The 56,774-nt window shown below is 41.9% G+C and overlaps 1 protein-coding gene and 1 long non-coding RNA gene across 2 annotated transcripts; both read left to right on the forward strand.

Annotated features, from left to right (window-relative positions):
• The first annotated feature begins 1,988 nt into the window (after positions 1 to 1,988).
• LOC138919658 (uncharacterized) lies at positions 1,989 to 13,267 on the forward strand. The gene is made up of 2 exons (XR_011430053.1): positions 1,989 to 2,309; positions 11,851 to 13,267. It is a non-coding gene; the product is annotated as an uncharacterized lncRNA (long non-coding RNA).
• Positions 13,268 to 18,974: 5,707 nt separating this feature from the next.
• Positions 18,975 to 52,615, forward strand: MEP1A (meprin A subunit alpha). Its single transcript, XM_005603976.4, is given in 15 exon segments — positions 18,975 to 19,064; positions 19,066 to 19,122; positions 19,124 to 19,154; positions 19,248 to 19,286; positions 23,422 to 23,462; positions 23,964 to 24,039; positions 30,669 to 30,786; positions 34,185 to 34,360; positions 38,640 to 38,861; positions 40,050 to 40,199; positions 42,977 to 43,192; positions 46,478 to 46,948; positions 47,664 to 47,837; positions 48,361 to 48,661; positions 51,797 to 52,615. Coding segments are annotated over 15 exon segments (2,319 nt in total). The 3' UTR covers positions 51,954 to 52,615.
• Positions 52,616 to 56,774: the final 4,159 nt, after the last annotated feature.

The raw sequence follows: 56,774 nt of genomic DNA on the forward strand, positions 1-56,774 counted from the left end.
TAAATGCAAATGTACCTGGCACCTATGATTAGGAAAGTAGAGTTATCACCATTCTTATTATCAGAGTCAAAAGGACCTTAAAATTCATCTAGCCCAAATTCATTTTACGGATAGACAATCAGATGCTCAAAGAGGAAAAGTGATTTCCTCAGTGTCACATAGCTGGTTAGTTACAGAACTAGGATCTGAATTCAGGCCTTCGATGTTCCAGTCCAGTAATCTGTCCATTGACTCACTCTTCCTCCTGAGGCTTGTTCCTTCCATCTTGTAAAATTCCTTAGGCCAGTGACATGGCAATCAAATATCGCCAATAATTCCCATGCAACAGAGCAAATATCCAGCAGGTAGAAGTGCGGGGCTGGCGTGATGGAGTTCTCGCCCCTGCTGGCTTTGCTGCTCTGCCTTCATCACGTGGGCAGTCCTAGGTTCCATGGGATCAAGGGACTTTGGGGCCGCCAGCCCTGAGCTCTCCATGGACCTCAGGCCTGAGAAACACCATGATATTTCTGTCTGGGGACTAAAGCATGGCATGTGGCGGCTTGACTGGTGAAGCAGCGGCCCTCAGCGAGCCATTTCTTGCCCCATCTCATTTGATCGGATCAGGGCAAAGAGGCAGCTCCCTCCCAGAATATGACTGGGGTGCCAAGGCCTGCCCACGTATGTTCCCTTACGTAGGGCTAGGGAACTCCAAATTCTCCCTAAATTTGTGGACAAGAAATCAGAGGCATTCTGTCCCCTAGAAACCATGTAGCTGTTTAGCAACTTTGCAGCAAGGGGTCCAGAAATTTGACAGAACAGCTTCTACTCTCTAAGCGTCTTCCTATGTCTGGCCTGCTCACACGGAGACATTTCTCTGGCCTTGTCTAACACATGCACACATCGTGCTAGAGTTTAAGCAAATGAAGCCACCAAGATTTCTTTTTTAACACTCAGTGCAGGAATTCTCATGGCCATGTGACTCTGAGCCACCTCGCCACTTGCCGTGAAACTTGATGATCACAGACCCTTCAGAAGCTAAAGCAGCAAAATACCTTCCACAGAGAGGGTGAGGTTGCGTGTGAAACAGTGAAACTTGAAGTCTGGATATTACTGCTTTTATCAAAATATTAAGCTTCATAAGATTTTGAAGTCTCTTTCCTGCCATCAGAGAAACCTCTGGAACTGGCTGGCAAGAAGCCAGCAGACACCAGATTAGTTCCTGTTTTTTTTTTTAAACAATGATTTCAAAGTATAATTTACATGCCATAAGTTGTTCTCACTATAAGTGCACCATCCAAAGATTTTTAGAATTTCAGAACATTTAGAACATTTTCAAACATTTTCGTCACCCCAAAGAGATCTCTCCTGCCCATTGCTTAGTGACTCCCATTTCCACTCCCAGCAACACTGATTTGTTTTTTTTCTCTATAGATTTACCTTTTCTAGACACTTTATACAAATAGATAATGGGTTTTTGAGAGTCGATAATCATGTCTCTATTACTTATAAACTCAATCACTCACTTGAAGAACTTATCCCAGAATCACACATGGTGTGCCAGGCACCATGCTGGGTGCTCGCCCCACAGGGAGCAAAACAGACTAGATCCTGGCCAACAAGGAAGCCGCAAGGGAACATCCGAAACCAAGAGAAGGTGATGGGCTGTGAAAGGTGAGGCCCAGGGCTCTCTGGGAACCCTTACCTGGAACTCAGAAAGCAGTCTGAGGAAGTCAGAGGCGGCTTCTTGGAGGAAGTGGCATCTGAACAGAAAACTGAAGGGTGTGCTGGAGAGCAGCAGGAGGGTTGGGGAGAGGACTCTGCAGGCCAGGGAACCGCCTTACGAGGGCCCAGACGTGGGAGGGTGTATGTTGAGTTTGAGGGACGAAAGCGAGTTCACAAGGCTGGAGTACAGCATGTGAGAAGGAGCAGGGAAGATGAGGGCAGATGGTGACCCCGGGGGTGGGGGTGACCCTGAGGGTAAATGAAGCCAGGTCACAATTGGTCACCGTGTGGCATTTGAATGGTATCCTGAGGGCCATGAGGAAGCTCTGAGGGGCTTTCGGCAGGATTGGTTGTGACATGGTGGCGTGGCAAACAGATTGGAGCAGGGCAAGAACACAGACAGGAAGACCAGCTACGACAGCACTGGAGAAACCCAGGCGAGAGATGCCCCTAGGAGGCAGATAGCCTAGTGGTTACGGCTTGGATTCCCAGGTCAGACGGATCCATGAGAAGCTCAACCTTGGGAAAATTACTTCACTTCTCTCAATTTCTCACCTGTGAGTGGGGAAAATAATGGTACTGTCTTCAAAGGATCATTCCTGTGAGAAGTAAGTGACAGGGGCGTGCGCGGCGTTCCACACAGGGCCTGGCACAGAGCCTGCTAAGCAGCCATGTGGTCTTGGCAGCAGGAGCCCACCAAGGTGCTCCCCTCGGTTGCTCTGCTCAGCGCCCGTGTACCGAGCATCTGCAAGGTGGTCAGCGCTGGGGCTATAGAGGAAGTTCTAGAGAAGCGGACGTTCTTAACTGTTTTGTCCCACAGACTCCTTTGGTTGTCTGGTGATGCTTACAGGCCTCATCTCAGGATCATATTTTAAAAGCATAAAATAAAATATGTAAAAGTTTCTTATTAATTCTCACGTGTAACGAAAATGGAGAACCACTACTCCAGGTGTCTGGTGTTGCAAAAGGCTTTTGTGTATTCTTAGTAGCCTTTCAAGTAGCATGACTCATTCCACATTTCCTGAGTACCTGCTATGTGCTGGGCACTAAGTGCAGCAGAGGATAAGAGTCCCTGCCCTCGTGAGCTTATGTGAGGGGGCTTGGCAATAAACAAATAAACTAGGAAATACATAGTTCGTCAGGGGGTGAGAAGTGCTGTGGGGAAAATAAAGCAGGCTGTGTTAGTCAGAGTTCTCCAGAGAACAGAACTTCGAGGCGAGCTCACTCTCTCTTACCACTATGGAAAACAGGATGGAGGTTCCTCAAAAAATGAAAAATGGAACACACTCTCTCCCTCTCAATTCATTATAAGGGAGTGGCTCACACAGTTGTGGAAGCCGGCATGTCCAAAATCTGCAGAGCCAATGTTCCATTCAGCTCTGAAAGCGAGCAGGCTGTCATAGTGCCAGGAACAGCCGATATCTCAGTTCAAAGGCTGTTAGGCAGGACAATTCTCTCTTACTTGGGAGAAAATCAGTCTTTTGTTCTATTCAGGCCTTCAACTGATTGGATGAGGCCCACTCACATAATCGAGGGCAATCTGCATTACTTGGTCTATTGATTTAAATGTTAATCTCATCCCAAAACACCCTCACAGAAAGACCTAGAATAATGTTTGACCAAATATCTGGGCACCTTGTGGCCCAGTCAAGTTGACACATAAAATTGACCATCATCTGGGTTAACACGAAAGTTGGTAACTGGGGGCGCCATTTTATCAAGCAGAGTCAGGGAAGTTATCTCCAAGGAGAGGCCATTTGAACAGGGACCTAAATGAAGTAAAAGCAAGAAGGTGTGGAGGGCGATGATTCCAGGTGGAGGGAACAGCAAGTAGAAGACCGTGTACTTGGGACAAGTTCAGAATATCCAAGCTACAGGAAGAAGTCACTATGGCTGGAGCATGAAGCTGGGAGGGGGACCTCAGGAAAGGAGCTGAGGTGGGAGGGGTGGAGCAGCGAGTTTGTGTAGACCTTGTGGGCCAAGGCGAGAATTGAGCATTTCATTTTAAGGCTCATGGAAAACCACTGGGGAGTTTCAACCACATGTCTCTGGATACTGTGCTGAGAACAGGCTGTAGCAGGCGAGGAGGGAAGCAGGGACACCAGTAACCGAGCTTATGGCTGCAATCAGGCTAGAGATGATGGCGGCTTGGGCTGCAGTGAAGTCCATGAGAAGCGGCCAGATTATGGACGTACTTTGGAGGGAGAGCAGAGGATCCGGCTGTAGGGTGAATATACAAATTAACAGAAAATAGACAAATGCTCGGGTTGTGCCCCATCAACCCTTTTTCACAGACCTTGATTATATTTGATGACAATTCAGCTTTCACAGAGGAAATCCTCTTGCTGGGGTGGCCTCTGTCAGCTGATTATTTTTCTGAATGACTACAGATGTGCCTACTCTTCTGGAAAGTTGCTCTTGCTTTATTCAACACTATATGCTTCTGTCTGTTTGCCAGGAAAGCTATCTCTGGACGTGCTGCCTTTACTATATCTTGGTAGCTCAGCTTTGCTTTGTGAGCTCTTTTTGGCTAGTCAAATATCATAGACTTGTTTCTCTTGTTTTGTCTTATTTTTCCAAAGAACTGAAATGTTACTGGTGTATAATCTACAAATGTCACATGTGCAAAGCCTAAGTGAACAGTTTAACGCACTTGCCCATGAAATCTACACCCTAAACAGGATTAGAACATTCTCATATCCCAAGACAGTTCCCTCATGCCGCTTTCCAGTCAATCTCTACCCTCCTCAGCCTCATCCCCTCGACCTCTGTTCTTATTTCTGTCACCAGAAATTAGTTTGGCCTATTCTTGAGCTTCATATCAGGAAATCATTCATGGGCATTCTTTTGTGCCTGGCTTCTTTCATTCAACATACTGTATTTGAGATTCAGCTATGTTATTGACTGGGTCAGTAGATTGTTCCCTGGATGAATATAGCACGATTTATTTATTAGTTCATAATAATAGGAATTGATGAACACTTGAGTTGCTTCCCGTTTGAGGCCATTATGATTAAAACTGCAGTGAAGATTACTCACGGTAGCCAAGACGGGGAAACAACCTTAATGTCCACTGACAGATGAATGGATAAAGAAAATGTGGCAGATACACACAATGGAATAGTATTCAGCCTTAAAAAGGAAGGAAACCCTGTCATATGTGGCAACATGGATGCAACTTGAGGACAGTAGGCTATGTGAAATAATCAGACACAGAAAGACAAATACTGCATAATTCCACTTATATGAGATATCAAAAATAGCCGAACTCATAGAAGCAAAAAATAAAATGGTGGTTGCCAGGGTCTCAGGTGAAGGGGAATTGGGGAGTTACTGTTCAATGGGAATAAATTTCAATTATGTACGATGAACAAAGTCTAAAGATCTACTGTACATCACGCCTATGGCTAACAATACTGTATTGTACACTGAAAAATTTGTTAAAAAGTTAGATCTAATGTTAGATGTTCTCATTACAATTTTAAAAAACTGCAATGTATATTGGGTACACAACTTTTTATTTACACATATTTTCATTTCTCTCTGGTAAATACCTAGGAGTGGAATCGCTTGGTCAGAGGGTAGGTGTATGTTAAACTTGATTAGAGTTTTGTTTTCAATTTAGTTTTCATCCATGGGAAGCCACAGGAGCCTTTAGCTAGATATGTCCACTGAAGGACTTTCATCCTCAGGCCTTAGAATGAAAAAAACACGTGGAGATAATGATGAAGATAAGAATGAGGAGGAGGAGGAAGAGAGGAAGCTCACAATGATGGTTGTGTTTTGTTATACTTGCCGTGGGTGGCTTTATACATGTTAAGTCATTAAATCTTTACACAATACAGAGAGGTAGGTATTATCACGCTCATTTCACAGTTGAAGAAACTGAGCCTTAGAGATGTTAATTAATGTTCTCAAGGTCACTCAAACCCATATTGAAAATGCCCATGCTCTTTCTACTAATTCTACAACCTCATGTAAGAAACCCTTCTCATGGACATCATCTCACACCTTCTCGTGATGCCCTGACCAGCCTTCTGGGTAGCTGCTCTGCCTTTTATGAGACTTTTTAGTCCACCTCGTGTCCAGTTTGCTTGACAGCTGCTCTCTGGTGTCAGAAGTGCTGACCTAACGTCCGCCTACAAGGTCCCTGTGATTACTGATATGTTTGTCCTCCGCCCACCCCTCCACTAGATCTCCCAACTCCTTTCTTTTCCCTTCCCTATCCCTATCAACTTGGCCCCATCCTCTTCATCATCACTACCACCTCCACCACAAAATTCCATCATAATTTACCTAAAGCCCATAAATATGCATCCTTGAATCAACTTCGCTCAATGGGTAGAAAAATCTTCCTTCAAAACTACTTATTCTTTCTCCAAAACATTTCGTTTTTGTGAAGAATTGTGCCCAGAATAATTTTTATAAGGAAAACATTTGACTCAATGGCCTTATTTTGATAAAGCCACCATGCAGCATAAAAAGTAGGATGCTGTTGAGTGCACCCATGCTGTTTATGTGGTACCTTTCTTCCATTTGATGGGAATTTCACATAAATGCATTTCAAAAAGACAAAGTGGATCTTTCTATGATTTCATTTTCTTTTTTCTCATACAAGTATCTAATTATAATTAAGACAATTAACACACATCCTAAGTCCTGATTTTTTTTCAGCAATAAACTCCTGCCTAATAACAATAGCCTGCATTTACATGGTGTTCCAAATCCGTTTTCATATCCTTTAAATTAATCTCCATAAAGTCCTCTGAGGTAAATCAAGCAGAAGTAATGGGGAAGCACAACCATTAAGTAGGAAGTGGGTAAGTTAAGGAATTGGGGATTCTCTATAGTGTTGAATAGAACTTCACCTCTAGCTCCAGGCAAACGTCATATATTTCATCACAAATGAAATATCATGGGTAAAATCACAAATTTACCCCATTGGTGGAGATACTCTTTTTTAAAAAATTGAAATCAGTTTGTACTAAGAATTATCTTTTGAAATAACTAACTAAACTACGAGTACAGTTTAAATTGCTTATAATCCTGTGCTTAACAGAATTTCCCTAAATTTAAGAGAATTGATTTCTGTGAAACCAAGGCTTTAATGTCCAATTTGCTAGAAAGCGGGCGCCCTCTTGTGGACTGTATAAGACGAAAGAAAGATTTCAGTCAGGAAGTATTGAACAGTCTAAACACAGTAGCCCTCATCAATGAATCACCAGCTTTGAATTATAAAAGCAAACAAAATCTTAGAAGTGGATGATAAGTTTATTCAAGACATCATAGAATCTTAGAATTTGAGATGTTGCATCATCAAGGTATGACATCATTTTATAGATAAGGAAACCAAAGCTCAAAGAAGTGAAGTGACTTGTTCTCAAACCATAAAACATCACAAATCTGAGGTCTTGCTAAGAATTTCATGATTTTCATTATCATGCTGAGTATCCATAAAAGACCACGTAGAGATGTGTCAAGAGAAATATATTCCCATGGTATGGCAAATATACCATACTTTTAGTGATACCTTTTCCTTAAACATTCTTGAAGTTTCTCAAGCTACCTAGAGGGAATTGGTGGGGATGCTGGTTAGGAGGCTGTTGCAATTATAGAAGGGAGGGGTGATGCTGACCCGCGATGGCGTGGGGGCTATGGGAAGGGTGTGAAGTGGATGGTTTTGAGAGTTGGTTATGAGGGTTAATCCACAGAATTTACTGAGATTAACTTCCATGAGAGGGAAGACGCAAGGATGCTTCCTATATTGCTGGTTTGGGGTGGTTGGATAGATGGTAACTGAGGTACAGAATATGAGAGCAAGAGCAGGCTAAATGAATAAATGATGGCCAAAAAAAGTTAATAGGCAAATTGTTTACGAGTTTTGGAGGATTGAGACACATAGTCTGAAATCTTGTGTGTGTGTGTGTGTGTGTGTGTGCATGTTCACATGGACACTTAACTGATAGCAAGGGGATTGGAGAAAGTCCATGCCTGGCTTGCAAGTATTGATGAGACTAAAAAGACAAAGTCAAGGGCATAATGGAAACTTTGTTCTTCTCTGTCTTCTTCTTAGTAAACTTTCATGATGCCCCAGTTTTAAGATGTAATTACAATGAAATTAAATCAGCTTTAAAGTGTGTAATCATCACATTAGGTTTTAATCATGATCACTTGTTGATTCAAGCCTCCTGGCTGACATTTGTTTGCAATGCAACTGCATGGGTAGGCAACTGGTTAAGCCTGACTGGTCTCCTCATTCATAGTCGAGATGATTAGACATGTAGTCTGAAAACTCAGATGGGTTGTACCTTCGGGCAGGGGATACATATCCGATTCCTTGGCTTAAAACATTATTCTTTCAGGGGTTTGAGAATTTTATAAGGGGTTCCAAGAAAAGGGAGAAGACTTTGGAACACTGGGCAAAGATTCTTTAATAGTGGATTTTTAGGAACTGAGACAGATGATAAAAGGCATGTTTCGGGGCCTAGAAGGGTCGAATAGAGTTTCTCAAATCACTTAAAAGATGGTCACCAATGGTCCTTCTTTGTAGAGTCAGGGAGATAAAGCAGCTAGGACATGGGCTGTGACAGCAGACTGAGGTGAATTTAAAAGCTGATTACTGCTTACTGTGTGACTTTGAACAAATTATTAACTGCTCTCAGTCAAAGTTTTCTCATCTATGACATAGATGATGGTGATAAGGCCCTTGTGGCATTAGTCTGCTCGGGCTGCTACAACAAGATACTACAGACCAGGTGACTTAATTAATACAAATTTATTTTCTCATAAATAATGAAGCCTGGGAAGTCTAAGACCAAGGCGCGGGGAAATTCGGCTCCTGGTGGGAGTCTTCTTCTTGACTTAGAGACAGCTGCCTTCTTGCTGTCTCCTCACTAGGCCTTTCCTTGATACGCGCACGTGGACAGAGAGCGTGAGCTCCTGGTATCTCTTATAAGAATCAGGGACCCACCCATATGACCTGATTTAACCTGACTTACTTCCTTAGAGGCCCCATATCCAAATACAGCCACACTGGGGGTTAGGGCCTGAATATATGAATGCAGGGAGGGGCAGGCACAAACATTCAGTCCATAACATACATTAAAAGGCTTGAGTGAAGATTAAGTGATATAATGACATAAACACTGGCTCTATTCTGGTTGTAGCGTACAGGTAACAAAAGTTGACTTCCTTTGTGCCTTAAGAGACTTGTCATGTCTATTGTGTTTGTAATCATTATCCCATTTGAAGGAAACTTCAATCGTTATCCCATTATAGGAAACTTATACTTTGCTACTCTCGCTAAATGTATTTTAACTTGTTTTACAGCATCTAACAAAGAATGGAAGAATGACAATACTTTTTCCATGGTATTAGCCTTAATAGCTCTCACTTTTGTGTTGCCTTTTGTAAGCCACCAAACTACAGTAAAATTACTTTGTTTCTGTCTTAAAGAGTTACTTCCTGCATTCTTAGGGTCTTTGGCTAAAGGAGTTCAAACTACCTTCACCTTTCTATGACATGCTTTCAGAGGGTGGGGACATTGGAGATCTTTTGTAATTACATTCCTTTAAAAAAAATAAAGCAAAGTATATTTTGACTCAGCAATTCCACTTGGAATTTGTTCTAAGGCAGCAGCCTGAGGTACATACAATGTGAAAGGATATTTACCCTAGCATTACCTGTCCTAAGCAAAATCAACTGAAAATGACTTCTACATCCACAACCCAGGCCTGGTCAGTTAAATCCCGGATATTCATTCAGTGGAATTGAATGTAGTCACTGAAAAGCTTGTTGTTGAGGAATAATTATCCACACGAGGAAACATTTGCAAGCCAGGCTGTAAATCTAACGTAACCAACATTTTTATGAAAAAAAATAGGCATGGGGGAAATATCAAGGACATACACCAAGATGCCAGTAGTGGTTATTTTGGGTAGTGGAATTAAAGTTAGCATTTTCCAGTTTTTTGCATTGAATAACTATTAATTGTGATTACAGGAAAACTTAATAAACATTATTTTTTTGGAAAGCTGAGTTATCCGAGGACCCGCAGTGTTTTTGCTGGGGCTCTGCACCGGTGATAGCTTGCTGGGGAGGATCGAGTGCAGATGAGAGCTCTTGAGAAGAATAATTTAGGAAAACTAAATGACATTCCAACTCAACCACTCCTTGAAGGCCCTAGTGGTCAAAATTTGTCTTACTATAACATATGCATTTATAAATTTAAAAAATGGAAGGAAACAGACTATGCGTCAAGAGTGGAATTCATGGTGATTTTTCTTTTTTATATATTTTTAAATTTTAAAAATACTCCATAATGGACATGTTTTAATGTTATGACCTTTTTTTTTCTGACCCAATGAACAAAGAGGCTGACCTCTCAGGAAAAGTTAAATGTAAAAAGGTCTTGAGGATGTGGAATGTGCAGTACTCTTCTTGGTTTCTCCCTCAGCATTCAGCATGGGCCCTTGTGCGTCTTGGTGACTGGATCAAATACTGGCTGGCTGGTTAATATGTCAAGCTGGATTATCTGTGCTACTCATGTTCCTTCTTAGTGTGACTAGTTTCAAAATTAGTGACATATTGAACTGTAAAATAAGTAATTTTATTTTTAAAATGAAAATGAAATAGGCAATTTTATTTTTAATTAAAATAAAAATTGGTGGCATAAGAATTGCTTTCAGAATTGAGAAGAAAGCAATTCTGCTTCTTCAGGAAAATAGCCAGCACTAAAGAGATAAATCTCTGGATGAAAATCAAAGAGCTTTTCTAAACACAGCCAACCAGCAACTGCTTATTTTATTCTGCGACTGGTCTCCAAGGAACCACCCTCAGCATTTGTCTCTCATCCAGACAGACGGGGACGTGGACTTGTTAATTATGTAGGGATGTGTGGTCATTGGCAAAAAACTTCAGAAGATGTTTCCATCTGCTCAGTCGTTTGATGGTCCAAATACAGAGCAGATGGGTGGGTCTTCTCCAAAACATGCTGACACACGTCTAGAAAGCCCCGTCTCAGCCTCTGCTCTGCCCTGCCTACAAGATCAAAAACTAAAATGTTGTGAAACCTATCAAGCTAAATTCACTCTAGGCCCCTGAGAATTGAGATAGATGGTCCTCAGTGAGGGAACAATAACAATTAAGTTACCTATTTACATGGCACTTACTACATGGTAAAGCTTTTCTCCTGCGCATTTGAAATTCTCTTGACCTAGTAATAAAAGTAGCAGAACGGCTCTCATTAGCCCCATATTACAAAAGAAGAAACCAAAACGTCCATTCGATGTTTTGACCGATGTCATATGGTATGTCAGCGGAAGAGGTGAGATGTGGACGCCAGGGTTTCCATTGGTTTTTCTATCAGCTTTATTGAGGTGTAACTTACATACAATAAAATTCACCAGCTTTAAGTGCACAATTCCTTGAGTTTTCACAAATTTATTCAGTTGCATAACCACCAACATAAGCAAGATATAGAATACTCCATCACCCCCAAAAGTTTCCTCTTGCTCTTTGTAGTCAATCTCCTTCCACTCCCAGCCCTGGCCCCTGGCAACTGCTGATCCAGATTCAATTACTATAGTTTTTTCTTTTCTAGTGTTTTTCATAAGTGGAATCACAGAGCATATGGTCTTGTATGTGGCTTCTTTCACTTCGCATAATCCTTTCGAGGTTTGTCCATGTTGTTGTGTGTATCAGTAGTTCAATTCTTTTTCATTGCTGAGTAGTACTCAGTGATGACCGTATTCTAATGTGTATTCTATTATATTCTAGTGGGAGTCTACTGTGATCTATGAATATATCACAATTTATTCATCTATTTGCCTGTTGATCTATCTTTACTTTGAGATCTACTAAAATGCTGGAGGGTACTTGCCTCCCCATGATGTTCACCTCTGTCTAAGCTCTGTGAGGGCAAGGACAGTGTCAGTATCCATCTGGTTCATGGCTGTGTCCCCAGTGCCTAACACAGTGCCTGGCACAGAGGATGCACTCAATAAAAATCTTATGGATGAATGCATGGGTGAACAAATGAATGAATGAAAGAATACAATAGGTTGGTCTAGCTCATCAACTGAGAATGGAGACTGCTTTGGAAAGAGAACCACATTGTTACACTAATTTCTCTATTTTGATCTTTTTCAGGTTCTGGATACTACATACAACCTCTCTGAGCTCGGTCTTTTATAAAATGAGGGCAATGATTCTTACCTCTTGGGATTGTTATAAGAATTATACGAAATAGCTTATGTAAAGCATTTTACACAGTGCCTGCAGAGTATTAAGTGCCTGATAAGTCATCTGGTTATTATCATAATAATTGTTATTATTTGAATAAGAAGAAATGCCATTCAAGGTAGAGAACTTTGTAGAGGGTTAGCAAACTGCTTTTCCCAGAAATTCAACTGAAACACCGAGATGTTGTTAGTTTTCTTCCTTTCCTGGCATGCTGTGACTGAGCCCCATCCATTCACAGGTTATCAGTGACTGACGTTCCTGCTTGTGTGTCTGTGTAAAGCTGTCCTCTGTAGTGTGTAATACATGACATTGCTTTTGGAAGTGGCTGCCACTGTAGTCTTCCCCATTGATAATTAGAAGATCAACTTATGTTTAAAAATTTGATTCCACATATGAACACAAACAGAGCTGCTACTAATTCAGGAAGCCTCCTTAGCTAGCCTATTTACTTTGACCAATTACCCCTTGAATTTCCAATAATGTCCCCCACAAGCCCTGCTATCACCTTCCCCTTGTGCTAGTTCAGATTCCTGTTGAAGTATCAGATAATGCAATTGGGCCTGAACAGAGCTGCTGGCCACTTGCATAAAAGAATCAGCTGTTACCAAAAACAATTTCATGGTTTTCAGAGGGAAATTCAATTACAATTCCCATTTGTTTTCTAAGAAGGCTGAATCTCTTGTTCCCTGGATCAAGTTACGTGTGGGACTTACCATCATCTTGCTTCCGTTAAATGACCACAGAACTGAATGACGCCTCCCAGGACAAAGAAAAAGCCCCAAATGGAGCCCCACCTATTCTTTCTCCAGCACCATCTCTTTCCGAAGAATTTCGTCTGTCCGTGCTTGCCTCACCACCAGCCTGCAGCTTTGGCGTTATTCTCTCTGACTAACGCTGTCTCCCTCCTTACCACACTTTAGAATCCAAGAATCCTCAGATGTCCAGGAAAGTCTTTGTATCTAACAACTGTGTCCTTCTTGCAATTTGAGCCTGTTTCCTTGTATCCTCACTTCAGGGACAGTAGTGTTGAAATAAATTTCTAGGCCCAAGATGGAGCTGCTCCTGCCCGGGAAGCAATGTCAGCAAACTGAACTCTCATATTCCTGTAAATGCTCCGCTTAACCAGAAATGCAATATATCCGGTCAGCCAATCCCCAAACGCCAAGCCAACTCTGGGCTCTAAACTTATTTCATTGTTCCTTGATCTTGCTAAACAAGATCAGATATTCAACCCCAGTCAATCACCACTGCTTGTGAGGCGCTGGACTCCCCCAATCCATGGATTGTTTCCCCTTGAATAAAGGACGTCAAACTTGTTACTAAATTGGTTTAGTGTCGTCTTTTGACAGTAGAAAACAGCTAGACTTTTTCTCTTCAGGATCATGTTTCCTTTCAGAGAAAAGCCCGTCCCAATTGCGTCTTGTCTTTACTTAACCATTCCCATGTGTTCAGTCTTTCCTGCCTGACACCATGGTCCAACTTGGCCTCTTGGGTAGTGGTAACCCTTGTAATTAGCAGAGGTTAGAGACTTTTCCTGAAATCAGGGGACAATCCTGTCACTCTCAGCTGAGTCTGCTTCAATTTCAAGTCCTCTGTGAGGGTTTAATAAGTAGGAAGAGGATTGGCAAAAAAATGAAGCAACCTTCTTGTCTGATTCTTTTCCACACCATGAAAGATGGGCCGTAATGTGTTTTTAGGTCCCATAAAGGAGGAAAAGCTCAAACCAAATCCACTGAATGCCCACCTGGACGTGGAGAGCAGCTTTTCAGGAACCTCAGTGGCCAGGACAGTAAGAAGTCTCTCCTTGGCTCTCCAGTGGGGCCCACTGGCATGATGGGGTCTTGGCACAGCCCCAAACAGAGTTGTCTGCAAAGATCAGTGGGTCTCACATTTTCCATATAGGATTTGCCTCCCTGCTCATTAAAAATGCAGGTTCTCAAGCCACCCCCAGAGAGGCGGCTCCTAGAGGTGTTCTGAAGTGGATTTCTGCATGGAAGATCTGTCTAATTCTTAATACCGCTAACGTCCCCAAAAGGAAACTGGAGGCTGCTATGATCTTTTGATTGTCTTATAAAAAGGGAACCAGGGGGAAGCTATCTAATAACCACAATCGGAGTAGAAGCATCTGGTTCACATAAATTCCCTAGAGCCTTGTTTATCACAGTGTATACCACAGATTATTTGCATCGCAATCACGGGGGTGCTGATCAAAAATGCAGATTCCTGGCTCTCACTCTCTGATCTGAATCAAAATTTCCAAATTCCAGGCCCAGGAATCTGTACTTTCACAAGCTTTCCAGGGGCTTTTGAAAGACTCTATAGCTTGGGAACTGTTTCCGCAAAGGCTAAATCTTCTTAGCAAACTGTTGGAGAGGGCACTCTGTGGAACATGGGGCCCTGCAGGCTGCAGCTCGATGTGGAGGCCTCACCCATGGGCTGCCAGGGCCAGCCCCAGGTAGAGAAAGCTGCCCCTCAGGTGGTATTTTAGGAGCGTTGCCAGGAGCTCTGTGACCTTGGGCAGGTTTCTTAATATTTCTGTCTCTGTTTCTTAATCTGTAAAATGGGGAGAATAGTAGTGACTACTTCTTAGAACTGTTGTGGGGATTAAATGAGTAACGACACTTCAGAGGCTTGGAACAGTGCCCGGCCCACAGTAAGAACGGTGTGGGTGTCGGTTACTGCTGCTGCTTCTGCTGTGATTGTTACTATCTCCATCTCCACCATCTGGGGGTCAATTCTCTAAAACCCAGGAGTCAGCAGACTAGGCCCCCTTACCTGGTTTTGTCAATAAAGCTTTATTAGAACACAGCCACACTCGCTCCTTTAGTTAACTGTCCGCAACTGCTTTCCTACTGCTACGGCAGAGTTAGATAGTTGTAACAGGGACCTCATGGCCCACAAAGCCTAAAATATTTTCTGTTTGAACCGTTAGAGAAAAAGTTTGCCCACTCTTGCTCTAATCACCTTCGAGCCCCTGTTAATATGTGGATCTCCCGGAGGACAGCAAAGGCAGCTGTGTTAGAGGTTAACACTTGAGGGCACAGCTCTGTGGGTGAAGCAGAAGGAGCTGGTGTCTTGAAAGAGGGTAGAAGGTGGAGGAAGCAGAGAGCAGGGAACATCCCTGAGAGGGAGTTGAGGGGAGGGGTCTTTTCCAGCCTCCTAGCTCAGTCCTGAGTGGTCCTGGCCTGGGCTGGAGAGTGTCCTACAACAGTCAGAGGAGAGTTTTCCCTCTTCCCACCTGCCAATGGCTTTCTTCTTCCAGTCTTCATGTGGGTTTCTCAACTGGTCGGTTTATGAAATACTGTCACTGAGATCAAAGTCAGTCGCTGCATCCGAGACCTTCAAAGAAAACTAGATTTTACTGTATTTCATTCAACATGATCTCTAACCGCCTACTATGCACCAGACACTGGGGCAGATACAGAAAATAAAACATGGAGCTTGCTTAGTGGAGTGCGTAGTCGACCTCGTAGCTGCAAAGCCATAAACTCTTCAACTCTAGGACTTCAGTCTCCAGCCTCACTCACTTGACACCCCGGGGCATGAAATGCCTAGGATTGCAAATAACTGGTAACTAATTAACAGTTACAATCAAGATCATAAAAGAAAAATCACCAAGGGCAAGTTGTGTCTGCTGAAGACCTATGCTCCCGTCAGCTGGGCGTTCTCTGAGCAAGGAGCACGCTAGGCTCTTGAGTTCTTAGTGCCTGTCCTTTGCAAACAGGCAGTGTGTTTGGATAGAAAGAGCTATAGTTTATTGAGTGCTTCCTGTGTTTCTGCTACCTGCGGTTTACACAGGTTATCCCACTGGATCCTTATATTAGCCCCATGAAGTGGGCACCGCTATCCACTTTACACATGGAAAGCAGAGGCTTAAAACACCACAGGTAGTCGGTGGTAGAAGGATTTAAATTCCTGTCCATGTGACTCCAAACCTGTCTTTATGGCATATTGTTCAGATAAGTATAAGAAGGAAGGGAGGGGGCCGGCCTGGTGGCGCAGCAGTTAAGTGCGCACATTCCGCTTCTCGGTGGCCCGGGTTCGCCAGTTCAGATCCTGGGTGCAGACATGGCACCTCTTGGCACACCACGCTGTGGTAGGCGTCCCCTGTATAAAGTAGAGGAAGATGGGCATGGATATTGGCTCAGGGCCAGGCTTCCTCAGCAAAAAGAGGAGGACTGGCAGTAGTTAGCTCAGGGCTAAACTTTCTAAAAAAAAAAAAGAAGGAAGGGAAAGATAAAAACACATCTGGCTGGAGGCGGGGAGGGTGGAGAGAATTAAACAGCCCCACTACTACCTATTTGATCCTAATGCCTGAGATTTAGTAGGGAGCAGTACCAAAATGAGAGCACTGCCCTTTCTTTAAAAAACAAGATAACAGTGTCCTAAACCCTTACTTCCTGGCCTCCAGAATTAACAAATACTCATTTTTGTCATCATTGTTTCAAAATTTGAGAAAAAACTAAACAATACTTTTAAGAAATAAAGGTCTCTTGTGTTTTCCTCCTCTAAGCTTAGAGCTAATTATTCTCATTAAGTTGATGTTCATCATGTCCCTCCCACCCATGTTTTAATCATAAAGATTGTATTTGCTGACCTAAGCCATTTTAGCTGTCGAGCAGGTTCGGTTCTTTCTGGAAAACACTGGTGGCTTCCAGGGGTTAGAGAGGGTGGGGGATGACACTATACTCTCTTTCACAACCTCACTGTCACCGGCTGCGGTAAAATGGAAGTCAGCCATACACCTCCTCTGCCTGTCAGAAGCTGGCCCCCAGCTGTCATGCCTCCTATTTTATAGCTCAGGAAGCCCCACTCTCTGCCTCCAGAAAGGCTTTTCTGACAGGATATGCTCTGCTGATATCAGGACTAGTCCACTTGCCGGGGTAGTATGTCTGAGACGGAGACATGCAGGCTCCAGACCCGGAGGACCGCCCCAAACCCAGGATGCTTATAACTGTGCATGCAAGAGTAGGAGGGGGTGTAAATATATGCAGTACTGTAGAGCGGGTAGAGCCCACAGTGCACATCTCTTCCCAATACTGCATTCAGTGACGTAAATGTTGGTAGTTTGAAATTGACCACGGTGGGAACAATTACCCCCCCAGAAATCAGCAAACACTACAAATAAGGGCTTGTTTTCTAAGGGAGCTGACGGTTAAACATTTATTTGTGCATGAATGAATAGATCCCATAATTTATTTTTTTGTTCTATTATAGACACATTTTTCCAGTTCTTTACTATTACAAAAAAATACTGCAGTGAATATATTATATGGTACTTTGTGTACACATATGTGAATTTCTTTAGGGTGTATATCTAGAAGTGGAATTTCTAGCTTATAAATCATACACATTTCAACATATGAGCATCCAGTTGCTGACCCACCAGCAGTGTACAAGATTTCCTGGTTCCTCATGTTCCTGTCAACACTTGGTATTGTCAGCCCTTGTCATTTATGTCGGTCTGAGCTTGAGGTGGCATTTCAGTGTTATTTGAGCTGAGTTTTCTGATTACTTGTGAGGTTGAAAATGTTTTTGTGTATTTATTGGCCATTTGGATTTTCTTTCTTGTGAATTTTATGTTCATACTTTTAGTCCATTTTTCTCTTAAATCATCTCTCTCTTTTTTCTTATTGATTTGTAAGAATTCCTTTATATACCATGAGTAACGTACTCTTCCTCAATTATATACCGTATCATCTGTGGCTTGTCTTTTAACTATGTCGTTGTCTCTTTTGTCATGAAGAAGTTTAAATTTTGATATGGTCAAATTTATTATGATTTCTGTGGGGTTTTTTTCTTGTTTAAGAAATCTTTTCTGACCTCAAAGTTAAAGGCATTTTCCTATATTTTCTTTTTTAAAATTTAGACTTTCACATTTGCGTCTTTAATCCATCCAGAGTTTATTTTTGTGAATGATGTAAGAATTTAATTTTTTTCCTCCGATGGAAATGCTATCATCCCAACATCATTATTGAAAAGACCAAAGTTTCCCTATTGATTTTTTGGTTTCTCTCCTATAAGATTTTTTGGTTCCTCTTCCCCATATATGCTTGCATCTATTTTGATATTCTCTATTGCATTCTCTAGACCCATTGTGCTGTTTGGGGTTTTTTTTGGCAATATCATACTCTCTACCATAACTGTATAAAAATTAATGATATTCTGCTGGGGCACTTCCTTTCTTCTTGTTCTTCCTTTTAAGAATTTTCTCACCTATTTTTGGAGGTTTACTCTTTCATGTGAATTTCAGAATGAATTTGTCAAGTTTGTCAAGTTCCGCAAAAACCTTGTTAAGATTTTTATTGGAATAACGTTGAATTTATAGACTAACATTAAAGTAAGGGCCATCTTTATTATATTGAATCTTCCCATCCACGAATATTTCACAAATATAAATATATATGTATATGTGTGTATATAGATAGATCTTTTTTACGTCCTTCAATAATTGCTCTGAAATATTTCCATAAAACTAATTCATTTTTTATTAAAGTATTTTATGATCACTTTATAGATTATTTTTATTTCTATTGTGAAAACAGATCTTTTATCTGTTATATTATATGAACAATTATTGCTGGTGTATAGGAATGTTATTGATTCTTATATGCACATCTCAGTATTAACTTTTTCAAACTTTTCCCTGGTCTCTGGAACTTGACCTTTTATGTTAAACTTAGTATCTGCCCTCAAAAATGTCAATGACTTCTTTTTTTTGATGAGGAAAATTTGCTCTGAGCTAACATCTGTGTCAATCTTCCTCTGTCTTGTATGTGGGTTGTTGCCACAGCATGTCTTGAAGGATGGTGTATGTCCACGCCTGGGAGCAAACCCTGGCCGCCAAAGCAGAGCGTGCCAGACTTAACCACTACGCCACAGGGCCGGCCTGCCTCAATGACATTCTGACTACTTTTTTTTTTAAAACTACAGTATACATGGAAGGGTCAAAGTTTCTAATATGCCAGTAGGGCAAGGTTCAAATATGTTTGTTACAAGGTGTCTTTGCTAATATCCATTCACTGGCAACAATGGTTTGGAGTAGATCTATTTGCCTTCTCTCCTTCATCTTGCTTTTTGCCCACATAGCAGCTGTTTCGGTAAGAAGAGTTCTGCTCTTTGGGGTATGTAGAAATATTAATTCTGGTATGCATTATCCATTTTCTGTCTATCTATTTCCTTTCAGATTAGGCGTCCTTCTGAAGAAAATGGTAAGAACCAATTGATTGCATCGAGAATGCTTCTGAACTTTTTTTCTTTTGTTCAGCAAGACTGGTAACAATTTTTTTTCCTCCCTTTAATAGATTTTGGTGAACAGAAGGATATTTCAGAAATCAATTTAGGTGGGTTCAATTTCTGCATTATTAATGCCTTGAAATAATTTTAAGTCCTGTGATAGAATTTTAAGTCCTGTGAAAAACTTTTAGCTTCGTAATATGGTATTGGGTAAATTTGGGGGAGAAATATTTATTGGTGCTTCATTAGAATTTGCAGAGTTCTTGAAAAATGGAAGTGTGGAAAGAGAATGATGGTTAGACCAAAGTTTCTAGGAGAGCTAGTCAGTGCTCAATGGATCTGAAAATACATAAGGTACTTGTTTGTAAAAATTTCATTTTTTCAGTTTCCATTTTGAAAAGAAAAGGAAAGAAAAATGGATGATTATTCTGCTTGTTTAAGAAAAATATAAGGAATATGCCTTTGGTTGTATTTAGTGGGGAACCTCCCCCACCCCCAGCCCCTCTACTGGCCCATTGTATTGCCTAACAACTGTTTGTCGGAATTTAGAGAAGAATGTAGAGATGATTCCATTTCGACATTTGTCTGCAAACACATTTCTTGAAGAAATCGTGATTGAGAGGAGAGAAAAGCTTAGTTATCATCTCTCTTTTTCCTCTCTTGTCCTGCTTCTAAAATGAAGGAGAAACCTTTGTATTCTGGGTGTCTTTGGCTAGAATTGGTGGGAAACAGAAGTATTCATGATCATAAACACCTTGTAATTTAAAAAAGCTTTCGTATCAATTGCATATTTATTTGTCAAATCCTGCAGTGGAGTAAGTGCCGTTTCCTTTTGAGGGAAGGAACTGGAGGCTTCTTTTAATGAAGGTGACTCACCCAAGATCACAGACGGCAGTGATGGGGCTCACCTCCAGCTCTCCTGACTCAGCTCAGCAGCTCAGTGCTATTTGAAGACTACAAAACTGTAAAACCCTGTGCTCAGGGTTAAATTCCTCCGGCTTTGTCCCATTTACGGGAAAGGCAGGCTAGTTGATATTCAATCGGAAGAGCTTGTGGATGGCTACATGGGCAGGGTAGATATGGTTTAAGTAAGATAAATGGGTGACTTCGGAGCCAGGCATCATATTCTCTCTCTCTCCAGCCTGGCAGTCAAGGTGTATGTAATTCGGAGGATCGGTCATATTTTAAAGGTCCTGAGGGAGGAAAGCCTTGATGTCAGATCAGCGCTTCTCGAACTTCAGCATCAGAATCTCCTGGAGGGCTTGCTAAACACTGACTAGATTCAATTATTTCTCATGGAGTAGGGCTGGGATTAGGATTGGAGTTTTCCTAATCTCGTCCTTATTTATTTAATAAAAGTTAAATATTTTACCTTAGAGCCATCTGACCCTTCAGCTCCGCCCACCTCTGAACTGCGACTCTAATGAAAAAAAGTACCATGTGGATTCCTTCTCTTTTGGGGTTCTTGCAGCCAAGCTACCAGGATTGTTTGGGTTAGACACACAGTGAGATTCTAACTCACAAATTGGTTGGGAAAACCAAGTAGACAGAGTTGTCACCTTTTTCTATCTTCTCTCTGTGCCTCACAGTGCTGATTTAACCTTTCTGCCCCAGACCTGCTTCTGTCCGTCTTTTCCACTTCAGCAAATGCTGTTCCCTCCTTCTAACTTTTTAGGCTCAGAACCTCAGAGCTGCCCCTGACACTTGTCTTTGTCTCACATTTTATACATAATCAGTCGGCAAATGCGATTAGATCTACCATCAAATTATATACAAGTTGTGACTTTTAAGCACTTTCTTTTCTCCTCCCCTGGTCCGCACCACCTCGTCTCTGGCCTGTCTCTACAGTGGCCTTAAGAGTGCTCCTCCCTTCCTGCCCTCACCCCGTACACGCTATTCTTCACAAAGTAGACCCAGTGCTCCTTTTAATGTCATACAGACCGTGTCACTTCTCTGATCCATTCTTCCAGTGACTTCTCATCCATCACAAAATAAAGGCCCTAGAACCCCCATTCTCAAAGTGCGGTCCACAGGCCAACATCACATGTGCCACCCAAGAACTGTCTTGGCAATGCCCCATCTTAGGTCCCATCTAGACCTGCAGCATCAGCATCTCCACTTTGACAGACCCCAGATGATTCCGAGCATATTAAAGTTTGAGATGCTCTGACCCCAGCCACCTCTCTGACCCATTTTTTACTACTCAACCCCTTACTTTCTCAAGCCCTCCAGCCACTCTGACTTCATGGCTATTTCTCTAAAAAAGTGGTTCTCAGTGTGTGGTCCCCCAAGCAGCAGCGGCAGCATCACCAGGGACCTTGTTAGAAATGAAAATTCTCAGGCCCAACCCTAGACTTACTGACTCAGAAACCTAGGGGTGGGGCCCAGCAATCTGTTGAACAAGCCCTCCAGGGGGCTCTGAGGCTAGAGTCTGGGAAGCACTGCTCTAGGACGTCAAGGCTTTCCTGCCCCAGGACATTTCACTGGCTGTTGCCTCAGCCTTCAATTCTCTTCCTTCGTTCTCACTCTATCAGAGGTCTGCTTAAATGCCACCTCCTCAGGGAAGCCTTCCCTGACTACCCTTTAAAAAATATCAACCCTCCCACACTTCAGCACTCTTTTCCCTCTTACCTTGTTTTATGTTTTTTTTAAATTTCACTTTTCATGATCTGCCATACTCTACGTTTGTTTATTTGTTTGTTTCTCCTCCCACCCCAGTCGAGAATGTCATCTCCCTGAGGGTTTTGTTTTATTCTCTGCTATATCTCCACCATCTAGAACAATGCTTAGGACACACGAGGCATTTAATAAGTATGCGCTCTGTGAACAAATGGGTAGTAAATAGAGTGAGGCTTGCTCTCAATGGATTTACGCTTCTTTGTGAAGGGTTCCTCCTGCCACACTATCTCACCCCCTGTGATCGCATTCATAGTGACCAACCACTGGGGCCAAAGTCTGAGTGGGCTTGTCCATATGGCTATGGAAGAGCCCTCCCCTCACTCCCCATCTCTAATCCAGGCCAGGTGTCAGGAAATGCATCCTTTTGCTCATGACAAGCCTAGGCAAGACTGTGGATGGACCAGCACATAGTACTTTGGCAGAAAAGGCAATTCAGAACCTGGGCCCTAGTGCCAGTGGTGCAGTGGTGTCTTTGCTTTTTGCTGTAGTTTAGTTGTGCTGTTACCTGAGGATTGGTTAGGGTTATGGAAGTTCAGCAAATCTAGGAAATGTGTGCTTGGGGAAGAGGGTGATACAGGGACGGCCTTAGTCAGTCACTGGCAAGTGAAACCATGATGCCTCCTAATACCTGACACCTCCATGGTGTCATTGACAGACTACACCTGGCTCCCGAGTGGGCCATAGGCTTTGCCAATGGGGCCTCGGGTACCATGTGAGGCTCTCGTGATTATTCTCTAGCTTGACTTCCCAGCTGGGAGTCAGGGGCTGTCTTCAGAACAAGGTCCAATCCAATGACCCTGTCTGAAGCCGTTTGTGTTTTATGGGGGAAGCTGCTTATCACAGGAAGTTTGTGATAAGGAGTGACATTCTTTCAATGCTCTTAAAGTTTTCCAGCAAGGAGCCTCCCTTTTAAGGACCTTATTTTCAGAAATGGTGTGAGACCAGAATTAAGGAATATGATCCCGGAGAAAGCATATTCTGTGAAGCTCCTGACAGTAGATGTTTGGAGACCCAGTTTTGAATGGAACTGTCCATGTTTGCCTGGTCTTCTTTATTACAAAGGTGGCATCTTGAGCTTGGATTTGGAGGGGACCGTTGTTTTCCATGGGAAAGAGCAAAATCAACCCATTTACTTAGGGTCAGGAGGCAGGATGGTGCAATGGCAGAAAGGGCTCTGGATGGAAGGTCGGGAGTTCTAATGCTCCTCCTGCCACTGACCTCCTAGTACATCACTTCCTGTCTCAGGACTCCGTTTCGTCCCCTGAAGGATGAGAGTTCTGAAGTCAATGATCAGTAAGATCCCTTCTAACTCATCACTTAATTCTAAGAGAATTGGACAAGGTTTCTTGTTCCAAAAACGAAAACAGAGGCTGTGACAATATAGGATATCTATTGGCTATTTACATTCACTCAATTAGAGGGAATGTTTGCATTGTTTCAAAATGAGTTTCACTGCATAAAGATTAACAATGAAAGATTCTCATGGAAAAGATTAATTTTATTATGACACATGCCTTTTAGTAACACTCGTTCAAATTTTTGTTTTTAAAAATCCATGTCTAGCTGCGGGCTTGGACCTCTTTCAAGGGGACATCCTCTTGCGGGTGAGTACCTGCCAATGACACAACAGCGTCCCTCAGGACTGGATGTGTCATAGGATTGAGAGTTTCCGCTCTGTGTCCTGCCCTGAGATGGGTGCTGTGAAGGAGATGAAGAATCTAATCTATAATCTGTACACACAAGAACTTCCACTGTGGTTGGTGATGACAAAAACAGATGAAAAAATTAGAAAGAGTGCAGAAGAGTCTATAATTAGTACTTTGCTTGTCCACGCAATGTTCCTAAGACGTGAAGAATGAGAGAGAAGGAAGTGCACCAATATGTTTAAAGCGGCTATCTCAGTCTCCTTTATTTTGTTCTTAATTTCTCCCAGGTTCCCAAATTGCCTATAATGAACTTTTATCACTTTTATAATCAAAAGACAAATGCCACTAAATTGCTTGAATTGTGTGACAGATTGTTTGTGGTGTGAGAGTTTGGTGGGAGGAGGCCGGGGAGGCCTTGAGGACCAGCCTTCCTGGTCATGTTTGCCTTTGTCTCTACAGAACTCCAGAAACGCCCTGAGAGAGCCCAACGCCAGATGGAAGTTCCCCATTCCTTACATTCTGGCTGACAATCTGGGTAATAGCAACTGTCTTAATTAGGAGCTTGGGGTTTAAATCTCCTCCCTCCTCCTTCCTCCTGTTCGTCAGCTTCAGATGGAGAGTAATCACCAGCATATAAGAGGGTTTCCAAGTCCCGATGATTCTTTATCTCCCGGAGTGAAAGGCATGACATTACATCAAAACCAGTGCTGCCTAACCAGTCTGAGACACAGTACCAAACAATAATTTTAAAAACCCAGTACACATTACCATGTTAATAAGACCAGGAGCAACATCAAGAACAAAAACACAATGAAGTATAATTTGACATCATAGCAGGAAAAATTTGCACTTTAAATAATAGTTGGTTTAGGTCAATCTAAGTATGGTCTGAGGATACTATTTTTAGCGTATTGATTTCTTCGGGTTTTTTTTACAACTATGCCACCCTTTTGAGAAATAGAAACGTGTGTATTTCACGTGTTCATAGTCTTTGTTCCTCAGTATTAATAATTTATCTTCTTTTCTCTCTCTTAAGATAAAGGACTGAATAAATTATATTTTACCCTTTGTGGAAACAATACTTGGTGGAAATAAATAAGTGTTAGCAGCCACGTGCAGACGCTGGCTGACCTCAAGCAGCTGACTGATAGCTGAGCAGGCACGAGGATACAACACCTGCGAGCCCAGCCTGTGTGGAGAGAGCAGAGGAGAGAGGGGCGGGGAAGCCAGGACAAGGTTGCACAGTCTTAGTGGGCTGCTAGGCTGCTCCCCCTCTCAGGAGACGTAGATTATGTCTCAGTATTTTCCGTCACCCTTATCAGCGCTGCCTCCAATCCCTTCTGGAGAAGAGCTAGGTACAAACCAATGCTGTTGTTCTCAGTTATTTTATGGAAAATTGAGCTGAGTTGTCTTTCCCAGTGTTTGCCAGGATACTTGCAAATTCATGGTGTACTCGTATTTATTGCCACCTGATTTAAGAAAGGTCAGCTTTGAAAGGGTTTTTTTTTCCCATGACAGTTGTCTTCCTGTTTGTCACACCCGTGCTACGCCCCTCCCATCAAGACACCTGATATTTTGTTTACCCTTCACCGCACCTCTGGGAGGCGGACGTTAGTGCTTCTCAGACTGTAAGGGGCATAAAGGTCCCCCAGGATTGTGTTAAAATGCAGAGGAGGTCAGGGGCAGGGCCTGAAATTCCGAGAGTCTAACAGGCCCCCAGGGAATGTTGATGCTGTTAGTCTGCTGGCCATACTTTGAGTAGTAAGGTCTCCTGAGCTGCAATGTAGGCGACAGATCAATGGAGAGCAAACTGAAAACAAGTGGCCTGAAATAAGACGGCAGCACAAGCATTTGGTGGTAGCTCTCAAGCAGCACCACGTGAGAATCACCTGTAGGGTTAAAAACGGTTCAGATGCCTGGACCCATGGCATTGAGAAAAGTAAATGTACTAATTACAGTTCAATATTTGTATAGAGTTCCTTTATTAAAGTTAAATTTACATGGAGTGAAATGCACAAATCAGCGTACAAGTCAATGACTTTTGATAAATGCATAAAGTATGTAACCCACACTTCCATCACTCCGGAAAGTGCCCATGGGTCTGCTTCCAGCCAACCCCCATCCCACTCCCCAAGACACAACTGCCATTTTAACTTGTTCCCCTGTAGATTAGTTTTACCTGGTGTACAACTGATTTACACATACATGGAATCACATAGCATGTCCTCTTTTGTATCTGCCTTCTTTTGCTTAACATGTTTTTGAAGTTTTTCCATATCATTGTGGATCAGTAGTTAATGTTTTTTACTACTCAGTGATATTCCTTTGTGTGAATATATTGCAACTTGTTTATCCATTTTTCTGTTGATGGACACTGGGTTGTTTCAAGTTCGCAGCTGTTGTGAAGAAAGCCACTGCAATCCTTCTTGTTCAAGTCTGTGTGGATAGATTTTTTTTTTTATTTATCTTGAGTAAATGTCGAGGAATAGAATTGCTTGATCATAAAATGTGTATTTACTTTTTAGGAAAATGCCAAATAATTTCCCGAAGTGGCTGTGCCACTTTTCATTCTCACTAACAATGTATCAGTGTCCCATTTGCTCTACATCCTCTCTTACATGGGTGGTGTTAGTTTTTTGTGTTTTTTTTTTTTGGTGAGGAGGATTGGCTGTTTGCTTGAGGAAGATTGTCCCTGAACTGAGGTCTCTACCAATCTTCCTCTATTTTGTATGTGGGACACCGCCCAGCACAGATTGATGAGCAGTGTGTAGGTCTGTGCCTGGGATCCGAACTGGCAAACCCTGGGCCACTGAATCAGAGTGCATGAAGTTAACCACTACACCACCCGGCCAGCCTCTGTTTATGGTTCGTTTTTAAGTAAAATGTAGATAGAGTAAAATGCATGAGTTTTACAAGTACCATTCAATGAGTTTTAAAATATTTATATGCCTCTATAATTTATATATTACATTTATACAGTGTAAAAATATTTATACGTCTGTCAAGATATGTAGCACTGTTATCATCCCAGGAAGTTCTCTGTTCTCCTTCATAGTTATGCTCACCCTTCGAGAAACAACTACTCTTCTCTTTGTTGTTGTTGTGTTAATCATGGATGAGTTTTGCCTGTTCTAGAATTTCATACAAATGGAAGCTCTTTTGATTAAGGCTTCTTTTACTCAGTAAAATGTTGAGATATTCATCACAGTTGTCATGTGTGTCAATACTTGGTTCTTTTCTGTCTCTGAGTGGCATTCCATTGTATGAATTCAGGACATCACAGCTTGCTCTCCATCCTCGTGGGGTTGGACCCCTGGGTTGATTCCATGTTTTGGCCATTACAAATAATGCTACTATGAACACTCTTGTGCAAATCTTTTTTTAATATTCGTGTGTGCCTTCATATTCGTGTGTCTGGTGTAAATACCTGAGTGAAATTGCTGGGTTTTCACATAGATGTAGGTTTACTGTTGGACCTCTTTCAGACTGCTTGTACCCTTTTACACTCCCACAAACAATGAATGAGAGTTCCTTTACTCCACATCCTTGCCAACATTTGGTGTCATTCTTTTTAATTTTAGCCATTCTGGTGGACCTGTAGTGGTATTTTATTGTGGCTTTCATTTGCATTTCCATGTTGACTAATGATGCTGACTCTTTTTCATTTTTAATTGGTCCTTTGTGTATCTTCTCTTGTGAAGTATTTGTTTAAATAGTTTACTCATTTTAAAAATCAAGTCATTTGTGTATTTATTATTGAGTTGTAAGAGTTCTTTACATATTCTGGATATAAGTCTTTTTTTGGATATGTATTTTGCAAATATTTTGCCCCAATTACGTTGTCTCTGGTTTCTGGTGTTTTCTAACAAGAGATTAGCTATCTTTAATATTGTTGTTCCCCTGTATGTCATGTGTCTGTTTTTCTCCGCCTGCTCTCAATATTTTCTCTTTCTCTTTGTTTTTTTAATATTTTGACTTTGATATGCCTGTTAATTTTCTTTATATTTATCCTGCCTGAGTTCACCAAGCTTCTTAGACCTTACAGTGACTTTTTTAAGTAACTAAATCTGAGAAATCTTAGGCCATTATTTCCTCAAATATTTTTTTCTGTGCCTCTCCTGTCCCTCAGAGTCTAATTGCACAGCTGTCAGACTGCTTGGTATTTTTTCCATTGGTCACTAAAGCTCTCTTCATTTCTCTCAATATTTTTCTCTCTGACTCTTTTACCATCTCTAGTCTGTTATTAAACTCATCCAGTGAATTTTTGATTTTGGATATAATACTGATAGAATTTTCTTTTAGTTCTTTTATATAATTTCCATTTTTCTGCAGAGATTCTTTGACTGTTCGTCTTTTTTTCTTTAAATCCTTGAACAAATGTATAACGCTTTAAAATCCTTGTCAGCTATTTATGACACGTGGGTCATCTTCGGGTCTGTTTCTCTTTCTATTGTCTGCTTTTGATGTTGTTTATGGATCACACTTTTCTGTTTCTTCACAGATTCAGTAATTTTCGGCTATATATTAGTCATCGTAGATATCACATTGTAGACACTCTGCATTCTGTTTTTCTCTGAATAGTGTTAACTTTTGTCAGAGCAGTTAAATTACTGTCTGGTCCTCCTGGATTTATAAAGGGTTTGTTTTGATTTTGTCCTTAGTTCAAAGAAAATCCATTTGTGCTGGGACATAGTCTTTACTTTTAAGACATGGCTTCTCTGGATTTCAATAAGACACCCAAGAATTTTCCCAGCCCTTCTAATTGACATGACTCCAGCTTCAAATTCTCTCCACGACGGTGGGCAGCAGCTGAGACATCTCTTCAATTTAATCGGCCTTCCCCCCACTACTTTCCACTAAGTTCCTTGGAGTCTTCTCCCATTCAGGCAATGTTCATGAGTCAGACAAAAGATTGGAGAGGTGTTTATACACAGATTTTGGAACCACTAGCCCTCGCCTCCCTAGTCATTCGTAGCTCTCTCCTTTCCAGGTTTCCTCCCTTGATTTTCAGCCATTCAGGCAGTCCCAAACTCTTCCCTCTGATATGCCAAGCAAATACACCTGTAGGTTTATGCTTGAGTTCTCTCTTCCTTGTGCTGAAAGGATTGGGGAATGCCCTCATGCAAAAAGCTGTATAGATGTGAATCTTAACCAATGAAATTTCCTTCTGTCAAGAATAAACACTCCTCCAGTTTCTCCCTGTTTTAGGCATTCAAAGAGTTTATTTTCTTGATTTTTCCCAAAGTTGATAAATGTTATCTGTGGGGGGATTAGTCAGATTCAAGGTCCTCTGCTATTATCAGAATCAAAAACTCTCTCAAGGGACTCTTAAACTGAGTAGAGTTAGCCTTCCTGTGCTCGTCCTCCAACATGTAGAGTCATCGGTGTCTGAAGTTAACTCTTCTCATGTTATTTGATCCAGGGTGAAAGAGGGCTAGTGGTTTTCCAAACTAACATGATTGTTCGAGATAGAGCTATGTAACACTTAACTATGTCAGGGCAGAGTAAAGAACTAGGACCTAGGAATACAGTGAGGCAAAAGATAGGCTCCTTCCTCTTAAAGAGCCAGCAGCGTCCTAAGTGGAGCAGATCACCTGTGTAAAGACAGCGCACAAAACATCAAGCGTGGCTTCCCGAGGTTGGCTTCATGGTGAATAAGGAGGCTTCAAGTGGGCTTCTTTTCCGTTTTTTTTTTTTTTTTTTTCCATTTGAATGATGTTGGAAGAGTTTCTACAAAATTGTTACAGAGTTGCTTAGTTCCCTCTTTACGAGTTATTCAGGTGTGGGGAGGGCAGAAGAGATGTGATTCTAAAATTAACCACTTTTGGAACTCCCACCATTTGGCTTGAGGATAGCAAAAGCAACCGAATCTTATAGACAGTTAGACTTTAGTATAATCAAACTTTTTTTTCTTACGCTTTTGTGATGACCAAGCTGTCTTGTGTATATACCTTCTATTACAGATATCACTAAATAAGAATAGGTAAAAGTCCATGAAAATCCCTTAGTAAGTTTATTGGACTACTTACTGTTGTTATCTCTGCTGTTTCCACAATTAACTTACGGATTATTCCAATGACTATTTCTTTAGTGACCTTGCTATGATCTTACGACATCTGAACTGTGGAATCTCCAACTTGGTAGTTTATCAAATGAAATAAGGGCCAGGAAAATATGAGATAAGGACTCGTAAATTCTTGGTAAACTCCCAAGAATTGTAAACTCTTTGAGAGATTGCACAAAATCAAATGTGCCAGAAATGTAATTTAATTTTGTGTAACTTAGCTTGATTTTTAACTTAGAGACCTACCTTCGATGAGTCGACGGAAGAAAAAAATAGGCACACACGCAAAGTAAAACATACTCTCTGTTCCTCTGGAGTACCTTTCTTCTGCACCCATCCTTGTCTTACGCAACACCGAGGTGTGTGCACGTTAGGTGAAAGAAAAGACATTTGATCTTTGGTCATTGGTCCACACAGGTTGCGAGAAGGCATCTGTTATTCTTGCCCCTTCAAGTCCATTAGGCTTCTGCTGCTTTGGTTCCAAACTTGGGTTACAGAAGTCTATTCTAAGGCTGTCTGTCTAGCTTTGCCATCTCCCCAGGGGTCTTGTAGGGAAGCAGGGTTAAATACCATATGGACTTATGCTTTCAGAACCCACAAACCTCTCTAAGCTCTGCTCTCTCCCTCCGGCAAGAGGGGATGCCTTTTTAGACTGGGGTAAAGGAACGCCATTTGCATCGCTGCTCTCCAAGGTACTTCATCAGTTCATCCAGATGACAGAAGTGACTTGCAGTCATTTCTGTCTTCTGCTGTGCCATGCGACTCTCCTGAGGCAATGCGCTGAGAATCCCTGCTTGAATGGGGAAATAGGAAAGGGAGAAAGTGGGAAATTATTTTATGATTTTATTCACCTATACACACACACACACGTCTTCTTATTTTGTTGTTATATTTGCATTATATATTTAAAGTATGCACTTAATGTTTATATCCACAACTAATTTTTCAGTTTTAGTTTTCAAGGAATCTATTTACTACCGAAAAAATCTATAATGGGCCTCTGTGGGTTTTATGTCATGGCATGATTTTCTCTAAACTATGTTATGTATATTATCCAAGACATAAAGAATGCTCGTTGATATTTTTACTGATTTCTGCAGACCTGAATGCCAAAGGAGCCATTCTCTATGCCTTTGAAATGTTCCGCCTTAAGTCCTGTGTGGATTTCAAGCCCTATGAAGGAGAGAGCTCATATATCATCTTTCAGCAGTTTAGCGGGTAAGTATGAACTTTTACAGAGTGTGAAAGTCATGCATCCTTTGGTTTATAAAAAGTGACACATCTCTTTCAACAGCTAAAAGAAGAAATTGGAAAGAAACTGAAAGCAAAATCAAATCTTTCACTGTGGATTTTTAAATTACATAACATTTTTAATGTATTATGTAGAGAATGAGTTGTTTGGATAACTCTGGGCCTCAGGGAGATTTATCCCAAGTCTTTTTCTAGGCTTAGATCATATTTTAAATTATGGCGCCTTTTTAAAGTCAGGTTTATTAAAGTATAAATTATCCTGTTTTTAATGGTACCATTTTAAATTATGGTACTTGGTTGGCTGGACCTCTTTAAAAATTTCTGGATGTAAATTTGCTCTTCATAGTTATTTATTTCTAAGAAGAAATAAATGGTGTATCAAGGAAGAAGCCCTTTTTCCAGTGGGGTTTATGTCAACTAACCTGGGCTGATAAGGTTGGAAAGTGAAGCTACCGTCTTCCCTGACTCTGTGTCTTCAAGCTGCTCCGGGAGTTTCCTCACACTGTAGTTCCCATCACTGCCTCTAGGTGTCGCCTGGATTTGGGGGTTTAGCTCCCACGGTGGGGTTTTTGCAAATCATGGATGGATAACAGATGCCGAAGGAAGTTAGCATATGACTCAGGCTCTTAAGAAGAAGTATGCGGCAATTAGCACTAAAAAAAAGTAAAATTCTGATGGCTACTTAGATACAAGTTAAGTACCTTGCTTACCTTAGTTGTTTTCTTAGCTTGCGTTTTTATTAAAAAAGAAATTTATGAATACCTACTAGTGTGAGGTGAAGCATCAGGGGGAGCCAACCTGGGTGTTAGAGAGATGAAGAAGGGAGAGGACATAGTGGCAGCAGAGAGGAAAGGACAAATGGGGGGTGGGAAGAGAGTGAGAGCAGGGGAAAAGGGGGGAGGAAGAAGAAGAGAGAAAGGGAAGAAGAAAAAGGAGAGAAGACAGCAAACATGAATGGAAATCTGGCTTACTTGGAGAATCCGTTAAGTTTGGAAAGTCTGAAGCTTTGCATGTGAGGTGCAGAACGGTGAGAATGAGCCAGCATGATAAACAGGAGCCTGGCAATAGAGAGCCATGCGTAAGAGAAGCTACTGTTTTGTGCAAGATTCATTATATGTTCAGGTTTCCATTTTAGAAAGATTACTCTAGCAATAGTGAATAAAGAACTGAAGTTGAGGCAGGAGACCAATTAAAGGACGTTCTAGTCCTCCAGGAGAGAAATGAAAGGGACCTACCCTGAAGAAGAGGCAGTTGAAATAAAGAAGAGGGAATGCATTTGAGAAATTTGTAAGGAGGCGGTCTTATCGGAACCTGGTGATTAGTTGATGTGAGGGATTAGAAAGAGAGAGGAATCCGGGATGTCTCGAAGATTTTTGATTTGGAGGACTGGTGAGTGGTAACTTCCTTCACCCAGTTTGGGAATATTGCTGGAGGAACCACTTTTGGGTTAGAACAGTGAATTTGTTCCTAGACATGTGGTTTATTGTTTGAGGTTCTTGTCGGCCGCATAAATGGAGGTAACCAATAATATTTGGATAGTTTCTTCTTATGTGAAGAAAAAAGCATGTAAAGTATACCTCAGGCCTTGCCAAGAACACAGATTTTGGAGGTCCTCTGCTTTTGACTTCTTCATACTGTCCTTTGGCGACCTCCGAGCTTCCAGAAAGTCCCAAAACCTCTAATTATTTATTGAAAATTTCAGGAAAAATATTCATTTTCTTAACACTTTTATTTCCATTCTTTAACTACGCCCCCTTTTTTTTTGCACAAACAGAGACAATTTGTTTCTCTCAAAAATAAAACAAAGTCAATCTGCTCACTTTACAAAAGTTCTCCCTTTTCCAGTAAAATTCTCTTGGTTTCTTTTCAGTTTGTAACTCAGTCTCCAGGTACCCGAGGAAAGGGTGGGCCAGCTGTGAGGGACATTCTCTGTAAAACTGAATCTGGGGGACTCATATTGCCTTGGCAGGGAGGTGTCTCTGTTACATTTAAGTTTGGGGAGGGGAGAAGGAAGAAGAAGTTCTAGGGAGGGGACTGGACCAGAATACCCCAGACCCGTCAGGGCCCTGGTCCCCGAAGCTGGAGGTGAGCTGAGCTCTTTCAGGAAGACAAGGTGGAAGATTCACAGAGTGGCAGAGTTATGGTATTTTTTGCAACTTACACCTTTTTGTTGGGGAGGGATGTTAAAAAAAAACGATAAATAATAAATGCTCCCTCTGGATTATGAATATTTTGCAGAGTAAACTCTGGTTTGGTAATAAAATGCTACTGTCAGAGAGGCAGGAGTTCACCGTGATGTCTGCACAACTCAGCAAATTTACTAAAGATTGTTGAGTTGTATACTTAAAATTGATGAATGTTATGATATGTAAATTATATCTTAATAAAGTTGTTAGCAAATAATTAAGATTTATCTTTGAGTAGAAATCAAATCCATTAGCATGTGATGTTAGCAATCTCGAGAAACAATGGTAGATAAGACAACGCGATTTTTACCAAGGAACTTGCAATCCCTTGGTCGCATTTCAAACTAACAGCAAATCGCTCATCCTGCGGAGCATGGGTTAGAGTATCGATGCTTATTCCACAACTTAAAGCAGGTAAGGGGACAATCTGCAGAAACCTTCAGGTTTGCTAATAGAGGTGGAAAACTGAATTTATGAGAAAAGACAAAAATAATTGGGGAAAAGAGGGCAAGAGTTTACACCATGAGGAATTCAATCTCTGCCAGCAGTGTCCGAGTCCACTGCTTCCTGAGGGAGGTTATGGGTCCTCCTGGCCTGGAGCCCTTCAGAAATGAGTTAGGCAGCCTGCTCTGTGCTGTCATCATGCTACAGATCGGCTTACATCAAATAAATGGGCTGGATTAACTTGCTTTTTTAATGATGTTCTTTTTCATGATCCTAAAATGTACACCTGCTCATTAAAGGAAATTTGGAAATTCATTCAGGTATAAAGGAGAAAATTTAAATCAACCACAGCCACCGCTCAGAGAAAACTTAATATTGTAGTATAAAAGCAATAGCGTTATTCTTTGGAATGCCCTATGATTTTGCGAAGGTGAGGAAGAATGCCAATTTTTACATCTTTCACCTGATGTGTTATTAGGATTACTTTGCCTCTGAGTACACGTACCACCTTTATGATGAACCGTCACTTTTAAAGCCTGCATGACATTCCCTCCAGGGAATGTTGCTTATTTACCCAATCCTTTATGTTGAGCCATTTGCTTATGAGAATGCCTATTGATAATTTCTTTTTTAAATCAAATCTAATTCCCTTCAAATTTTGTGTTCTGGAATCCTGTGAATTACAGCCACTTAAGAATTCTGTAGGAGAAAATTTCCCTCTTCTCCTTTCTAAAGGTGCTGGTCTGAGGTTGGCGACCAACACGTGGGACAGAACATTTCCATTGGCCAGGGATGTGGCTATAAAGCCATCATCGAACATGAGATCTTGCATGCTTTGGGATTTTACCATGAGCAGTCAAGGACTGACCGGGATGATTATGTGAACATCTGGTGGGATGAAATTATTTCAGGTGTGTATGAAACCAAGGTGGTTGGGTGGGATTTGCTATTATCTTTATCTGAGACAACCCTGGGATGACCTGGCCATATCTGTGTGTGGATGGGAGCTTCAGCTTCTCCAGTGGGAACACACACTTTGCTGGATGCAATTTGTTGGCTTCTCCTGTGGACTGTACTGATCCGATCATAACCAATCCCAGATAAGAGTCTCAGGGAATGCTGTATGTTGGTTAACTCAATGTGGGAGTTAACTGAAAGTTAATGAGAAGTTTTTACTTTGTTTCAGTGTTTTCGTTGAAAATCTGTCTAAAATGCTGTCTATTTTCCCATCTGAATTAGTAAAGTGCATTAGGTCTCTGAGGATGTCGGGGTCATTTTTCTGGATGTGAAACCCCATCTAGCTGTAGGAGACTGCATGAGGTTTAGTCGACTGTGTGATGACGCTAAAACACACTCAAGAACTTTTTTGGTGCTTTACCAGGTCAATGATAGGTGTTAAAAATAAAACAAAAAAAAACAACAAAAATGAATACTTCTATCTGAAATTGTACCCCTAATTATGTTAATTCTGGCTAGTAGTCTGAATTCTAGTTAATCAAAATGTGCTGGTCTTTTCATTCTCCTTCCTGAGCACCTCTCTTCCTCTGCCCGCAGCCCATGCTACGCACATGATGACACAGTTTTATTTCACATATTATTATGCAGTAACGTTATTCTAACAATTTCGGCGTTCTTTCATTTTGTTAGACTTCTTTGGACACTGCCATCCTTAATGGTTTGAGACAACTAAGTAGAGTGGCTTTGAGTACGCTAAAACATTATTTATTGAGTAGTTTCCAGTGAGAGAAAAAGTCAATGCTGTGTTTCTGAAGACACCTGAATTTTAATTAGGAATTAGTTGAGGGAGTGGAAAAGCATTATTTTTGGCAGTAATAGATTAATGAAACTTTAATGGATTAAAAATGCCTTAACTATTACCACACATGATTTTCATAAGGCAAGTAACTGCCTGTTTTATTTAGATCCCAATTTCATGTGTGGGTTCACATAGTGCAGGGCATCTCTAACAACTTTATTTTTAGGGACTTGGAAGAACTGGCCATAGTTTAAAATTAAATATGAATGCCCAAAAGACTTCCGCCAGAACTAGCTCATGTTGGAGTGAAGTGGGTGAATGGTTCTCACGTGAGGTGGGGGTGGGGATGGCCAATCGTATCAAAATCACCTGTAAGGTTTCTCAATGTGTGTCTCTCCCAGTACCTCATCTTCTGGTATTTCTATGAATGGGAGTGCTGACGGAAGGAGGGAAACTGTGTGGTTTGTAAAAGCCTAATATGTCAGCAGGACTGGATCCGCACACACACTTCCACCCATCCACCCCTCAACCATGGAGCTAGAGGCCGAGTCATATTCTTTTTTGCCTCCCAGATATGAAATTCACCCAGATATGAAATAACAGATCAAATTTAATGTATTTCTCTCCCGGGGTAATAACTGGGTCTGTGTAGAGAGGTAGGGGAGTGGGAGGTCATAGGTCAAAGACCAAAAGAGTCTCTGTTTGTGAGACTCAAGGCACTATTAGACTTTTTCTGTATTTGTTTAGAGGCCTGAATTTCTTACCTTCCTGCACCTGTACTTGACTCTGCTGAAAATTACACAGGGAAGCAGAAAATATTCACATTTTTAAGTCTTGCAGAGCCTAATGCTTAGTGCTTTTTGGATGGTTTTAGGCCAAATGAAGTTCCCTTTCTCGGAGGGAGCTGACACGTTTGCCAGGGTAGTTTGCAGACTTGCTGAGTCCTGGGTCGAGCATGGGCTACTCAACACGTTTGCTCATCACCTATCTATATTTTCATCAGGTGTAATTCCATATATCTAAATTGCCTGCACTCGCTGGAGAATGGTTCTCAAGTGGGACATCAAATACAATAAAATCATAATCAAGGGCAGTATTATTGCTCAGGGTAATTTATGACTTGTATTGCATCTGATCTTCAGTTGATGGCAATCTTGTTGCTTAACTTACGAACACACTGTACTGGCTATGTAGTTCTCTCCCCAAATCCATCTCCGTTTCTTAAGTTGGAATTGTGTTTTCTGCATCTGTTTCTCTCCACTAAAGAAAAACTCAACTTCTGAAGTCTAGCAGGGGTCTGCAACTCTAGCCCATGGGCCACATCCACTTGGTTTTGTAAATAAAGTGTTACGGGAGCACAGCCGCGTCTCTTTGTTCATGCATTGCCTATGACAGCTTTTGTGCTACGTGGCAGAGTTGAATAGCTGTGACAGAAACCATATGGCTTGCAAAGCCAAAAGTATTCTCTTTCTGACCCTTTACACAACGGGTTTGCCGACAGACCTCTGGTTTACAAGACCGCTCCCTCTTCAAGGCTCTCAGCTGCGAGTTTCCTGAAGGCAGGACCTTGCCTGTCCTGTTCATGGCCAGGGGCCGCCGCCCACCTGGCACAGCTCCCAGTAGAGATTAAGCACAACAAATTAAGCACAAAAATGAATACGTTTTTAAAAATCATTCAAAGCATTAATTTGGTAAAGCACTCTGATAAGAATCCTTGAATAATAAAGAATAAAATAATCTATTCTAACTTGATTCTCTTGAAAGTTAAAGAAAACACATCCAGTGAGTTGAAAGTGCTTTGCTTAAGGTGCCGCCAAGAGTCACCAGGAGACCTCAGACCCAAGCCCTAGTCCTCATACCACCGTGATGCTCTTTATAAATCTGCTCCTCAAATGACATCCTAGGACAAAATGTTCTGGAAGGAGTCGCTTTCCCCCTTCCCTGTTTGGGTCATTTATTTCTTTCAGTCCTGTCCCACCTTTGAAAATGCTTTGATCCCATAGTCTGCATACAATCCCTGTGAGTTGGGAGGATGAAATATGAGTATTTTCGTTTTATAGTTAAAGCAAAGTCTTGCTCAAAGAGGTTCATTGGCTTTTCCAAAAGCATTTGGAGACTCCCTCCCGCACCTGCTGGACCATCCCCCAGGTTGCGCCACGCTTCTTCAGTCCTAAATGTACCTGTATGAAAGCCTTTGGTAGACGATTATATTTTCATCTTTTTAATTTTTATTTTTTTAAATTTTTTTTTTGAGGAAGATTAGCCCTGAGCTAACTACTGCCAATCCTCCTCTTTTTGCTGAGGAAGACTGGCCCTGAGCTAACATCTGTGCCCATCTTCCTCTACTTGATATGTGGGGCACCTACCACAGCATGGCTTTTGCCAAGGGGTTCCATGTCCGCTCCCGGGATCTGAACCGGCTAACCCTGGGCCGCCGAGGAGTGGAACGTGCGCGCTTAACCATTGTGCCACCTGGCCGGTGGCATATTTTCTTCTAATTGATAAAAACAACTGAAGGGGAACTAGAGAAGGAGAAGATCACGAGGACGGAAAGTTATTATTGGAAGAGATATGAACATTCTCATTCAGTTTTCCAACCACTGCTCTAGAAGGAAATTAAAAATCTGTGAACCTCCCATGACTGCAGCTGAAGCAGTCGATGCCTGGTGGCTAGTAGGCGAAAAGAAGAGCCCATCGGTTTCTCATTTCAGCCTTGCACTTTGCAGTACATGTTATCTCACTTGCACTAATCTTGTGAAAATAGTTTCCTTTTCTATTTTGATAGGAAAATAAATTGTTTTCTTCCTATTTTATTCTTCTCTCCATGAGGCTATTTCTGGAACAGAAGGATGTGAGCCTTGATGGACAAGATGCCCCTTTCTTGCCAGCTGCTTACCTTTCCCTCTGCCCCTCAGATTTCCTTTTTCTAACCTGTGGAAGGACTGGCCAGGTACAGAGCCGGCTGAGGTACTTGGCTATTAGCAAGGTGTATCACTCCTGGATATTTTCCTGAATTCAAAAATTCTTGCCAGTTGGAATACCTGCCTCCACTTCGACATTTTACCTTCTCTTTCTGAAAACCGTACACATACACATTCACCCAGAAATATAATGATCTTTGATTTAAATATATACATATATTAAAAATATATAACATGTATATATTTATATATTAATTATAATATATATTTTTAATATTTATTATAATAATTTTATATGCTATTATATCTTAATTCATTATAATATTAATTGGTGAATAGTAATTAATAATATGCATCAATTTTATACATTATGCTAATTATAAATGTGTTAAATATATAAATATATTTAAATCAAAGATACATTGTCTCCTTGTTTTTTGATCTCTGCTTGAGAATCTGGTCAAAGGGGAAATGCTGTGACTGAACAGGACCTGTGGATTCTCTCCTTGACAGGTTACCAGCACAACTTTAACACCTACGATGACAACTTCATCACAGACCTCAACACACCCTATGATTACGAGTCTGTGATGCACTACGGGCCTTTCTCATTTAACAAGGATGCAAGTGTCCCCACCATCACGGCAAAAATCCCTGAGTTCGACTCCATCATTGGGCAGCGCCTGGATTTCAGTGCCGTCGATTTGGAGAGGCTGAACCGAATGTACAACTGCAGTGAGTGCCCCTGGGGCTGAGGATTGGGTGTACAAGCCCCCGCACAGAGTCCTCCAGCCTTGCTGATCTCCTGTGCGCTTCCTTTCCTCTTCGTTCATGTTCTACTTATGGGAAACTACATAACCTTAGTTTCTCTGTCTCTGGAATAGAAAAAATTATAACACCCACCTCACAGGATGGTTATGAAAATCAAATGTGTGGTTGTGTTTTGTAAAGTGGAAGTATTGGATCAACGTAAGGAGCTGTAATTGTCTCATTTCTGTAGCTTCCTTTGGAAGGACGCATTACCATGTAAAGCTCGAGGTCGGTGATAGACTAGAAAGGTTTTTTTCCATGCAAATTTTTTTATCCAGTTTAGTTTTTCCGAGAGTAACCCAATGCTCTGGGATGGCATGTTTTCTAAGATGACCCCATGTTGGAGGAGGTCATCAAGAGGATGTGAACACCAGTTAACCCTTGAGCTAGACCCAGGCGATCTGAGGCTTCTCACCCCTCCCCTGTCCTTAGAATGTACCTTCGCTCGCCATTCTCACAGCTGGAGCCATTTTCAAGGACGCAGCCTTGAGAGAGCAATGTGTTGTTGACAACATCTGGACGGTATATGTGACTGAATCCAGTTAAGACCTCCATATAAAGCCTTAAGATTCTAGTGGGTGGGTGTGGAGAGCTATTCACCATGAGGCTCCCATGAAAAGCCTCATAAGTAAGTTCCCTTGCTTAGGAAACCTGCCACCTACCAATCTGGGGCAGTCTGCCTCTTTCTTCAGTCTCCCCTCCCCTTGTTGGCACCCGGGAAACTCCCGTGGTTGTGAACCAACACCCCACTAGTCTTCAGAGACACATTGTTTAATTCTGTTCAGTACTTATGTGCTGAAGGTCCACTAAATACAAGGCCCAGTACACAGGTACCTTGTTCTTGATCTAAAGGGGTTCGTGGTTGGCATTTATATAGCAAAGCATAATTCTTTTCATCATGTGACTCAGTGAGGTAGGTAGGGCTTCATCTGCGTTTGCAAGTCTCAGATCTAATGGATGAGAATAGGATTTGCATTTGAGAAAAAGTCAAGAAAATGAAAGACTCATGATACTATTGTATCTGAGCAATGAGGTTTTACTGGTCTGAGACATTAGGTATTTGAAATGAGATGCCTTAAGTTTTTAACAAGGTGACAAAAATATCATTTGCAGCCACAACTCACACCCTTTTGGACCACTGTGCTTTTGAGAAGACAAACATCTGTGGGATGATTCAGGGTACCAGAGATGATGTTGACTGGCTCCATGAAGACAGCTCTCAGCCTGAACAAGTGGATCACACGTTGGTGGGACAATGCACAGGTTGGTGAAGGTAGAGCGTAAACAGATTGAGTTGGTTCACCAGGTTCAATTAGGAAATGGCTGTCAACATGTTTTGCCTCCCCTGGAATGTTAGTTATCAAATTTGGAAATTTGAACAAGGACAAAGAACATTTCTCATATCTTATTTATTAACTCAGTAAAAAGCATGCAGGTTCTGGGCATGCAAAAGAAAGATGCACTTAAGCAATGACAAAACTGATACAGCGTATGGTTGATAAGACATGACTTTGTAAATAAGGGTAGTGTACCTGAGCAGTGCCCTCCAATAGAACTATAATGAAAGTCACATATGTAATGTAAAATTTTCTAATAGCTATGTAAAAAAGCTATATTTTATTTAAAATATGTGTATAATAAATAAGCTATGTAAAAAAAATATATTTTATTTAACCCACTATATCCAAAATATTAACATTTGACATGTAATCAATGTTAAAATTATTAATGAGGTACTCCACAATTTTTTATACTAGTTATTTGAAATCTGGTGCGTATTTTACCCTTCTCCCACATCTGAGTTTGGACAGGCTACAGTTCAAGTGCCCAATAGCCACATTTGTTTTGCAGCCGCCATATTGGATAGCACAGCTTCAGACAGCTCCTATATATGGTTTGTATAGTGAAAAAGCCGTAAAGTCAGACAGACCTGGGTTTGAAATCTGCCTCCACTACTTGCTAATGTGACCACAAGAAATTGTTTTCATTGTTGTTGCTTTTTAAGTCTTTGCTTTTATAACCCTCTCTGACCATCAAGATATTGCTGCTTCACAATGAGGATGGAAGGAGATGGTGCGTACAGAGCTTCCTGCTGCAGACCAGCAGCTTCACTCCTTATTTTTTTCCATCTTCCCTTTCTTGTCAGAGGTTCCTTTTTTTTTAATTTCTATTTTAGCATCCTTTTATTATGTGCCTGTCATTGAAATCATCTCTCCTCTGTTTGGAAGCAGTGGGGTTATAGATTATAATTGCGTTTTAAAGACTGGTCTATTACGAAGTCACTTAGTCCGTGCCTGTGTGAGAGATGGTTAGAGTTCCTTCATAAAAGGAACCCAGTTTGTCACTCAGATGCCAGCCACCAGGGAGAAGAATGTCAGAGGTCATAAAACATTGCCACTGTTCCTCTGGCCTTGGCAAAGTTTGAAAGTCTCTGTCACACAGCAGATTATTAAACACATAATTCCAAGTGTCCAAAGGGTGATCGAGGCCTGAAGTTCTCTCTAAATTTCCATCTTTGCCTCTTGTCCAATCTCTCCTGTGGGATTGCTGCTAGGATAATAGTTTCCAGCTAAACAGAAAGGTGATCTTCATTTGGAAGGAACCAGCTAGAACAATGTTCTAGCAACTTAATAGGAAAGGAAAGAACCACACCCTAGAAGAAATATCTAGAAAAGCTTTATCAGGTTAACTTGACCAGCCATTATGCTTCTTCCACAGGAGGCATCTAATGGGATGGTGTTTCCTCTGTCTAGAGAGCACTGGTATTGTTCAGGTAGATGCGCAGACTTGAAGAGCTTGAAGCATAGAAGATACCTCCTATTTGAAACCCAGAGAGATGAATGAACACCTACTTAGTGGCAGAGCCAGGGCAAGAATTCAGGTCTGACTCCAAGACCTGAGTTATTGGACTTGACTTCCCCATTCCAAGTCCACCTGGACAGAATTCCTGAGCAAGGACCACCTGGAGACCATGTGAGCTCGTTTCCTTTAACCCAAGCACTCAGTAATTCATAACACATTTAGAAGAACATGGAAGATAATATAATTTGTCCTGATGTAATATTAAAACCTTGTGATGTTTTTAAGCTTTGTGGAAAGCTTATTTACACATTGATGCTTGCTGCCGATAAGGAAGGCAGGCACCCCATGGGTGAGGCAGGGTGAGGCCGAGAAGCATATTGCCACAATATCTAGAACTGTAGTAGATGCTCACTTCATTTTTACTTTGAGAAATGTTTTCAGTGGAGCATTTGGTAAGAGACTGAGTACTGGAGCAAGTTTAAGTAACTGCTTTATATGCAAAAATTGTTCATTGCGCTTGACTTTGGAAAGCGTGCTGGTTTTCCAAGTAACATATCTGCTTAGCCATCTGCTTGTTTTGGGGGAGACAGTTTTGAGATATCTGAGTTGGGAAAACCCCAGCTCTGGCACAAATGTAGACACTTTCTGCCCTCTTTTTCAGTGCCCTTTCAGGAGAAATCCTCAATTAGTCCCTAATATGCCATGAATGTCCCTTCTTATGACACGGTAAAGATGATTCTTTACCACTGATAATAACTCAGTTATTAGCCTAGAAACAGATGAAACTGAACCCTTGTCATTGGGAATATTTAAAATCCAATTCCTAAACCTTGGGTCCCAGTTTCTTACACAACTAGGAGGCCAGCTCTTTTCTTTGGAATGAATCTCTAGTTTAAACAGTGATGTCAGTGAGGAAAATGGAATTCATCTCACAGACACTAAATTCTGTCAAACTTTGCTTGAAGCCCATATCTCCTGAAGTCAGAGGTATACATTATGCAAGCTTGGGAACGAAGATGATCAAAAGAAGCAGTGGAGAGCTGTGGCTTAGCCAGCGAGTCTGTCCATGGAGACAAACAGAATGTTTACTGACAAACAACCTTTTTATTTTCCCCAGAAGAGGTCTAGCCTTCATTGCCTGGATAATGGCTGTTGTTCACAATTTCACTTTGCTGGGGTCGAGGGCACCCTGTGGTGTGGGCAGCCAGAGATGGGACTTTGGGGTGCTCTCTCCGTAGGTGCCGGCTACTTCATGCACCTCAACACGAGCTCGGGGTCCACAGAAGAGGCAGCCCTGCTGGAGTCTCGGATTCTTTACCCAAAGAGGAAGGAGCAGTGCCTGCAGTTTTTCTACAGAATGACAGGAAGCCCTTCAGATAGACTCGTCGTCTGGGTCAGGAGGGATGACGGCACGGGCAACGTCCGCAAGCTGGTCAAGGTGAAGACCTTTCAAGGTACTTGGAGGGACTGATGCCAGGACTGGTTTGGCTAAAAACCTGAGATCTTGATCCTTCTCCTCCTTCCCCTCCTGCTCTCTTTTCCTCCTTCCCTCCTCTATTCAGTCCTTCGCCACCTCCTCCCACTCTGCCGCCTCCTCTTTCTCCTCTTCCTCCCTTGTCCTCCACCTCCCGTCCTCATCCTCCTCTTCTAAATGCATAATGTCTGGCATGCTTTAACCACTCAATGAATGTTTTGGCCACTCAGAAATCAGAAGAAGCAGTGAGGGTTTAGGTGAGGTTGAAATATACTTTTGTAAGATGCCAATCAGAATATACAAGTCCAATTTTCTCTAGAACTTTGGAGAAAGCCAGGACAGAGAAAATTGTTGACTCAGGAGTGGAGGTTGGAAGGAAAGAGGGAAGCAGGAATCGATGCTGCTGGAGAGGGACTGGTTAAATAGCTTGACCATAAGTGTTTCTGCATCTGTTTCAGAAAACTGAACAATAGCCTTATTTAATACACTGAAGTAACTTGAAGCCTGCTTGTGAAGTTGATGGGAAATAAGCCATTTGTATAAATCAATTTTGTTACCGTCGTTTATATATTGCTAACTTATACTTTATGTATTTCTGTAAGAGAGCGTGAAAATCTTACAGTGCTAAGGTAGGCAGTAGGATGTGAGGGTAGTCTGGCTGTAAATCAAAATCCTGGGTTATAAAGCTAAGTATTTACATTCTTTTGCTGTGGTGGTGGTTCATTCATAACTAGGAAAAGAGAGACACGCTTTCCTATTTTTCCATTCGACAAAGAATTTCTCAAGTTAAAATGAGTCCCAGTAAAGGAAGCATTCTTTGTCAACTTCTAGATGCTGCTGCTGCTCTCGAAGGGTGGAGCCTTCCTTAGAGGCCACACATAAGAACAGATGCCCGATCGTCTCTGCCCAGGCCACTCTGGGGGCCCCCTGGGGACGCCACAGATAACGGTTTCGAGGGGTTCCCTTTTCTGGCTGAAATTTACAGAGCATCTTTATCAAATGGGGGGATGACAGCTAGGCGCCCTTAAGAGCTGAGAATTTGCTATTACCTAGGATTGTAAATATTTAATGAGAAAATGAATTAGAGTCTCAATAATATTGATGGGAGCTATTACTGCTCACTTTCATAGAAAGCTTCAAATATTATCCTCACAAGCATAAACTCAACCAAGCAAATTTCTTATGCTGTCTTAGTTACTTACACTGCTTATGCTTTGAATTCGGTAGAATTCAAGGTGTGTCTCTGTAAGTTCCCTGGAAGTGGCATATGAATGGATTTTTAAAGTAGTACATTCTGATACTGACTTCTCGATGAAACTTTTATCAAAGGTTAGTTGAATACATTTAGTGTTCAGGTGGTATTCAACTTAAGATAGTTGCAACTGTTTTTGAATAGCTTTTAACTTTTGAAAAATGTGTCTTTTAACCAAAATGCTCACATACAAAATATGTCTCTGTGTGCACGTGTATATATATATATATATATATATATATATATATATGTTTATATGCAAACTTACATGCAAAATGTTTGCACATAAATATATGTACACACACACACACGCACGTTTTCAGTGAGGCCAGGATACCCTTAAGAATAACAATTCTGAACTAACAAGGATGAGCTTTGTCTTAAACAATCTCAGTACCGTTTCTTGCCTGCCTGGTACACAGCAGCCCTGTGGGAGCATGTAAATACAACCTTGTTAATGACTTCGTAGATGAGGCCCTGCCCACATGGTAATGGCCCCTCAGGTCTTCCTCTCTGTCCTATGTTCCCACATTCCAACCTCATGGTCAACCCATCTGAAGAAAAAAGGGTACTTAGTCATCAGCAAGAAAGTAATTCTTGTTCTTTTTTCAGAATTCTTATGATCTATAACTCTGCTCGGTAAATAGTTCAAATCTCGTATCTCTGTCCCTATTCTGGACTTTCTGGCACCCATTACATTTCAAGTCCATGTGTCCTCCACTTGGCTGTGGTCCTGTCCCCAGGAGATGACAGTTACATCAGTTTGTATGTTACAGACATGGTCTCCTTCTCCATCTCTCTCCTCTGTGTACATGTACCCTGACCACACAGGCCGTAACCAGCTCTACCCCGGAGAACAGAGCATTTTAGACCTGTCTCTTGAAGTCGTCCTTAGAGAGAATCACCCAGAGCAAAGGGAGATAAAAGGACTTTTGAGTTTGGGGGAAAGTACAGCTCTGTGAGTAGATTTCTGGTTACAACACGCAGAAAGAGGAAAAAAGACCTTTTCAAAGCCCTCTGGCAACTTGTATTTCAGATTAAACTTCTGGAACGCTCGTCTGTGTGAATTCATTTTAGGCAGCATGATTCCCTCTGGCGATGTCACATTTTTCTTCACCTCTCTAAGCCCAATGCTAGGGCTCCCCCTGGGCACAGTATCAAAGTGGGGCGGATCCTCGGGGAATTCTCCGTTTCTCTGGCCCGGCGGCTTTCTCTCCTCAGTCTCACAGGCTCCTTTCTGGCTTCTTACGCTGTCCAGCCCAGGATCCCATGTTCTAGGACAAGCTTCTCACTTCTTCCCTCGGCTCTTTATTCAAAATTCCTACTTCCAGTTCAGTCTCAGGAAAAAGCAAGTAGATCTAAATTTCACTGGAATGTGGATATCTGGTTGGTGGTAACTCTATTTGGATTATTTGTTTTTTAAAAGAGGAGGAAGCCCCTACTTGGTAGAATTTCAGATAATATGAGGAAGATAAAAACTTGGATGTTAGGGTTTGAGTCAGTTTTGGGTAGGGGAGGTCCAGCTGGTCTTGTAAGTTATCATTTTCTCTACGGCCTTCCATATTTCTCTCTGGCATTAAGTCATTGGTCAGACTCCGTGAAATTGCCATTATTTGGCTTTTGGCTTACAAAATGACTATTTTATATGGTTCAGCCTAATTCTTGGGTATTTAGGGCTAATGTTAGGGGATGGAGTACATTAATACCATTAAACCCAGGTAGAAATCCAGAATCTGTGGAATTAAATGATAATGGAAAACACATTCATGATTAAATCGGAATACGAATTTTAAAATAAGTCATAATGTGTCATTTTTTAAGCTATTTTCCCTTACTAGACATGTGATTTTGGAAAAGTCCCTTACCCAGTTTATCACAGTACCTATCTCCCAGGACTGCTGGGAGGACTGCATGAGCTAATTCATGGAAAGCACGTGGCGTCGTACCAGGTTCATAGTAAGTGCTCAATAAATGTCGGCCAAAGTTGTCACTCTCCTTATTCTGTGTCCTCAGGAGACAGCGACCAAAATTGGAAAATTGCCCATGTGACACTCAGAGAGGAAAAGAAGTTTCGCTACCTTTTCCAGGGCACAAAAGGTGACCCCCAGAACTCGAATGGGGGAATTTACCTGGATGACATCACTCTGACTGAAACCCCATGCCCCACAGGGGTTTGGACAGTACGGAATTTCTCCCAGGTCCTTCAGAACACCGTCAAAGGGGACAGGCTCCTGAGCCCTCGATTCTACAATTCAGAGGGATACGGTTTTGGGTTGACCTTATACCCTCATGGAACAAACTCCAGTAGCTCTGGCTACATAAGACTTGCATTTCACCTGTGCAGTGGGGAGAATGACGCTATCCTGGAGTGGCCAGTGGAAAACAGACAAGTGATAATAACAGTACTTGACCAGGAGGCTGATGTCAGGAATAGAATGTCCTCAAGCATGGTGTTCACTACCTCCAAGTCCCAGACATCTTCAGGTAGGTGGTTCTAAGATCTGCCCCTCAACCTGGAAGGGCCAACAGATGCGATTCTCCTCTGTGTGAGAGAGATTAATGTTCCTCTCACATTTCCTCCGTGGGCGTATCAGTACCAGTCACATTGGAGCGTTAAGTTAAAATTTTCAATGTCAGCTTCCTTCTCTTTTCTGAATTCACTCATCCAGCATCTTTTAAGGACCTGCAATGTGCCAAACTCTATGCTGGGTACTTCGAATACAGGCAAATCAGGCAATTCCTCCTTTACTGAGCTCAGTCTAAGTGAGAAGATAGATACTGCCAATCATTGATCAAATACACAGAATTTCCTAGGCTCTGTGCAGAACTAATGCACTAACTCCTAAAATATTACTGATCACCCCTATGTTCATGAAACAAACTTGCATCAAAAAAGGAATGGGCAGACTTTTTTTTTTCCAGGTAAAGATCCTTAAGCCTTAAAAGAAAGAAACTATTGGTGTTCGTCCCTCTTCACTGAGGAGGTCACTCAGGAGGGGACAACTGACCATTCAGAGCTGTGGTTCTCTGCCTCTCCCCGCTCCCAATTCTGAGTTTTAATTCTCCAGAAAGAGTAAATAACCTGATTTTTTCCAACATATTTTTTTCTGGCGAATGAAGCTCTATAAACTCATTAAGACAAACTGGAAAGCGAAGTATAAAGACATAGTGTGATTTGATGTTGTCTATAACTTTGCAGCGATAAATGGCTCCGTCATCTGGGACAGGCCGTCCGTTGTGGGGTCCTACTATAGCGACTGTGACTGTTTTAGAAGCATCGACTTGGGCTGGAATAGTTTCATGTCCCACCAAATGCTAAACAGGAGGAGTTTTCTTAAAAATGATGATCTTATACTTCTTGTGGACTTTGAAGGTACTCTTGCTGGTCTTCCTGAATAAATAACCTCATGTTCTGGATGTTCTATCGATTTTACATTGATTTTTAAACAATTCAGGGAGGGTGGACATCTTTTGGGAAGACTAGGTTAAAAAAAAGATGTGTTCTAAGAGAACCACATTTTACTCTATTGCTCAAAGACTCATATCTCTGCTTTAATTATCCTTGGGAGAAACTAAAATGTTAGTGTCACCCTTTTTTGATAATTTATCAAATATGACAGTTCACTGACTTCAGTTGAGTTTCAATCAGTCTACTCATGCTTACTTTACACTCCTTTTTTCAAGTTAAATAAATAAAAATGTGAATGGACTACGTTAAAAACAAAAATAGCTAGCATTATGAGAATCAGCTGGATTCAAAACCACTTTTCCAGTCACTAAAGCTGATGTCCATGGGGAACAGAGGTGGCCTGGGGAACTGTCTCCAGAAGTGGAAGTTAATTGTAGTCAGCTATTAATCTTAGCTCTTTCTCACCACCTTTGTCTCTTTCCTCAAGATATCACCCATCTTAACCAGACTGAAGTTCAAGCTAAAGACAGCAGGATGATTCCCCAAGGCCTCATTCTCCAAGGCCAGGAGCAGCAAGCCTCAGAAGAAGGTTCTGGAAAGGCCTTGTTAGAGAAGGCCCTACCTGACAGCCTGGACCAGGGGCAGTCCGGCCGACAGAAGCGGTCAGTGGAGAACACAGGCTCCCTGGAGGACCACAACTGGCCACAGTACTTCGGAGACCCGTGTGACCCAAACCCGTGCCAGAATGAAGGCATCTGTGTGAACGTGAAGGGGACGGCGAGCTGCAGGTAGGCTCTGTGGCCAGAGGGAGGCAGGCAGTGGGTCAGCATATGTGAGCCCAGTATTTGCGTAACACTGACAAAAAAGACACTGCTCTTAGGTTAGGGCAACAACATAATGTGATTCGATGTTGACCCCATCAGATGGTCAGCTGGACGTGGCTGTCCTTGACTCCACAAAGCTGTGCCCTGAATCGGGGGGCTCATGCTGTCAGGGCACAACAGGAGTCCTGCCAGGGCAGAGGAGTCCCAAATCTCTTGTATCTTGACTTTTATTCCTTTCCCACCTCTGGGGCATTGCCAACAACATCTTCAATGTTGTTGGGGTTTCTGACTCCACTGCAGTGCTCCCAAACGACCCAGAACTTTTAGCCCAGGGACTTCATGCTCCATGACCTGCCACAGTGGGACTCAGGGCCAAGTGTCCATCTTCACTGACTGCCAATTTTATTACTAGTTATTAATTATTATTTCTGTTGTCTGTTAATTCCTTTTTTTAATTATTATCATAGTTATGTTTTCAGTATTGGTAATAAGAATGATACATTTTGACTGTCTGCCATGTGCCACAGGCTCTCCTGAGAAGGTTACATGCATGATCTAAATTATTCCCCACAGTCACCCTATGACATAAGGGTCCTTCTTGTCCCCATTTAGTACATAAGGAGGTTGAAGCTAAGAGAGGTTAAGAAATTTGTCTAAAATCGCCCAGATGGTAACTACTAGAGCTAGGACTTGCATCTAAGCCTGTCTGTCTGCACAGTTCACTATGTTTAATCGTTCTTTTTATAATGTTTGCTAGTTGCATAAAAATATTTCATGAAAGGATGTATGTGATGAGAGAAGTGTCAGTTATAGTTGACAGAATAGTAGCAGATGGAGGAACCGTTCTATTTGGCTCAGAATATCTACATTTCTTATGAGTTCTTTCCGATTTCCACTTTGTTTCTTCTTTTTTTAACTTTTATTTTGAAATAATTTTGGATTTAGGGATATGTTGCAAAAATGCTACAGAGTTCTCATATCCTAATGTTGACATCTTACCATAGTACAATTAGCAAAGCCATGACGTGACCGTTAACTAAACAAAATACTATTAACAATAGTATTAGCTAAACTACAGATCTTATTGAGATTTCCTCAATTTTTCCAGAAGACGTCTGTTTTCTGTTCTAGGATCCAATACAGGACACCACATTACATTTAGTTTTCACATTTTCTTGGCTTCTTCCAATTCTTCAGTCTTTCCTTGTCTTTCCTGACCTTGACACTTTTGAAGAGTACTGGTCAGTAATTTTGTAAACTGTTCCTCAGTTTGGGTTTAGCTGATGTTTTCTCGTGATTGTATCGAGGATGTGCATTTTTGGCAAGAATGGCAAAGATGAGATGTGCCCTTCTCAGTGTATCCTGTGAGCGTAACTGGTGTTAATATCTGTTACCACTGGTGACACTAACCTTGATCACCTGTCCAAGAGGTGTCACCATTCCTCACTCTAATTAACATATTTCTTGGGAGAGACTCTTGGAGATCATGCAGACATCTTGCTTTTCCTCAAATCCTCACCCACTAATTTCAACACCCATCGCTGGATCCTGCTCCCAAAATCACTGTAACATACTAAAGGTGATTTTCTATTTCTTCGCCCCCCTCTTCGTTCATTAAGTGAAATGCTTCTATAAAGAATAATTGTCCCATCCTCCCCATTCATTTATCCATGCAATTATATATTTATAGCACTAAGGATGCATAAATGTGTATTTTATTCTATGGGTGATATTTCAGTAGGACCTTTATTTATTTTGTTGCTCATACTGCTCTAGCTTTGGCCTTTTTAGTTTTTCCAGATTGACTCCTGTGCACTTTCGACATGCACTCATCCTTTCATGAACGTGATCTTACTTTCCGGCACCATAGGATGTTCCAGGCTCATTTTTCGTTTTCCCTTCCCCAGCCCGGGAATCAATCACTTTTCCGAAGAGCCCTGGTTCTTTTTATTGGAAAATGCCCGCCTTGTCTCTTGAGGGACCCACAGCTGTGGGTCTGCACCTCTTGGCTAATAGGTTCTTGGGTGGCAGATTTCAGTTGTTCCCTGACTGGCTTCATCCTTCCCAGGGTAAGGAAGGCCAGGGCTTTCCACCCATGTGTCAGTCTCTACTTGGCCAAATTATTCTTCTCCCACAAACCGATAGCTTGGAGTTTGTGGAACATGTTCCTCTAAGGTAAGACTAGAGAATATAATTAAACTACCTTTGGAGGGAATTGGGCCAGAAAAAAATTGAACAGATTTGCTATTACTCACTGATTTTTAAGGAGCCAATTCCTAGACTAAAGATGAGGACTTTAAAGGTAAAATAGTTCCAGGATTAGTAAAACGAGGGCTCGACTTCTGATCCTCTCATTCTGCTCTGTGAGTAGACTGCCCTAGGAACGTTGTTTGAAACAAAGGCCAGAACTGTTCCAGTGGAAGGGACGAAACACTGCACTCGGTGCCTTGGTTCTAAGATTAGTTGGTCTTTATATCACGTAACATTTTAAAAAACAGGAACGCCAAAGCATGGCCATTAGGTGCCTGCTGTGTGCCAAAAACCGACTGATAGACACAATGTGCTCGTTATCTCATGTGAACTTCAGGGCAATTTGCGAGATAGGCGGCAGTATGCTCACCTGAGAGCAACACTTTAATTGACATTGTCTAGAAGTTTTCAAGCTGCAGCTAATGCGCTGAGTCAGACTCTACCTGGAGAATTTCCCCTGAGGCTTACAATCCCAGCCAGTGTCAGGCAACAGTCTTTGAGAGCTCCAAAACTTTCTTCTGCACGTTGCCCGTGGTGGCCAAGAGGTCTGGAGACAGACCTCCCGGGAGTAGATTTCAAGTGTGAAACACTTACTAACCATGCGACCTCGAGCAAGTTATTTAACCTTTCTGTGAAATGAGGATGATGAGAACGGCCTGGTAACAACCACCACCTCAAAGGGTATCAAAGGACTCACTTAACTGACTCATACAAAGCACTTCGAATGGGGCGAGGCCCGTGGATGGCTCAGTAAGTGCTTCCTGCTTTTATTGCCATGTTGGTGCTTGTCATTGAAAAGCCCTCGAGGATCCATGACTCCCACACTCTCCCTGTGTCCTGTTCCCCCAGGTGCACCTCTGGTCACGCCTTCTTCTACACGGGGGAGCACTGTCAGGCCATGCAGATGCAGGGCAGCATCTTGGGCCTGATGATTGGAGGCACAGCTGGCGTGGTCTTCTTAACTCTCACCATCATCTCCATCCATTCTGGAAGGCGAAGGCAGTGACCCACCTCCTGATGCTGGCCAAAATGCAGAAGCGCCCCCTCCACTCACAACTTCCCTTTCTGTGCTCAGCACAGTTTAGAGTGGTTCTCATTGGCTTTGCTTTGAATAGGCCTCTGAGGACCAAGGCCTTCAGCCTCACGTGTGACCGTAATGGTTTTCCTTCCTCCGCTATGGTGCTGTTACCCTGGGATGTACTCGGAATATATCTGGTGTGTCCTGTGACAACGTTCATTACATTTCTTTGTGAATCACTTATCTAATCACCTGTCTTTCCTATAGACTGTAAGCTCCATGCGGGCAGGTCCTCATTTACCGCACTAGCCCCAGGGCCAGAAACGTACTCAGTTGGCACATGTGGGCTCTCAACACAAGTGAATGAGTGAACCAATAATTGAATGAATAACTAAGATAGAGAACCTCTCTCATTTCTACTGCAGACAAGACACGCAGAATGAAACTCAAATGTTGTTTGTAATAGAATCAAGTACTTGTTTTTCATCAGACACAATAGTGCTATTACTCTTTGAAGGTCTTGTGTGTTAAAGGATTTCAAATAAAGACTCCTCCTGGCAACAGGACTTCATGGCATTTACCTTCCTCCTCCTCTGATTCCAAGGAAAGGTCTTTAATAAATTCAATAAAAATTTCATCTGGCAATAAAAGCAGCAAAGTGTATTTGTCCAGTATTGTATGTAAGTTTGTGTGTGTGTGGAGGGGGGAGGAGGAGAGATGTCCAAAAGCTCTTTTTCAGATATTTTTTAAGTTTTAAAGTATATTTTATATACTATTCATATATTAACAAACTGAAAGTATCTGGTAGAAGAGAATTTTACAGAAGTATTTTTAGGTACACATTCTTTCCAAAGGAGATAAAATCTGGCGGGAGCAGGACAGTTCCAAGATAGTTCAAGTCAAAGGAAAGCTGAGGTTCCCATCCCCCCATCAGCACAAGCCCCCCAAAAGAGGGCTCTGGAAGTTAACTGAAGGAAAAGTTTCAACGAGCCTGAGCGGTCCAGGCTCCAGGTTACCAGCTTCCTAAGTCTAAACTTCATGGCCATTCTGGAAACAAGCATAAGGGATTAAGAAGAGCCCCTTTAATGCAAAGGTGGGAGAAGAGTTTGTAGCAGGTACAAACAACTCCCCCCTCGGGTGCTGACTCTCAAGCCTGAGGCGCATCAGTATCTCCGGGAGGGCTGGTTAAAATGCAGATGGAGGGCACCACCCTCAGAGTTTCCGATTCAGTAGGTCTGGCGTGTAGTCTTTGTTGTTATGTGCCATGGAGTGGTCGCCAACTCCTGGCAACCCTATGAATGAGTGATGTCCACAATTTCTCGTCCTCAACAGCCCTACTCAGCTTCTGTAGACTCAGGCCTATGGCTTCCTTTATGGAGTCAACCCATCTCATATTTGGTCTTCCTCTTTTCCTACTGATTTCTACTTTTCCCACCATTATTGTCTTTTCTGAAGAATCCTGTCTTCTCATGATGTGCCCAAAGTAGGACAGCCTCGATTTTATTATTTTTGCCTTATTTCAGGCTTAAGTTTAGGCTTAATTTGCTCGGGGACCCACTTGTTCGTCTTTCTGGCAGTCCCAGGGTAGCTGTGGAGCTCTCCTCCAACACCACATCTCATTTGAGATAATCAATTGCAGTCATTGCTGTCTTCTCCCAATAAGATAGTGTCATCTGCGTATCTTAGATTGTTGATGTTTCTTCTAATTTTCACTCCTCCTTCATCTGAATCGAGCCTAATTTTTCATGTGATACATTCTGCATACAGATTAAACAGATAGGGAGATAAATGTACCCTTGGCTGACACCTTTGCTTATAGGAAATCATTCTGTCTCTCCCTGTTCTGTCCCAACAGTGGCTTCTTGTCCACAATACCGGTTACTCATCAGGATGATCAAGCACTGAGGCCTGCCCATCTGTCAGGGCAGCCCCTAGCTTTTCATGATCCACACAAAGGCTTTATTGTAGTCTATAAAACATAGACTAACCTTCTGAAATTCTTTGGAGCACTCCAGTAGTCAATGAATAATCGCAATTACATCTCGTGTGCCTCTTCCTTTTTGAAATCCAGCTTGCACATCAGGCATTTCTTGCTCCGTAAGGTAAAAGCTTTCGCTGCAGCACGTTGAGCATCACTTTTCTTGCATGGGTCTAAGAATTCGCATCTCTAAGTCCCCAGATGATGCTGATGCTGCTGGACCCAGAGCATACTCTGAGAACTGCTGCTCTAGTGGTTGGAAAATGGATTTGGAAGTCAGGCACCCTGGCTGCAGGCCTGGACTGACCATCTAAGTAGCTGTGCAACTTTAGTAAAATCACTTAAGCTCTTGATCTTAGTTTACTAATCTGCCAGATGGAAGTAATAGTTGACCACTTCCTCCCACTTCATCTTAACACCTACAGCATTGCAGAGCAATAAAATGGGATCATTATTGAGAACATATTTTGTAGTTAAGAACGTATGCAAATATTGCTGTTAAATTTTCAGACTAGACGAGAAGCCATGCAGCCACCAGTCCAGTCTTCTATCTCCAAAGACCAGATTGGAAATAAACTCCAGCTTTGCTTCTCCTCGTGCTTCACAGCCCGGTAAACCCATGACCGACTTCACAGCTAGCCCCAGAAAAGCTCATTCCCTCCACACGCTCTCGGTGTGTCACCTTGGGAGGGACCTCCAGGCATCGCTGTTGCTGCTGTTGTTTCCTTTCGTTTATTAGAAGGAAACATGCCCTTGTCCATGCCTTGTTTAGACCTGGTCCAGCTCAGAGGGAGAGGCCCCCATCCCCTACCAAGGGCAACATTCTTTGTACACATGAACTCTCTCCAGAGGAAGCAGAAGCCCAAATTTCAAGGGTAATCTAGTATTCTGCTCTAGTACTAGAAATTAAAACTGCTAGGTCAAACGAATGATAAGGAGGTACCAGACTGAGGGTAAGACGTTTTGATATTTGTCTATAGGTTCTCAGCTCTGGCAGCATCCCTACTGCCTAGGTGCGTCTCTGTTGATAACTGATGGTCAGCTCTGTTCATTGGCTCATCATAGATCAGACATTGTATTGAGTTTTTCTTTGAGTCTGAAGACCTCAATCCTTCCAGGAGGATTCGCAGATACTTTATACTTTTGAGGTGTTGAGGTGGTGAGGGAGGAGTAAGCATGTGTGATGGGCATGGGCTTCGAGAAACAAGCATCTTGTCATCTCTTGGCAGTGTGGGATTTGGGATTTAGGTGAGCAACGTGAAAATATTGGAAATTCTCTCTGTATCTGGGCCCTTGTATTCCTTGGTCTTACCCGCTGGGAGTGAGTCAGAGCAATTTGAAAGCCTGAAAATGTCTCACGCCTCCTCCCCACTATCCCTTTTCCTGACTCCTCTGGCTCATTTCCTTCTGTGAACTGACCTGAGCCAATCTGGCCATTCACAAATGTCAAGGTCTTTAGGTAACATTTGGAGCCTGTGATAATTGGAAGGAGTGGGAACTATAACTCCCTCTCCCACAATGTTAAAATGAATCAAGATTCTAAATTCTGCCACATACTTACATATTTATTAGCTATCGAGCCCCCTTAAAGTCATCCAGCCTGTTTCGTAAGTATAGTGAAGTCTCTGATCTGTGATTTTAGGCTCTCCAGCAAACATCTTAGATTACAGGTTCATTCTAAGCGTGTGCAAACTAATAATCCGAAGGCCAGGATCAGACAACTCTCTACCCCAAGGGCTCTCAACAACTGCACTGTTGGTATTTTGAACCAGATATTCTTTGTGGGAGGGGCCGCTCTGTGCCTTGTAGGATGTTAGTCACATCCTGGCCTCTGCTCACTAGATGACCGTAGCGCCACCTCTCCAGTTGTGACAGCCAAAAATGTCTGTGGATGTTGCCAAGTTCCCCTGGGGGCAAAGAACCACTGGTGTAATTGGATCAGCCACTGGAATATTCTATTAAGTGAGGGAAACCAGGACCAAATAGAGTACTAGTCTAAGATTCTACCCTCCCCCAAAAAAGTTAGTCCACTGGGCCTGCTAAAGTTTTGTACCTATAGCTGTTTGATAATTCCATTTCACCAACGTAGAGATGATTTCTAGCATCCTTTACCCTAATAACAAACCCTCTGGTGTGGCTGGAGATAGCAATATTTAAAAGTTTCTGACATAGATATTTCTGCAGTACAGACTTTTGATTCGAATCCTTCAGGGCTAACTACCACTCGACTGTTTCAGAGGACTTTGACTAGTATCTAACCTCCTCTGGGCGTGGATTCCAGTCAATCTGCACACTACATCCAGTGTAATGGTGACATTGATGTATTTCCAAACAAATTATAAGCAATCGAACACCTCCCCCTCTCGAGCTTCTCCTTCCTGATGAATTATATCATCCGCTTCATGGCTTTAAGGAAACTTAGGGATCCTGAAGTTCAACTCTGGTATTTGAGTAAACTAAGGAGATTCTAGAGAAAATGGGTACCTTAGGCAGGTCAAAGGGCCACTTAATAGCAGGGTCTGTTGTCCTCTTGTGATCGCCAGGGAAGTTTAACAAGATCATTGGTTTGTTTGGGGGGGGCAATGAGATGTAAGCTAATCTACATCTGACACTATATAAAGGTTTTTTTTGCTTGGTTTTCTTTGTTATGGGTATCATTTTATGTCTAATTAGTCAGCCACTCACATGGCTATGTGTTTACCAATATGGCTAAAACAACTTTCCTCTGTTAGTTTTAATATAAACTTAGTATATTTTTCCAAAATCTTCAGGCAAAGTTAATTTTCAAAAAAATGCATTATGTTTATTCTATAGCTCTGAGTACTGTTTTG

The sequence above is a fragment of the Equus caballus genome, chromosome 20, assembly GCF_041296265.1.
Source record: "Equus caballus isolate H_3958 breed thoroughbred chromosome 20, TB-T2T, whole genome shotgun sequence".
In the NCBI taxonomy this organism is placed as follows: Eukaryota; Metazoa; Chordata; class Mammalia; order Perissodactyla; family Equidae; genus Equus; species Equus caballus.